The 60,948-nt window shown below is 48.1% G+C and overlaps 2 protein-coding genes and 1 pseudogene across 3 annotated transcripts; 2 read left to right on the top strand and 1 right to left on the bottom strand.

Moving 5' to 3' along the window:
• The first annotated feature begins 4,222 nt into the window (after nucleotides 1-4,222).
• Nucleotides 4,223-4,963, top strand: LOC136544569 (uncharacterized; annotated as a pseudogene).
• Nucleotides 4,964-43,363: 38,400 nt separating this feature from the next.
• Nucleotides 43,364-54,244, bottom strand: LOC136544570 (uncharacterized WD repeat-containing protein C2A9.03-like). The gene is made up of 4 exons (XM_066536687.1): nucleotides 54,182-54,244; nucleotides 51,105-51,254; nucleotides 43,892-43,969; nucleotides 43,364-43,777 (listed from the first exon to the last, which is right to left on the bottom strand). Exons 1-4 carry the CDS (start codon nucleotides 54,242-54,244, stop codon nucleotides 43,364-43,366), a joined length of 705 nt encoding a protein of 234 aa, XP_066392784.1.
• Nucleotides 54,245-57,041: 2,797 nt separating this feature from the next.
• Nucleotides 57,042-60,180, top strand: LOC136547266 (uncharacterized protein At5g43822-like). Of its 2 annotated transcripts, XR_010781526.1 has the most exons (7): nucleotides 57,042-57,647; nucleotides 58,014-58,132; nucleotides 58,243-58,419; nucleotides 58,872-58,919; nucleotides 59,068-59,132; nucleotides 59,253-59,760; nucleotides 59,851-60,180. XR_010781526.1 is itself a non-coding variant. In XM_066539227.1 (6 exons), exons 1-6 carry the CDS (start codon nucleotides 57,516-57,518, stop codon nucleotides 59,294-59,296), a joined length of 585 nt encoding a protein of 194 aa, XP_066395324.1. In that variant the 5' UTR covers nucleotides 57,042-57,515; the 3' UTR covers nucleotides 59,297-60,177. The 2 variants fall into 2 exon arrangements, 1 of the variants encoding a protein (XP_066395324.1); XM_066539227.1 differs by having other exon boundaries at nucleotides 59,253-60,177.
• The last annotated feature ends 768 nt before the right edge of the window (nucleotides 60,181-60,948 follow it).

Here is a 60,948-nt window from a genome sequence, read left to right on the forward strand (position 1 = left end):
AGACACGGAGTACAAAAGCCTAGTCCTTGGGTTAAGAATCACTACGCATGCATGCATTTGTCCTTCTGCTCGATAAAAAGGTGTACCCGTTTTCTTGCAGAAATTCGTGGCCTGAGGCCTGTGCTTCTTCTATGAGATTTCTAACAAGTGGGAGTGGTACATTACTATAAAGCAAGTGCATTCTTGTATTGTCTCTTGGAACCGCCAGATTGCGCATAGCATCTTTAAGGAAGAGTCTTCTGCAGCACCAAACGTCAAGAACAAAAGAGGCCGGGAGGGGATCCATCCAACACTAGGTAGTACTTACTGCCTAACAAATGGCTTGTCAGCTCAGTTGTCATGTTATGTATCCTCTATTGGGTACCAAATTGGGTCTGGAATAGTGCTTTTACCGCTTTGCTATGAAAAGACCTGGTGATCTAGTACTGCTAATGGCACCTGTTGATGCCTTGATGGACCACGGATGATTTTTTTTAACAAATCACGCAGGAGAGGTATCAATTATATTAAAAACAAGAAGCTCAGACTGAGCAGTACAACGTATCAACAACCACCCCGAAGGGTCAAAAACCACAACAAAGCAACAGAGCTAAGGAATTACCACAACAACTAAAAGCAACTATCTATCAACAACACAACAGCCGGTTGGAAAAAGGCCTCAACACGCGCTGCACAACACCGCCTCACCACTGAAGCACACCACCAGCAAATGTCAATCCAACGCCAGCCAGTTGCCACATTGCGCCACTGTTGCTGGGCGATCAAGGCAGCAAGTCGAAAAGCCATCGTCGCCGCTTGCGCCATCTTTACAGACGATGCCCCATACCGAGCCAGCCACTGCCATGCAGGGCTGGCCTCCATAGGTTGCTGCAAGTTGTGTAGCTGCCATACCATAGGAACTGCTTGCGCCATCACTTGACGTTGTCCCTTGTCGGACTAGCCTATGCCACGCATGGCTATCCGCCACAGTCCACTGCAAGCCGTCACCCTTTGGTCATCCACATGCTGCCCATTTCCACTGAGATCTAATGCATACACCGTAGCTCCCGGCAACCAAGTTGCTTTCCCGAAGATAGCAAGACGAACATGGGGCCTCCAACTGCCACAAAAGGGTCTCCTTGCGCCGAAACGACCACCGCTATGCGGGATCGCTCGCCACCACACCACGCAGGCCACTTCAGCAACACATCTCTGCTGGCCACCTCCTCCCGCACCGGCCTCCTTGCCAACTTTACGGACACCATTGGCGCATGGTTCCACCAAACCATCGCCCTCAACTGCCATGCAGAAGCCTTGCCCTCCAATTGTTGCGCTAACACCCTCTCCCCGATAGCCTTCCGCAACCATGAACACCCACACCTCGAGTCCTCAACATGGCCTCCACCCTCCATGACCCAACCGCCAACGCCACCACGGCCACACCATGCTACTACAGCAACATGCAACAGCTGCCATCGCAGTCACTGCGCCGTGCATCAGTGCCCGTGGCCACCACGTGTTGTGCGCAAAAATCCCCGCACTCATCGGCCCTCCACGCACGACGGGCGCGCCGACTCACCGCAATTATGTCGCCACCGGCGCCATTGGCGCCTCTCGCGCGGCCGTTCGCACTGTCGACACGCGTCACCTGTGCCACACGCGGCCTCCGAGCCACCACCAGGCCGCTAAGGCCGAAATTGGGTTCCGACCCACTGGATCCGGCCTTCCTTCGCAGATCCGACTGGGGGCTCCTACCACACAACTCGCAGCCTCTGCGCTGCCGCTGCGCAGCCCATGCGCGGCCTCCGCACCGCCATCGCCGCGTATCCCTAGTGCGGCCTCCATATCACCGTGGCCGTGCAGCCCACATGGCTCACCTCCACCTCGCCCTCTAGATGTGCGCCAAGCCCACCGGAGCTGACGAGGGAGCAGCCGCATCGCCACGCTCGCCCGCGTACCACCACCAAAGGCCCCCGACCACCAGCTCCATGCGCGGGAACGACAGATCAGGGCGACGGGACGCCGAATCCACCCACACCTAGGCTGGATTCGCGTCGCCGGTAGCCGCCTCGCTTGGCCTCACCATGCCCTATGGGAGAGAGGGAGGGGGGAAGAATGCCCAGTTGCCACCATCCTCGCCCTCCGCCGGACACCTATAAATGTCCATGTAGCCCGAGGTACGACGACATGGTACGAAGCCCGCCTTTTTAGCCTGACACGAGCATGGCTCGGAACGGTGATGTGCGGGCCTAGGCTGGCCCGGCCCGAGGGAGCAGGTCGTGCCTAGGCCACTGCTCAGGCCCGTGGGTTTGCAAGCATCGTATGTGACAACTTTCGCGAAACCTGCTCAATTTTTTATCACAGCCTCCACATATGATATCTTGACATCTTGACAAGTTTCAGGATTTTTGGACTTCGTTTGCTTTTTATAGAATTTAAAAACAACTCGACCACAAGTTCGTGGTCATGTTTCATGAACAAGATGTTCGAAATTGGTGGTCTGTTCCTGGATATGGCCTCACATTATACTAAATAACATGAATATCATTTTTCATTTATTTTTTCATTATTTGAATGACTAGCAGTTATAATTTGAATTATCCAAGAAAATTCAATAAAAATGAAATAAATTAAAGAAATATAGAAAAAGTCCGAGAAATGCGCCACATTGGAACATGGAGTACTAGGTATTGTCTAAGGACTGCAGAAAAAATTTGAAGGTCAAAAGTGAAAAAAATATGGTTTGCCGAGTGTCAAAAAATGACACTCGGCAAAGGAGCCTCGTTGCCGAGTGTCACGAGAAGACACTCGGCAAAGGAGTCTCTTTGACGAGTGTCAGGACCTATGGCACTCGACAAAGATTTTTTTTAAAAATAAAAAGCCCGTCTTTGCCGAATGCCTGGCCAGGCGGCACTCGGCAAAGAATTCAAAAAAATAAAAAAAAACTTTGACGAGTGCCAGATCGGGGGCACTCGGCAAAGAGGTGATTTAACCTCCCGGCCCAGCCGGCCCACAAACCGTACGCACGCACACACGCATGCCCGCACCCGCGCCAGCCCCACAGTCATCCCCGCCCGCACCGCCGTGCCAGCCCTGGCCCACGCCCGCGCCCGCGCTAGCCCCGTCGCCGCCGCCCTCGCCCGCGCCGTGCCCCGCACCGCACCGTCGGAGGAGGAGGAGAAAGAGAGGAGGAGGAGGAGAGGAGGAGAGGAGGAAGAAGGAGGAAGAGAAGGAGGAGGAAGGAGGAGGAAGAAGGAGGAAGAAGGGGGCGCTAGCCCCGCCGCCACCCCCGCCCGTGCCCGCGCCGTCCCCGGCACTTCCCTAGCCATCACCTTGTCCACCGGCACCCTGGCCCCATCACCACCGCCGCCCTACGATGCCCACTAGGTATGCCCTATTGTCGTCATCGTCGTAGTATTACTAGTAGTTGCGGTAGTAGTAGTGGTAGAGTAGCAGTGGTGGTAGTCGTAGGAGTGGTTGTGACATTGTTATATATATGTGGTTGGATATAATCTTGTGCATGTCGGCCATCGTGTCGTTCATATATATGTGCATGTCAGCCATCGTGCCATTAGTTTTCTTGCATGTTTTGAAAACCTCACCGTGCAGGGGAGGTGCTGCCGAAATTTTGTATTGGCAGTTTTATGTTTCTTTTTTGTAGAGAAGAGCACGTCGAAGCGGAGCCAGAGTACCTCGGTGAACCCGATCGCCTTCCTAGCCGCTGCGGGTCTGCCTGCACCGCGTCACCTCACCACTGCACCGCCCCGCCATGGCCCCGCTAGCCTAACTCCACCGCCACCCTAGGAATAACCCCTCTTTCTGTATCATGGTCATAGATCACGTAACCTAGTTAGGCGTCTCCCGTTCAAAAGAGATACGGTTGGAAATATGCAGATATTTCCATATTTAAAACCGTATCTGTTTCGAATTATCCACGTTTTTTGGACAGCCCGCGGATGCGTAGGTGGGGTTAGTTTCCATGGTCTGTTCCGATCCGAGATAGAGTTTCGATATCATCTCCCTGTTGTTCTCCGGATACACACTCTCCCTGGCAGGACGTGTATTTGGAGAACAGCGGGGAGGTGCCGCCGAAATTCTATCTCGGATAGGAGTAGAGCATGGAAACTAACCCCACATATGCATCCTCGCATGGGATTAGGACCTATCCTCACCTATTAGATAGTAGGAACATCATGTAGATGCAATTGATGTTTGTATTACTCATCGCTATATATGTTAGAGGATGGAGGACCGTGAGTGGATATACACGGGCCGCACAAGTTAGGGTCAGGTCACCAATGAATGGATCGACAAGACCGATGCTTTCTTGGAACGGGCATTTGGCATGGCTGCTAAAGGAGCGAGTAAAATTTGTTGTCCCTACAGCAAATGTGCAAACAGGAAAAGACAAACGAATAAGGTCATGGGGGAACATCTTTGGAAGAATGGATTTACGGCAGACTATACCCGATGCGTCTACCATGGTGAAGCTGATCGTAAGAGAGAAGAGGTGGTGAGACCACGCATCGAGGATTATGATGCTGATGCTGGGGTAGCAGACATGTTAAATGACTATCACGAGGCATAGTTCGCTGAAGGACGTACAGAGGAGGAGCTAGAGGCAACCGCAAAGGCGTTCTACGACATGTTTGCCGCGGCATAGAAACCCCTTCACGGCCAGACAAAGGTTTCTCAATTGGATGCCATTGGACGCATAATGGCGTTAAAGTCTCAGTATAGCCTGAGTCGAGATGCCTTTGATGGTATGTTGATAGTTATTGGTAGCCTACTTTCGGAGGGTCACCTTCTGCCAAAGAGCATGCACGAGTCACAGAAACTCCTTCGTGCACTTAAGATGCCGTATGAGCAGATACATGCTTGCCCGAAGGGGTGCGTCCTATTTAGGAAAGAATACGCGGAAGCAAAGTACTGTCCAAAGTGTAAATCATCTAGGTTCCTAGAGGTAGATTCTGGTGATGGCTAGAAGAGGCAGCTTGACATTCCCGTGACAATCCTACGGCACCTTTCATTCATACTGAGGATCCAATGGCTATATATGACCGAGGAATCCGCGAAACAGATGACATGGCACAAAAATGGTAAACAATACAATCCTGACAGGATGGTACATGCATCTGATGGTGAAGCATGGACCCACTTTGATGGCATTCATCACGAGAAAGCTAAAGAGGCTCGTAATGTACGTGTTGCACTGGCAACAGATGGGTTCAATCCTTATGGAATGATGGCTGCCCCATACACATGTTGGCCCATGTTCGTTATCCCCCTCAATCTCGCCCCCCGGCGTATGCTTTCAATGATAGAATGTATTCTTATCGTTGATAATTCCTGGACACCCAGGGAATAATATGGGTGTGTTCATGGAGCCTATAATTGATGAATTGGCCTGTGCTTGAGAGGAAGGGGTATGGACATACGACCGAGCTACAAAGAAAAACTTCAAAATGCATGTTTGGTACCACTACTCCCTGCATGACTTCCTGGCGTATGGGATATTCTATGCCTGGTGTGTTCACGGGAAGTTTCCATGTCTAGTATGCAAGGAAGGTCTGAGGTTCATTGGTTGCAGAAGGGTGGTAAGTATTCATTGTTCGACAAACATCGGCAATTCCTCCCTCTTGACCATGCATTCAGACGAGACATCAAGAACTTTACAAAAGGTGTCGTAGTGACAGACCCTGCACCACCAATAATGACTGGTGCCGCGGTTCATGAACAGATAGATGGTCTCGTGGTCAATCTAGAAGGTGATTTTGTAGGATATGGAGAGCAACATATGTGGACTCATAAGTCGGGCTTGACTCGGCTCCCCTATTTTGATGACCATCTCCTTCCACACAATATTGATGTAATGCACACTGAAAAGAATGTCACCGAGGCACTTTGGGCAACAATCATGGACATTCCTGACAAGTCAAAGGACAACATTAAGGCTAGAGTGGATCTAGCAATGTTATGCGATAGACCAAACCAACATATGAAGCCTCATAGTCACGACAAGACATGGAGAAGGCCTAAGGCCGATTTTGTCTTGAGCAAGCCCCAAAGGAGGAAAGTACTAGAATGGATGCAGACGTTAATGTTCCTTGATGGGTATGGAAGCTAACGTCCTTGTACCGAAGGACATGGACCGCTGCACCAGGGGAGAGTAGGAGGAGGAGGAGCCATAGGAGGGAGTCGTCGCCTGCCGCCCCGTCGTGTGAAGAGGAGGAGGAGCAGGTGCCCTAGGAGGACACCGAGGAGGCATAGGGGGACGATGAGGAGGCATAGGAGGACGCGTAGGAGGACGACGAGGACGAGGCGATAGCGGGGGGTTCCGCTTCCGCTAGTTCGTCGAGCGTCTACTTGCAAGGTCCCGTGAGCCTCACTCAGCGACCGATACCTCATGAGAGACACCCGCTGATTCAACCCAAGGGGAAAAAGTAAATAACTTTAGATGTTATCACTACTTTATATGATATGTTGAAAATCAAAATAGAAATTAATATTTTTTTTAATCACTTGGGCAGGAACTAGACGATTATGGCGAGTGGTGGTGGTCACACACGCCAAGTCAATGGCATCCTTGGCCTTCTGTGCAAGGAGCACTTCCCTGGCCTGGTTGAGTACACCGGAGTGACGGGGCCGCCCTAGTCGTTGGACCACTACACCGCCGCCCCCGATGCTATAGATCGGGCCCATAGGGTATTCAACAACAAGGCGGAGTGGGTGAAGCAAGATGTCGGGGACCTAATACCGGGGTACCCCAGAAGGTGGAACCAATAACCAGCGAACGATAAAAACTTCTGGACGGACAAGGGCGCCGCTACGTTCCTTGCTCGAATGACGGGAGTTTGGTTCCGCCTCGCTCGACGCCTTTAGGCTAGCTCTGCCTCGCCCGAGGGCTAAGGGATAGACTCCGCCTTGCCCAACCCCTGAGGGACGGGCTCGGTCTCACCCAACGGATAAGGACTGGTCTCACCTCGCCCAAGGGCTAAGGGCTAGTCTCCGCCTCACCCAACGCCTTTGGGTCAGCCTCACCTCACCCGAGGGCTAAGGGCTAGTCTCAGCCTCGCCCAACGCCTTTGGGCCAGCTTTGCCTCGCCCGAGGGCTGAGGGATAGACTCTGCCTCGCTCGACCCCCGAGGGGCGGGCTCGGTCTCACCCAAGGGATAAAGGACTGATCTCCGCCTCGCCCGATGACCAAGGACGAACCTCGCCCCACTCGATGTCTAAAGACCGGTTTCGTCTTGCCTGACAACTTCTCCCCATTCCCTCATAATGATGGGTACACGGCAAGACAAGACGTTCAGGTCAACCACGGCTTCAAGGACCATACCCTGCGCCCTGGCAGGAAAGGTACTGCCAGGGGACGACGGGACGGGTGCTTTAGACCCTTCTGGGCGTAGCAAAGCCTGAAAAGTATTGCAGGTGTGTGCTCCTCACCCTGTAGAATTGTAGGCACCGCCTTCAACTCTGGGACATGAAACCCGATGAAGATATATGACAATCACTACGCTCCAGAAAAGGATTTGCGGTCTCCACGAATAACGGATATACCATCACCACATTATGGACCCAAGGGAGCGGCGCCAGCTTGCCGACCCCTTAGGTCCACCAAATCGTAAGATCTTGCCCACAGCGCTACTCCAGACCCCGACCCCACATCCCTCCGATAGAGACTCATAGGAACCAGAAGGCGTGTGGAGCAAGGCTAGGCGAGGCTCATAAGTCAAAGCCACTGTACTACAGTCCATACCCTGCTTAGGGCAGTACTCTATAACCATCCTGATATTCTACAGAGGCATCGACAGTATTGTAGGTGCTTATCATCCTTTCACACCCACCAGAATGGGCAACCAGACGAGGTAGACGTGAGCAACAAGGCTAGGTAGAACATGCACCCTAGCCCTCTCACTTGTAAATTCATCCCCTTCGTCTATAAAAGGGGATGTGCTTCCTTCAACAATGGGGGGGATTTCAGACGGCATAACACACAACACACACAGTCAAGCTGCTTCCAAGCTCTTGGCCTCCTTTCGATCCTTCCATCAGAGATTTGGGACCAGACCCTCTCTCGATCGTTTGTACCCCTACTATGAACCATTTCTAGTGCTAATAACACGAGCAACAACAAACTGGACATAGGGACATTTAGCCCGAACCAGTATAAATCTTATGTCCTTTAGCGCACCATCCGAGCCTAACGCGCATCACTATAAATTTACTCGCCGGTGCTTATTCGAAACATCGACAGTTGGCGCACCAGGTAGGGGTTTTTGCGCATTCCAAATCAGGCCTCGGATGGCTAACCACGCAATCAGCTAGGTCCCAGGCGCACACATGTGTTTCGGCAACTTAGATTTCATCGTCACACTAGGTGGAGAGCTGGTACTAGCCCATGTGGCTGTCTAGTCTCTCCTTCCCATCAACTTCAGCTACCGGAGGCTTAAGGGCCAGCCCAGCGTCTCCCTTGGGTCCCAGTCACCCAGGAAGGCCCCACGCCACATCACCCTCTCTCCAGAATGCTCCACACGGCGCGCCTCAATGGCGTTGCCATTCGGCCTCCGCAACGATGCGGCTACCGCTGGCCACCATCTGGCACTATGCATGGTTCAGCCGCCTATGGACAGCGAGTTTGTGGGGGGTAATCAAACACGATTTGGAGACACTCTATGGGCTCCTGATAGAGGAACTAGAGTCGTCCTCCAGTTCTAACTCTAGTAGGGGGAGCCATCACCCTTCTCGAGAATGCTTCATGAGGCAAACCCCCGAGGGGCACGTCCAAAGCGTCTCCGGAGAGGAGACAACCCCGACAGGCAACCCCAATGCTAGAACCGAGGGGGAGGCAGTAGCCCCATCTCACATAAGGACGGAGCAGCTAAGAGCATGAAAGCTAGAGATTGATGACGCCGGACAACAGCTTGTCCGGGAGTACCGAAACATCGAGCAAGAAATCAAGCGTCGCGGAGACGGTGGGCACGCACGCGCCACGGCCCATGATGTGCACCAAAGGATCCTCACCGACGATGGGACTCTCCCTCACTTCGCTTGGGCAAGCCAGAACATTGCCGCCGCAATAGCCTTATTTCATGGCCTCCCAAAGGATACGACGTTTGAGGATCGCCGGGCCCACCGAGAGATTCGGACGTTTCTCGAGCGCGCGGCAGCACAACAGGCGGATAGCTCATTATCTCAGCGACGCGAGCCCAACACCAACCAGCGCATGCCCTCGGCACGCCCCACCAAGGACGTGTCCATTCACCAGACACCGCCAGGTGGCAGGCGACACTCCACTGTCCCGATACATCAACATCTCGGCCACAACTGTGACGTGCGCAGTATCATCGACGCCCGCAGGTGCACCCACGACGATGGAAGGGAAGGAGCCCGTCGTAGCTATCATCCTTGATGCGGCGATCGCTACGACAGCGGCAAGGACCAGAGCCCGAGCCCCGACCTGCCAGGCCCTCGGGCCTTCGGCCGACACATCCTCAACGCTGCGTTCCCCCCGAGGTACCGACCGCCCACCAATATCCTAAAATATTCTGGGGAAATGAACCTCGGGCTTTGGCTCGAAGACTACCGGCTTGCCTGTCAAGCCGGTGGTGCGAGTGATGACAATTTCATTATTCGCAATCTCCCGCTATTCTTGGCCGATTCGGCACGAGCGTGGTAGGAGCACCTATCGTCCAACGCCATTCAAAGTTGGGCGGATCTCATGGAGATCTTTGTGGGGAACTTTCAGGGCACGTACAAACACCCAGGAAACCCATGGGACCTCAAGAACTGTTGCCAAAAGACTGATGAAACCCTCCGCAGGTACATCTGGCGCTTCTCCCAGCAGTGCAACGAGCTCCCTAACGTTGCCGACGCCGACATGATAGGAGCCTTCCTATCTAGGACAACTTGCGAGTCCCTGGTCGACAAGCTAGGGTGTAGGGGCCCGTGGACCACCAAGGAACTTCTAGACATCGCCACCAGCCATGCCTTAGGAGAGGAGGCGGTTGGAGCCATCTTCGACCGCACCGACGGCAAGGCGAGGCGGGACGAGGACGCCGACGAGGGCACCTCCAACCATCCCGCCAAAAGAAAGAATAAGAAGCAATGGCGCGACAACTCGCTCATGGCCACTGCCGACCGTAAAGATGGCCAGAAGCCCATGGAGGGCACTCCGACCCACTTTGAAAAAATGCTCGAGGGGCCATGCCCAAACCACGCTTTTCCGGCCAAACATCTATACAAGGAATGTGGCCTCATGCGCAAATACTTGTTCGAGGGCCTCAACAAAGGGGAGCAGGGGAAGAAACCTGCCCCCAGCATAGACGACGCCGAGGAGAAGGATGATGCCTTCCCAACTCCGAATGGTGCTCTCATGATCTTCGGAGGATCAGCGGCCTACGACTCCAAACGCCGCCAGAAGGTCGCGTGCCGTGAGGTCTATACGGCCGGACCAGCCACGCCTGCCTTCCTCTGGTGGTTAGAATCTGCCATAACCTTCGGCCGGGCCGACCACCCGGGCGTCGTCCCACACCCGGGAAGGTACCCGCTTGTCGTTGACCTGATCGTCATCCCAAAGTGGCTCACAAAGGTACCGATGGACGGAGGCAGCGGCCTCAACATCATGTATGCCAAGACGCTCGACGAAATGGGCATCGACCGAACAAACCTCTGTCCGGTCCAAGCTCCTTTTCATGGTGTTGTGCCTGGTAGGCAGGCCATGCCACTGGGGTACATCGATCTGCCCGTCACTTTTGGGGATCGGTCCAATTACAGGACTGAGACCCTCACCTTCGACGTAGTGGGGTTCCCTCCAACTTTTCACGCCATCCTGGGATGACCGTGTTACGTGAAGTTCATGGCCGTGCCCAACTATATGTACCTTAAGCTAAAGATGCCGGGCCCCCATGGGGTCATCACCATCGGCACCTCCTTCCAGCACACTTACGAGTGCGAAGTCGAATGCTGCGATCACGCCTCTGCAGTCATCGCCTCTAAAGAACTCGCCACCCTCAGGGAGGAGGTTGCCGAAAAAAACACCCGACACCGAGAAAACAACCGGGTCATTCAAACCGGCAGAGGGCACCAAGGAGGTCCTCGTGGACCCCAACAGCTCCGAGGCTAAGAGAGTACGCATTGGTACTGTACTCTCCTCCGAATAGGAAAGCATGCTCATCGGCTTCCTCCACGATAACAAAGACATCTTTGCGTGGAAACCCTTGGATATGCCAGGCATTCCGAGGGAAGTCGTCGAGCATACCTTAAAAATCCACCTAGGCTCCAAGCCGGTGAAGCAATGCCTACGCCGCTTCGACGAGGAAAAGCGCAGGGCCATCGGGGAAGAGATAGCAAAGCTGTTGGCTGCTGGGTTCATCAAGGAAGTATACCACCTAGAGTGGCTTGCAAATCCTGTTCTTGTATGAAAGAAAAGCGGGAAATGGAGGATGTGTGTCGACTACATGGGCCTCAACAAAGCGTGCCCGAAGGACCTATTTCCTCTGCCACGCATTGACCAAATAGTTGATTCCACCTCAGGGTGCGAAACCCTCTGCTTCCTTGATGCATACTCTAGCTACCACCAAATTGCAATGAAAGAGTCTGACCAGCTCGCGACGTCTTTTATCACCCCCTTCAGATTGTTCTGCTATGTTTCAATGTCGTTCGGTCTAAAGAACACTAGGGCAACTTACCAGCGCTGCATGCTCAACAGCTTCGGGGACCTCATCGGGCGGACCATTGAGGCCTACATCGACGACATTGTAGTCAAATCCAAGCGAGCTGACCACCTTGTCACCGACCTTGAACAAACCTTTGTGAAACTCCAGGCTAACGGCATCAAACTCAATCCCAAAAAATGTGTTTTTGGGGTCTCGAGGGGCATGCTACTCGGCTTCATTGTCTCCGAGCACGGCATCGAAGCCAACCCAGAGAAGATATCAACCATCACAAAGATGGGCCCAATCCAAAACATAAAGGGGGTTCAGCGGATCATAGGATGCCTTGCCGCCCTCAGCCGATTCATTTCGCACCTCGGCAAACGAGGACTCCCCCTTTATCGACTCCTAAAGAAATCTAACCGCTTCGAGTGGACAGCTGAGGCTCAAGAGGCGCTTGACATGGTTAAGCAATTTCTAACTAAACCTCCGGTCCTAGTTCCTCCATGCAACGGAGAATCCCTCCTGCTGTACATAGCGGCCACCACGCAAGTGGTCAACGCCGCCTTAGTAGTAGAGCGAGAGGAAGAGGTGCACACCTTCAAGGTATAGCGCCTTGTATACTTCATCAGCGAGGTGCTATCTAACTCCAAAACCCGTTACTCCCAAATCCAGAAACTCCTCTACACCGTCCTCATCACCAAGAGAAAGCTACGCCACTACTTTGAGTCACACCCTGTGATAGTCGTGACGTCTTTCCCCCTCGACAAGGTCGTCCATAGCCAGGATGCTATAGGAAGAACTGCAAAGTGGGCGCTCGAGCTAATGGATCAAGGCATTACTTATGCCCCTCGAACAGCGATCAAATCCTAGGAGCTGGCTGACTTCATCGCGGAGTGGACCGAGGTCTAGATGCCACCAGCAGTCATTGATCAAGAGTATTGGACGATGTACTTCGACGGATCACAGATGAAGAAAGGCGTCGGCGTGGGACTAGTCTTTGTATCTCCCCTTAGGGTCCGCATGAGGTACATGGTTTGGCTCCATTTCCCTCATTAAACAATATCGTAGAATACGAAGCGCTCATCAACGGCCTATGAATCGCCATTGAGCTGGGCATTCAACGTCTCGACGTCAGAGGTGACTCCCAGTTTGTTGTTAACTAGGTCATGAAGGAGTCGAGCGGCCACGACGCCAAGATGGAGGCATACTGCTAAGAAGTCCGACGGCTGGAGGACAGATTCGATGGCCTCAAACTCAATCATATCCCAAGGCGCCTCAACGAAGCAGCCGACGCGCTCGCAAAAGCGGCATCCAGCCCGAGCCAGTCCCGACAGGCATCTTCGCCAGCGATCCACACAAACCTTTGGTATGCTACGTGGGGTCAAAACATGCTGACGATGGCCCATCTAGTCCAACCCTAGTGGCCGATCCACCAACTACTCCGCCCAACCCCAAGGTCATGGAACTTGAAGAGGACCCAGCAGCAGAGTCTGACCCTCCTGACGACTGGAGAATGCTTTACTTCGACTACCTCCTTTGTGACATACTACCAGTAGACAAGACAGAAGCCTGACGGCTCGCACGCCGTGCCAAGTCCTTCATTCTTGTAGAGGGCAAACTCTACAAACGAAGTCACATTGGGATCCTGCAGCTCTGTATCCCTAGCGAACAGGGAAAACTTCTGCTAGGCGATATCCACGGTGGGGTCTGCGCTCGTCATGCTGTACCAAGAACCTTGGTTGGGAATGCATTCTGACAAGGCTTCTACTGGCCCACCGCAGTAGCTGATGCCGAGCAAATTGTACGCACCTATGAAGGATGTTAGTACTATGCTCGGCAGACTCACCTCCTGGCCCAGGCGCTCCAGATGATCTCCATCATGTGGCCCTTTGTGGTCTGGGGGCTCGACCTAGTTGGGCCACTCAAAAAGGCGCCCGGGGGCTTCACCCACCTACTTGTCATGATAGACAAGTTTACAAAATGGATTGAAGCTCGACCGATCTCCACGATCAAATCCGAGCAAGCTATGCTATTCTTCCTCGACATCATCCATCGCTTTGGAGTACCGAACTCCATCATCACAGAATTCATTCGATTCTGTGATGAACAACACATCCGGATCGATTGGATAGCCATCGTGCACCCCCGGACAAACGGGCGGGTCGAGCGCGCAAACGGCATGCTCCTTCAAGGCCTTAAGCCTAGAATTTTCAACTGGTTGAACAAATTCGGCGCACGCTGGCTCGCTGAGCTTCCGGCCATGCTCTGGAGCCTAAGGATAACACCTAGCCGGGCCACCGGCTACACACCCTTCTTCATGGTCTATGGTTCCGAGGCTGTTCTCTCAACGTACCTTGACTATGGAGCACCAAGAATCAGAGCATATGACGAATAGGGGGCCGAGGCATCCCACCAAGATGACATGGACTAGCTAGATGAAGCCCGCGACATCGCCCTCCTCCATTCAGCTAAGTACCAGCAGGCGTTGTGATGGTACCATAGCCGATGGGTACAGGGTGGAGCCTTCAACGTCGGGGACCTCGTCCTCCGCCTTGTGCAGAGCAACAAGGACCGCCACAAACTCTCCCTGCCATGGGAGGGACCCTACGTCGTCATGGAAATACTTCACCCGGGCGCCTACAGGTTGAAAACCATCAACGGCGAGGTCTTCACCAACGCCTGGAACATTGAGCAGCTACGTCGTTTTTACCCTTAAATAAACGCATACTCTTCCTTATCAGTTTTTGTCATTACAAAACCTCGATCCATAGTGACATCCGACCCCTGCAAATTGCGAGGGGTCAGACCTCACTCAGGGGCTGACATGAATAATACAAGTATGCTTGCAAAAAAACTTCATGTGTTATATTTGCAAACATTCTCTAAGTTTTCCGTTCTTCTCATAAATAAGTCCTAAGGACTAAGATTTTGGGAACAAATTATGAGTACAACTGGTAGGACTGCGGGAGACCCATGCCCCAGCGGCTGCGACCTCTTTGCTCACCAGCGCAATCAGAATTAATTTGCCCGCACTCCTAGTTTCTTACGACTTGAACCACGGGAAGGGTCGAAGGGCACCAAAATCTCTTCTACAAAAAGAGGAAGCTAAAAACCGCTTGCCATAACAAAAGATGAAAATCTATTCATTCTTCGCACGAATTCACCACTTACAAAGTGATTTCATCATGAAAAGGACTAATATACTCGTCGATTCAGAAGACTATTTACTCAGGGGCCACCCCACAAACTTATTCGATTACAGCCCCTGCCTAGCTTTACTACGAGTACTACTACGGCCGCCGCGTCGAACTCTCCATCGACAACATCCGGGCATGTACACGGGCCAGTTCGTCTACTACGGCCGCCGCACCATGCTCTCCATCGGCTACGTCCTACCACTTCACGGGGTCCTCGAAGGCACCATCACCTGCAATGTCGAGCTCCACGCCGGCGACTGCAGCGCCTCCACCGGGGCGTCCAGGGACTACGCCGTCGTCGTCAGTCGCAACCCCGACAGCGATGCCTCTGCTGGGGCGTCCAGGGACTATGCCATTGTCGTCAAGCTGCAACCTTGACAACGGCGTCAGGGTAGGAAACGCCTCCCGCCGAAGGAGGGACACAGTGAACGACGGCAAAGTTGACGACGTACAGCGCCCTCCAGCGCTCCTTCTCCTTCAGCAGCAGCGACTCCTTCTCAGCAAGGGCGGCTCGCACCATCTCATCTATGTTGGATGACCTCTGACTCGACATCACGCTCCAGATTCATGAGCGGATCTATGAGTTTTCTCTCCCCCTGGCATCACCCTCTCTTACTTAGGAACCGATGCATTCGGTGGAAAGGAACGAGGAAAAGGGGTGGCGGCTCAGAGGTTGGCAAGGAGGTGGGACGAAAACTCTTCCCCCCCCTTATTTAAAGAAGGGGTTCAGTAGCTGGGGAAAGGCAAAAGGTTCGGCCGAAAAAATCTCTGCCTTCCCCTATTCAATGCAAATGCAAAATCAATGCTGACAGAAATCTGAGGCGACGCGATGGAGCCGAAGGGACGCGTTCTGCCCAACAAGACGTCGCCTAGTCAGGCGGAACATCGTCGGGGCATGGCCCGCCACTAATGCACCCCGGGCGCAAGAACCGGGGCACGCTCGTATGCAGCCAACTCTCTACTTCCCCAGGCAGGACCGTGGAATGACCCAACGATGGAACCTCCTTCTAGGGGGAGCCCAACGGGCCCCCTGGGTCGATCGGTCGGCCTAGGCAAAACGACAAACGAACGACCAATTTTTACGTCGGCCTCGTCAGAAACATTGGACCCGAAACCTATCTCGAACACGTTCGATAGCAGCTTCTTGTCACTCGTGCTACCAAGGTAATGTTACCGACCCCGCCTTTATTTCGAGTAAATTATACATTCAACATTGCATATGCAAAACGTTGCATCCCAACGCTTTGTGTCGCATCATGAAACAGTCGTCGCCTCATTCGACTTGGGTGGCAGCAGGCCAAGGTTCGAAGGCCGGCTCGCAAAGGGCTCGAGGCCGCCTCGTGCCAAACAGAGCCAGGGAGAAATAACTGAGATGAGCCCTAGCGGCCCTGCCCGACCATGCTTAGAAGCGGACAGGGGCGTCTCAACCTTTTCTCGTTCGATTCTAACCCCGAGCCAAACCCATAGAATCTCCATCGAGGAGAGGCCATCGGGCCAGCTGAGCCTATCGAATGGCTAGGGTATCTGCCGGGAGGTGGGTTAAGAAGTTGTGGAATGCTACCAGAGGGCTCTTTTGACCCCATCAGCAAATGATGGACACGGATTCCACATGAACGTACCCGTTAGCGAGCTCATTGAGCACAATACTCAAGCCACCGAGGCAAGTGTTGTTTACTCGGCCCCTCCAATTATGAAAGTCGAGGATGGGGTAACATGCGAATTATGGCCGACCCCTATCCGACCCTGACAAGGCCTGGGGGCTCAAGCTGCTTGATACAGGGACATAGGTTCGAAGCCCCCCCCCCTTTGCCGAGCCCATAAAGTCCCCATTTGGGGTATTTTGTTGGAAGGCAGGGCGGGGAATAGTGGAATGCCATTCGAGGACTTTGCCGACCCTGTCAAAAAACTGTGGAATGGGATTCCATCTGAACGCTCTGGTCTCCAGTAACACCTGACCCCAGCGAACGCAAGGGGTCGGACCTTACTCAGGGGTTGGTAAAGGTATGGCTACCTCCCTTCTTTTTTTCAAACAATCATTACATTAGATTCTCCCCTCGCATCAAGACCAGCGGCAAGATTTAGGGGAACAGATTGGTAAGACCACCAAAAACCAAACGACCAGACAGCTACAAAGGTGAAATCAAACAAAACAAAATCACAAAGCAAAATCACGAAACCGCTTCTAGACTCGAAAGTACCAAAACTTGTTCACATATTACATATAAGTATTGTTCAAATTTATTTAACTAATCACTTCCACGAAGGGAGAACTATTTCTTTCAGATTGTCTGCCAGGTTCTTCGCAAGAGGAGCCACCACCTTCTCAATCGTGTCCAGCTCATCCTCCTCATAGGTAGGTGGGAAACCTTCACTCATCACCTCTAGGTTGATCTCCTTCTCGTAATGAGCATGGGTGATGGTAAAGGCCTGGGTGATCCCGGCACAAAAAGCACTCTCCTCAAGCTGGCCCACCCGAGCCATGATACTAGCGGCATAGGCCGCAAGCGAGCTGGTCCCCTCCTCTTGTTCCACCTGCAGGTTGTCATAGATCGCCAGAACAGTGAGGGATAGGCGATCATACTCATCACCTTCAGCTTGGAGAAGCCCCCGTGCGTCGGCAAGATCGGCGCGCAAACCAGTAGAAACTTCCTCGTCATCCAGCCATCGGGTCACTTTGATTCCAAGATCCGCCTGGCGTGCCTTGGCCTCCCAACGTGCTTTGTCGCGCTCTCGGATGATCTGATCGATCACCGCAGCATCCTGGTTCACCTTCTCCTGCAATGTCGTGGACCTCTCCTCAGCTTTCAGCTTGAGGTCCCACTCCGTCTGTAGCTCCGCCAGGAGCTCGCCGGCCTTCTCACTAGCTGCAACATTCTTCTACAGTAGCTCATCTCGCTCCTTTTGGAGCCTGGCAATCTCTTCATCATCCAGCTTTGTCCTCACCGACAAGTCCTCAAACATTCTATGGGCCTCCTCCGCGTCCTAATGCACCTAGGCCTCCCGCTGCTGGGCGGCAGCAAGCTATGCACCCACATCTCCTCGTAGCCAGGCCTCCTCGGTAAGGCGATCCCATTCCGCCTTCTATTCATGGAGGAACTAGGATTTGCTCTGACTACGAGTAACAATGACCTAAAAAGAAGACCGGTATAAAAAATATAGAAACACAAAAGTACTTGAAGAAGGAGGAAAACAAGGAAGAACGAGCAGATACCTGGCTAGTAGGAACGATAATTTCACGTAGGGCCCCTCTGAGCTGGTTCAGGGCATTCATCATAGTCGAAAGCCCAAAGTCGAGACTCTCCCACTCCATGCTCTCGGCATGGTCGTCGAGCTTGAAAAGAGCTGACGTTGGGTCCTGAGCGGCCATCCACTGAAGCGGCGGCTCTCCCCGCGTGGGGGAGCGGCTACCTCCCGACAAAGGAGCCGGGGGCGACTCCCTCCTGGTCCTCCGCACCACCGCCACGACGCCTGAGGACCCTCCGACCGGATCCTCCTCCATCTGCGTCGCTTTGAGCGCCATGGGCGGATCCGCCTAGGCTCCTGGTGGCGCAGACTGCACTAAGTCCTCGAGCACCATCGTGGCTGTGTCCGGCTGATCCTGGCTTGGCGTGGCCACGATCACCTCCACTGGCGATACGTGACCCTCGGTCGGCGATGCTGCACCCACTGTGGAAGATCCCGCCTGCTCGGCGGCCACCAAAGGCATGGGTACCGCCACAGCCGCCGTCGAGTCAACCAACACAGCCGCAGCATCATCGCCACTCCTACCCAAAACAGGAGCAACACCGAGCGACGCCACCCATCCTGCCTGACGGGCAAGGCTCTTCTTGGGTGCCATCCCCAGAATGTGGCCCGTCCGCAAAAGTCTACACAAAAGAAAAAGGCATAAAGTCAAAACAGAAAAACAAAATAAAAGAAAAACAGGGGAGTCAGTGGCTTACCCCGACGCCTTCGGCCAATGGGAGCGCTTTGGGGACGAACCTCTAGACCCCTGCCCCAACTCATTGGGATAGGACCACTTCGACCCTGTCCCCTGCTCCTAGGCAGGGGAGCTTATCTCCCTCGTTTCCAAGGGCACGGCTGCAGAGGCACCCCTCTCGGTCAACACCTCAGGCTAGGTGGCGGATCCACTCACCTCTGTCCTCTCTTGAGACACGGCAACTAGCCCCCCTCCTCCATCAGCACCTCGGGGGCCTCCTCGGATCCGGCCACCCACCGATCCTCTGCCGGCACCCTGCGCAGAGCGGCGGACTCTTTGGCTCCAACCTCCGCCAACCTTGCGGACTCGCTTCCCTCCGCACGGAACGAGGGGGGTTCCTACATAGACAGAGGGGCATTGGTCAGCGTGCCCTCATCCTCCAGGATGCCCCAATCCACACCGGCCGCAACCTCATCAACACCATCATCATCATCGTCATCATCATCGTCGTCATCACTGCTTACTTCCTCTCCTCGATCCCGTGCTTCCTGCTTTCGCCTCTCCTCAGCTTTCTTTTGCTCCCTTGTCCTCTTTTCCCACTCGGCCACGACGCGATTCGCCGCCACCATGACCCGATCCTTCGGCAGCGGGACCAGGTAGTCCTTGTAGAATAGCATCCTCGGCAGGTCCTGCCATCCCAAGGTTTGTATTAAAGGATCAGAAATTCAATAAAAAAGGAGGGCACAGGGAAGGAAAGCTTACAAATTCAAAGAACCCGGGTTCCGGTCGCATTGGGGGATGCCCTGGCACCGGATACACAGGTTCAAGGGTGGAGCCAGAGGTGTCCTTCATAGGCTCCATCGCCTCCCTGATACGTTGCGCCACTTCAGAGGGAGCAAGCGCCTCATCAACGAGCACTATTCCTTCAAACGACTCTCCAGGAACCATCCGGTACAGGGGAAGCACGCGCGCCATTAGCGGCGCCACCCTCCTCGCATGGTAGGCACCAATGATCCCTGACCCCTTCACACCCCGGACCTTTAGAGCATGAATGGCAGCGAGAAGGTCGGCAAGGTGTTTCTTCTCCGAAGTCGGACAGCCCCACTGCCACGACTCTGGGGCCTCGTCGATGAGGCACCCAGAGTACTTCGACAATGTGGCACTCAGGTCATCCCTAACATAAAACCACTACGAGTGCCACCCCTTATTTGAGGATGACAAACGCATTAGTGGGTAGTCCCTCGACCGGGTGTGGCACAGATGAATGCTGGCACATCCCCTCGATCTTCCTCTTTGACAAACTGACGGTAAAAAAGTGCCACCACAAATCAAAGTGGGGATCGATCCCTAGGAAACCCTCACACAGGGAAACGAACGCCGCCATATGTTGGACACCATTGGGGGTAAGATGCTGCAACTCCACTTGGTAATAATCCAACAACCCCCGAAGAAATCTATGTGTAGGTACGGCAAATCCCCGCTCATGAAAGATGGCAAAAGACACGACATACCCTTTGGGCGGCGCTGGCTCGCTCTCATCACCGGGCAGCAGCCACTCCCCAACGGTGGACAGTGGGCATAGGAGGCCACAGCGGACGAGGCCCTCCAAACATCGAGAAGTGATGCCGGATCTGCCCCACAGCTCCATTGAAACATCAGGGAACATGGGTGTGAGTTCAACGAGGGTGGCGGTGCGGACGCGAGCTCAACGGCGGCGATAAACACAGATGCAAACCTAACGGTGGAAGCGGTCTTGGCATGGGAAGCTAAGGCGATTGGCGGCGAGAGCTGCAGATGCGAAGACGAGGAAGCGAAATACGGAACCTTAAGGGCGAACCCCGTGGTTTTATAGTGGCGACGGATACGAGAAGGGCAACCGTCTGCCTCGATCTCTAGGCTAGCCACATGCACCATCGCGTCACGTCGCGGGACACATGCCCACGATCCCTATCCTCTCCCACCAAAATCACGCTGGGCGGTTCGCTTTCCCGAAGCAACTGGACTCTTTTTCACAGAGGGGACGTGGACCAGCAAAACCTCTTCACTAAACCCATCTAGGCCCATAAACGACCGGAGGTCGGCCCACCTAGGGTCCCAGAGCCAAAGGGTCATCCCAATGAGGGATAGGCCCACAAACCACTAGGGCCTCGATCCGCAGTCGGGTTCTAGCCGGGCCGACACTGAATAAAATTCTCGTGAACGGAATACCACGATTCCCTTAAATATCCAGTTGACGAAAAACCACTGCAAGTCTTATAGCCTTACCCGCGAAGGGTCCGATACTACCCCCTGAGCGACTCTACTCAAATCACCGGGGGCTCGGGGGCTACACCCATCGGGTGCGCTCGCGCGCACCCTCTGACAAAGTGACTCTGATGAAATCGAAAACACCCTCTAGGCGATTCTATCCAAATCACCCAGAGGCTCAGGGGCTACTGTCGGGGACCTAATACCGGGTACCCCAGAAGGCGGAACCAATAACCATCGAATGATAAAAACTTCTGGATAGACAAGGGCACCGCTATGTTCCTTGCTCGAATGACGGGAGTTTGGTTCTGCCTCGCCCAACGCCTTTGGGCCAGCTCTGCCTTGCCCGAGGGCTAAGGGATAGACTCCACCTCGCTCGACCCTCGAGTGACGGGCTCGGTCTCACCCAAGGGATAAGGACTGGTCTCGCCTCGCCTAAGGGCTAAGGGCTGGTCTCCGCCTCGCCCGACGCCTTTAGGTCAGCCTCGCCTCGCCCAAGGGCTAAGGGCTGGTCTCAGCCTCACCCGACGCCTTTGGGCCAGCTCCGCCTCGCTCGAGGGCTGAGGGATAGACTCTACCTCGCCCGACCCCTGAGGGGCGGGCTCGGTCTCACCCAAGGGATAAAGGACTGATCTCCGCCTTGCCCAACGACCGAGGATGAACCTCGCCCCACTCGATGTCTAAACACTGGTTTCGTCTTGCCTGACAACTTCTCCCCATTCCCTCATAATGATGGGTATGGGGCAAGACAAGATGTTCGGGTCAACCACGGCTTCAAGGACCATACCCTTCGCCCCGGTAGGAAAGGTACTGCCAGGGGACGACGGGACGAGTGCTTTAGACCCTTCTAAGCGTAGTAGAGCCCAAAAAGTATTGTAGGTGCGTGCTCCTCACCCTATAGAATTGTAGGCGCCGCCTTCAACTCTGGGACATGGAACCCGACGAAGATATACGACAACCACTACGCTCCAGAAAAGGATTTGAGGTCTCCATGAATAACGGATATACCGTCACCACATTATGGACCCAAGGGAGCGGCGCCCGCTTCCCAACCCCTCAGGTCCACCAAATCGGAAGATCTTGCCCACAGCGCTACTCCGGACACCGACCCCGCGTCCCTCCAACAGAGACTCATAGGAACCAGAAGGCGTGCGGAGCAAGGCTAGGCGAGGCTCATAAGTCAAAGCCACTGTACTACAGTCCATACCCTACGTAGGGCAGTACTCTGTAACCATCCTGACATTCTACAGAGGCATCGACAGTATTATAGGCGCTTATCATCCTTTCACACCCACCAGAATGGACAACCAAATGAGGTAGACGTGAGCAACAAGGCTAGGTAGAACACGCACCCTAGCCCCTCACTTGTAAAGTCGTCCCCTTCATCTATAAAAGGGGATGTGCTTTCTCCAACAATGGGGGAGGGGGATTTCGGACGGCATAACACACAACACACATAGTCAAGCTGCTTCCAAGCTCTTGGCCTCCTTTTGACCCTTCCATCAGAGACTTGGGACCAGACCCTCTCTCGATCGTTTGTACCCCTACTATGAACCATTTCCGGTGCTAATAACACGAGCAGCAACAAACTGGACGTAGGGACATTCAGCCCGAACCAGTATAAATCTTGTGTCCTTTAGCGCACCATCCGAGCCTAACGCACATCACTATAAATTTACTCGTCGGTGCTTATTCGAAACACCGACACAAGAGCTGTGGGTAAGTCTTCCTCGCACTACATTGCTCAATACGTTCTTGAAATAATGAATGTATACATCGTGTTTGTATGCATGATTTCTTTAGATGCCAGGGCGGACATGAGGCCAGGGCGGATGCGGTAGCTACAAAATGCTGCAAAAAACTCGTCGTACTCACACATGCAATCTTTAGTTTGTATGTTCATGCTTATGGTCAAACCTAGTGGAGTATGAAAGTTTTATTCATGTATGGTATATATTTATCTTGTCTCACACATGCAATCTCTTCTCCTTTGTGCAGAATCAATCGGCGGCATCGAATAATCCTCATGCTTCAGCGAATCCTTCACCAAATCAGTGATGATACTTGTGGTTGTTAATGATACTTCTATTTGCAATGGTGGCTGACGATGATGAAGCACTTGGATTGCTTGTGAACTTATTTGTGATAAATTGTGAGACATGTGACGTTTGTGATATATATGTGACGTTTGTGATATATATGTGGCGTTGGTGATATATATGTGATGTTGGTGATGTTTGTTATATATATCTTCTGTTTGTTTGGATGGGATGTAAAAAACAAATAAAAAGGTTGTTTTCAGTCACTTTGCCGAGTGCAATGGCCATAACACTCGGCAAAGTGACCATCTGGAAACTACCTAGGAACATGCTTTGCCGAGTGCAATGGCCATTGCACTCGGCAAACATCACAGATTTGCCGAGTACCATGGTCCAGGCACTCGGTAAATGTCTCCACTTTGCCGAGTGTCTTGTCGGCGACACTCGGTAAAGTGGCCGCCTTTGCCGAGTGTCTAAGTCAATGGCGCTCGGTAAATCGGATACCTTTGCCGAGTGCTTGACCTTGACACTCGGCAAAGCCGCCGTCATGGTGGCACTCGCCGTCACGGCCACTTTTCTTTGCCGAGTGTCGGATTGGCACTCGGCAAAGCCTTTGCCGAGTGCCCGATAAAGTGCACTTGGCAAAGAGGTCTTTGCCAATAAACTGTTTACCGAGTGTAACACTCGACAAAGCCTTTACCGAGTGTATATCGGCTTTTACCGAGTGTCTGAGGCACTCGACAAAGAAGCCACCTTCGGTAGTGCAAGGTGCAAACAATAGAAAACAAATTCTCTTATCTCTCGTCCTCACTTCTCTCATTCTCTAGCGTCACACTGACTGCCACAGTGCCATGTTTTCTATTGCAGATTGGATGTTGCAAACATTGCTCTAGCAAATAAGGCCCTGTTTAGATCCCACCCAAAATTCAAAATTTTTCAAGATTTTCCGTCACATCAAATCTTGCGGCACATGCATGGAGTATTAAATGTAGGTAAAAAGAATAACTAATTGCATAATTTATCCGTAATTGGCGAGACGAATCTTTTAAGCCTAAATAGTCCATAATTGGACAATTTTTGCCAAATACAAACGAAAGTGCTACAGTAACCAAAAACCAAAAATTTCCACATCTAAACGGGGCCTAAGTTCACTAAGGATAGCTGTATTGTGAAGCTGGTGCAAGGAGAGAGAAGAAAACAAAGGAGGCGCAATACATTGAAGAGAGGTGCTAGTCTAGCACCGCCTTGCACCAGATGTCTATTTTTGCACATTGTGCAAACAATAGAAAACATTTTTCTTCTTCTCTCTCATTCTCTCACCGCCCATGCATTGATGTCCTCCCATCCACACAGTTTTATTTGTCGTGGGACCACCTTAGTATATACTGTACAAGAAGTTTACACATTATAGACTTCTTTGCTGATAAAACACCTTTTGACATATCAATGTTTGCACCTTGCTAAGAGAAAATACATTACAGTGGCCCTAAGGGCCTCCATAGCGGTACTGGATACTTAGGCAGCTGACATGGAGCTAAGAGAAAAAAATAAAGACTATTTTATTCGTTCTCAGTTATCTAATTGTTACCGGACCCATGTACACCTCTCTCATATTCTTGCAACGTGTGAAATAGATCAGCTATTTATCTTTCGTCAATGACTACTCTCTCTTTCTTTTTCCCTATTTATGTCAAATGGCAGTCCAATGAGCTAGCAAAATAGCCAGCCCTTGAGGATGCCCTAAGGGTCTGTCCAACAGGCTAGCAACGCCGTTGGCTAGTGTGTGTGTTTTTGCCGACATATGGATGTGAGAGAATGTAAAAAATCAAGTCGCTAGTGAGGTTGCTGGCCTCACACGACCTATGAGGACTAAATCTCTCGCAGACATAAGATTCGACGTTATGAGCTTTGCTCTTCCTTGTCTTTATTTATTTTTCTGCTTCCACGTTATCTAGCTACATTGTTAGCACTATTGAGGAATGAGGACGCTCTAGCTAGATCTGTTGCCTCTGACTATGGGCTTTATTTGGATACCCGAAACTAAACTTCAGTCGCCTAAACTTTATCGCTAAACATGTGAACTAAACTTTAGTTTTCACCTCAACTAGCCATTAGTCCTTTAGTTGATAAACATAGAGACGTACTAAAGTGAACTAAAAGGTGGTCATGACACATGAGTCTATGCTTAGGAAATCTTTTTATTTTTAGCTCACTTTTAGTCTATGTATCCAAAACACTTGAATAAAGTGCTCCAACTAAATTTTAGCTCAACTAAACATTAGTTCATCTAAACTTTTTGGCCTAGGTGATCCAAACATAGGCCCTATATAAGATTCTGGAGTAAACATTCGTAACAGTACTGACATAAGTTACTCTGATCTGTGTTGATTTCATTGTGTTGATCTAATATCTTGCACCTGTGTTTTAGTTTGGTGAAGAATCATGTGTTTGTTCTCGATTCCTTGAAATGCACTACATACTGGCTGGCACCTGTCTGTAATAACTCACCATAGCAAGCACCGACGACAGCTAGATTTCTCCTTGGAAAAATCTTCACACACGGTTATTAGATGCATGTATGGCATCTCCGTCCCCGAACCCCGAGTGCATGCCACCACGATTTTCTTTTCAGCAGCATCGATCTCTAGTATCCTCTCGTTCACTCAACCAAAATGAACCCGAACTACTTGTCAAATGAGATCTCTCTCTTTTGGAATCCTATCTAGCTAGCTACTAGCTAGTACTAGTACTACACATTAGGTTCTCGATCTTGATCACATGCACACACCTTCATGTTTGACTAGCAACCACAACCATATCTTACCTAAACTCGCTGGAACCATCTCAAGTTAGCATCATCTACAAATAAAAAGCGAGCGAGCCAAATCGTATCATCGCTCTCGTTGTTAGGCCCTTAATTTTGAATCGTTGCACGCACGCACGTTTCACGCTTGCAACTCCTGGTTTGCGCGAGCCTCGAAGCCCGGGAAGACGAATTGTTAACAACGTGTTTAGCTAGGCCGGCAGAGATCGAGCACTTTATTCCTAAAAAAACAGTGCCGCTGCTGTGATCGCGTGTGTAGCGCTGCTCTGCTAGTGATGACCAATGCATGCAGTGCTAGCTAGAAAATCAATCTAGCGTGCATGCAGCACGCTGGAGTTTGCTTAAACCCTTATAGGCTTGGAATCTTGGAAACCTCACGCAGCGACAGGCACAAAAGTTGCACGCTCGAACATTAGTATAGTGCAGCGCGTACGTACTGCCAGAAAACCAAACTGGTGGCTACCTATAGCTAGCTTCATTCGGCGATTCTTTGACCGGCCTGATCTGACGACGACGTGCGTGCTCGCTCTTCGCAAAATAAAGCTGTACGTGTGTGTGAGTACGAGCATGAACTAGCGAGCGAGCGAGAGCATGCTTATGAGTACGCATGATGTGATGCGCGTGATGAATGACTTGATCTGAAACGATGATCCATCCAACTGCGAGTCTCTGCGATCCATGAATCTACCTCTTTTTCCTGCAGCACCTGTCGCGCCGGCCCTCGTCCGGACCGTGCAGTGTCACCCAATGGCGCAATTCGCACGTGTTGGATGTGTTGTAAAGCACCGGCGACCTGCATGGGAAACCAAAAAGAAGACGAACAGGGCCATTGCCGCCAGCCCGCCACCATTGACGGTTGGACTATTCTCGGTACTAGCGATAGCCGCGGCCGGCCGGCCAGGAATCTTTTTTTATTTGTTAACATTTTTTTTAAACTAATTTTAAATCTAACACTATTTTTTTCTTCAAAACTAACACTTTTGGCCGCGCCTATTGCCATGGCGCAGCGAAACGTATGTGCCGCGCCATGCATGGTGGCGCAGGCGGGAGGCTGACGTGGCGACGACCGGGACGCTGACCGGTGACGTGGCAGGGTCTGCCGCGCCACCAATCTTGGCGCGGCAGTGACGCGCCATAGCCCACGGCGCGGCAGGACTAGATAAATAACGCCTGCGAGCCGCCCTCCCTACCCGCAGCGCCGCCGCCGCCGCGCCTGCACGCCGACCACCGCGCCACGCACTGCCGGCGCGACACGGACGCCCTCACTGTAGTTCAACTCTCGTTGAGGTGAAATTAGGTGCCTATTTCTTCATAATCAAAACCCTCATACCTTCATTACCCCTTTATATTAATCGTTAGCCATTAGATTGAGATATTCTTTTAAAATATACTTTAGTCGTTAATTTATCTTACATTGTATTATTATTTATATACTTTAATTGTTAATTTTCTTACAATGTATTATTAATTATAGCGAAAACAAATGTCTAATTAAAAGGCACGTGGAATATAAATCTATTTATGTGTTTTTTGTGCACTAGACATACATACATACACACACACACACATAAATATATATATATATATATATATATATATATATATATATATATATATATATATATATATATATATATATAGAGAGAGAGAGAGAGAGAGAGAGAGAGAGAGACAAATTTGGTTGATTGAGTTTTTATGATTTAATTTGTTATATGCTTGTTTTCATACATGAAAATATTAATCCAAATGATCATTTTACTCAAGCATATATTGAAAGCACTATAACCTCCAAAATCATGCACATCGTCGATATCGTACCGCTACGAGTCCATCACAGCATTGTGCGAAAAAATAGACAGCTTGCATTTTTAGACATATTAGTATAGAGTATAGGACTTGAAAGGTCCTAATGGCTAGAGGGGGTGAATAGCCTATTAAAATTTCTACAACAACACTTAGCAAGCCGGTTAGACAATTATGAGGCGAGGCAAGTATTACGCTAGCCTACTAAAATTGCAAGCCACCTACCACAATTCTAGTTTATATAGTTTCTATCCACACAAGAGCTATGTCACTACACTAAGTTAGTGCGCTCTCAAATGCTAACTAAAGAGCCACACTAACCAAACTAACAAGCTCTCATAACTAGCTATACTAAAGAGCTTGACAACTAGTTTGTGGTATTGTACAGAGAGTGAGAAAGATAGTTATATCGCCGTGTCGAGGAGTGAACCAATCAATCACAAGGATGAATACCAATGAAGACCAATCACCTTGGAATCAAATGATGACATAATGATTTTTTACCGAGGTTCACTTGCTTGCCGGCAAGCTAGTCCTCGTTGTGGCGATTCACTCACTTGGAGGTTCACGCGCTAATTAACATCACACACCAAACCCTCAATAGGGTGTCGTACAACCAACACAAGATGAGGATCACACAAGCCACGAGTAATTTACTAGAGTACCTTTTGGCTCTCCGCCGGGAAAAGGTCAAGAACCCCTCACAATCACCACGATCGGAGCCGGAGACAATCACCAACCTCTGCTCGACGATCCTTGTTGCTCTAAGCCATCTAGGTGGCAGCAACCACCAAGAGTAACAATCGAATCCCGTAGGAAAACACGAACACCAAGTGCCTCTAGATGCAAACACTCAAGCAATGCACTTGAATTCACTCCCAATCTCACAAATATGATGAATTAATGATGGAGATGAGTGGGAGGGCTTTGGCTAAGCTCACAAGGTTGCTATGTCAATGCAAATGGCCAAGAGCGTGAGCTAGAGCTGGCAATGGGGCTTAAATAGAAGCCCCCACGAAATATAGTCTTTGTACCCCTTCACTGGGACACAACTCGGGGTGACCGGATGCACCCTGCCAGCTGTCCGGTCAATGGATGGCTATCATGTCATCCCTCTCTTCAAATACTGAGCGTCCGATCCCAACGGATCAAGTGATGACCGGATGCAGCATAGTGTCACGACCGGATGCAGGACCCCAGCGTCTGATCATTTCTAGTAAGCCTCCAGTCTCGACCGGACGCGTCCGGTCATGGTCGACCGGACTCACCCTAGCGTTCGATCACTCACTGTCTCCTCTGTGCGCTGTCACGTCAGCAGGACCGGACGCACCCTGCCAGCGTCCGGATCACAAAGTGACCCAACATCCGATCGAAGACCGACGCCAGCATCTTCATAGCTTCCATTGACCGGACGCTCCAGTCCAGTTGAGACCAGAGTCCGGTGCACTCTGTGAAACCCTGTCTTTTCTGTATAGGGCGCCGGTGGCACCATTAGACTATCCGCACTCTACGGGCGGACACTCTGTCAGTGAAGTTTCTAACCCTTGCTCAAATGTGCCAACCACCAAGTGTATCACCATGTGCACATGTGTTTGCATATTTTCACAAAATGTTTTCAAGGGTGTTAGCACTCCACTAGATCATAAATGCATATGCAATGAGTTAGAGCATCTAGTGGCACTTTGATAACCGCATTTCGATACGAGTTTCACTCCTATTAATAGTATGGCTATCGATCCTAAATGTGATCACACTCGCTAAGTGTCTTGATCACCAAAATAAAATGGCTCCTACCACTTATACCTTTGCCTTGAGCCTTTTGTTTTTCTCTTTCATCTTTTCAAGTCCAAGCACTTGATCATCACCATGGCATCATCATCATCATGTCATGATCTTTATTTGCTTCAACACTTGGAATGTGCTACCTATCTCATGATCACTTTGATAAACTAGGTTAGCACTTAGGGTTTCATCAATTCACCAAAACCAAACTAGGGCTTTCAATCTCCCCCTTTTTGATAATTGATGACAACCCTTACACAAAGATATGAATTGAAATTCAATTGAATCCATGTTGCTTGCCCAAGCATATTTACTATGTGTAAAAGGATATGGACAAGTTTCATGAACCCCAAATGGTAGCAATTGCTCTCCCTACATATGTGCTAAGAGTTTGGATTGTAGATTGCATATATGCTTAGATAGGAAATATAGGAGACAATGTCTACCAAATGATGCTAAGGTATAAAAGATGGACCTTTGAAGCGTGATATCAATCGGAGTGCACCATTATACCATTTTTAGCACCATTAGTAACTAGACATACACAAAAACTAGAATGCCCCATGAGATCAACATTACAAGTAAAGGTCTAGTTTTCATAATATGATCATGAGTCTAGTTACTTAACCTATGCATGCTAGTTTTTCATTTCATCATTCAAACCTACAACTAGCATACACCACACAAGCATGGATATTTGAAATTTAAAACTTGTGCCATGCAAACAAACATATGAAATGCATCATATAAGTTCATGAGCTTGCTCCCCGTACTTATGTGCTCAAAATTTTAATTGATCCATTTCCTTTGTCATATCTCTCTCCCTATGTCAAATTCTCTCCCTTTGTTGTCTTTTCACTATCTTAGTACACTAATATCTTTGTTTTTCTCCCCATCGTACTAATATCACTAATATCTTTGTTTTTCTCCCCCTTTGTCATCAATGACTATAAAGGTTCAAAATGTGGATAGGTTGAGATTTATCAATGTCGATCAATGGGGTGAGGATCAATTTTCCAAATTTAGTCCAATCTAGATCATTTGCCAAAGATATTTAACTCGGTTTGATCCAAGGACAAGCTTCTTCACACCTCCAAATAAGGGTTATCTTGTACCATATTGAGTTAAACACTTAGAGCTCATTTTCTAGATTAAACACTAGGTTTACAAGCCCACAAACATGTCATATGCTACCACTAGATCAAAATAAGCATAGAAGCAATAGTGGTACCATATAATCATCAAATTCATTTGATTTTCATGAATGAGCCTATTAAATATGAAAGACGTCTAGATGCACAAACATGTCCTTAGCAAGGATGTATGCCATGCCAATCAACTTTTACCTTGGATTGCTCGAAGGAGAGGCATGTCATATGAGTGGGGGTGCATCAACACATATTTGAGAAATCTAATATGTTCAACTCATTCCTTAGCATGCAAAACCTTTTCTCATCCAATGGCTTGGTGAATATATCGGCAAGTTGATCTTCGGTGCCTACACTCTCAATGCAAATGTCCCCTTTTTGTTGGTGATCTCTTATGAAATGGTGGCAAACATCAATGTACTTTGTTCTTGCATGTTGAACCAGATTGTTGGTCAACTTGATTGCACTCTCATTGTCACATAGCAATGGCACTTTCTTGAACTTGATTCCAAAGTCACTCAAAGTGGCATTCATCCAAAGTACTTGTGCACAACAACTACCGACGGATATGTATTTAGCTTCGGTGGTTGATAATGCAACACTATTTTACTTCTTTGATGACCATGAAATAAGTGATCTTCCCAACAATTGACATGTGCCCAAGGTGTTCTTCCTTTCAACCTTGCATCCCGCATAATCCAAGTCGGAGTAACCAACTAGCTCAAACTTTGCTCCTTTGGGATACCACAAACCAATATTTTGTGTATGCTTCAAGTACCTCAATATTCTCTTTGTAGCCTTCAAATGACTTTCTCTTGGTGAGGCTTGAAATCTTGCACGCATGCATACACTAAACATGACATCCGGCCTTGATGCGTTCACATAGAGTAGGCTTCCAATCATAGACCGATACAATTTTTGATCCACCATATTTCCACTTGCATCACTATCTAAGTTACCATTTGTTCCTATTGGTGTGCTAGTGGCTTTACTATCACTCATGTCAAACTTCTTGATCATGTCCTTGATATACTTGCCTTGACTCATAAAAGTACCACTCTTCAATTCCTTGATTTGGAGACCAAGGAAGTAACTTAACTCTCCAATCATGGACATCTCAAACTCATTAGCCATCATTTTTCTAAATTCTTCACAAAAGTCTTGATTGGTTGATCCAAATATGATGTCATCAACATAGATTTGCAACACAAATAAATCTTTTCCAATCTTCTTGATGAAAAGAGTGGTGCCAACCTTGCCCATCATGAACCCTTTAGAGAGTAGGAAGTCCCTCAATCTCTCATACCATGCTCTAGGTGCTTGCTTCAAGCCATACAATACCTTCTTCAACTTGTACACATGGTTGGGCTTCTTGTTATCTTCAAAACCGAGAGGTTGCTCAACATATACTTCTTCATTGATGTAACCATTGAGAAATGCACTCTTAACATCTATTTGATAGAGCTTGATGTTGTGGGCACAAACATAGGCTAGCAAGATTCTAATTACTTTCAATCTAGCAACCAGAGCATATGTTTCTCTAAAGTCAAGACCTTCAACTTGTGTATAGCCTTGTGCTACCAATCTTGCTTTGTTCCTTACTACTATCCCATCTTGATCTTGCTTGTTTCTAAAGACTCACTTCATTTGGTTTCAATCACATTGTGTCCCTTTGGTCTCTCCACTAATTCCCATACTTGATTTCTTGTGAAATTATTCAATTCTTCATACATAGCATTCACCCAATCAACATCCTTCAAGGCTTCCTCTATCTTCTTTGGTTCAATGGATGACACAAATGAGAAATGCTTATAAAATGAAGCCAATCTTGATCTAGTTTGCACACCTCTTGAAATATCACCAATGATAGTGTCCAATGGATGATCCCTTGCAATATTGGTTAGTTGGAGTATTGGAACTTGATTGCTTGAACTTGCTTGATCATTGAGTTGAGATGATGTACTAGCCACTTGATCTTGTTCATTATCATGAGAGTCACTTGTACTAGCTTGATTTGTATCATCTTGCACATTTGAGTTAGAGAGCACTCTCACTTGATCATCTTCATCATCATTTACTTGCCTAGGCCTCAATTCACCAACATCCATGTTCTTCATGGCATTTAAAAGTTGAATGCCTCTAACATCTTCCAAGTTCTCATTCTCTTCTTGTGAACCCTTGGTTTCATCAATTTTCAACATCATGAACTTCCTCAAAAGTACCACTATCTAAATTCCAAACTCTATATGCTTTGCTAGTTGTTGAGTATCCAAATAGGAATCCTTCATCACATTTCTTGTCAAATTTGCCCAATCTAGTGCCTTTCTTTAAGATATAGCATTTGCAACCAAAGACCCAAAAATATGCAATATTGGGCTTTCTACCATTCAAGAGCTCATATGGTGTCTTCTCTTTCAATGGGTGACAATAGAGGCGGTTGCTACAATAGCAAGCCGTGTTGATAGCTTCAGCCCAAAAGGATTGACTCACATTGTACTCACTAAGCATAGACCTTGCCATATCAATAAGTGTTCTATTCTTCCTCTCAACAAGGTCATTTAATTGTGGAGTATACTTGGCCAAGAATTAATGTCTAATTCTAAATTTATCACACAAGTCATCAATTCTAGTGTTCTTGAACTCACTACCATTATCACTTCTAACTCTCTTGATGGTTGTTTCAAACTCATTGTGAATGCCCTTGACAAATGATTTGAATGTTGCAAACACATCACTTTTATCCACTAGAAAGAATACCCATGTGTATCTAGTATAATCATCCACTATCACAAAGCCATATTTGTTACCACCAATGCTAGTGTATTGAGTTGGCTTAAACAAATCCATGTGCAATAACTCAAATGCTTTACTAGTGCTCATCATGCTTTTCTTAGGATGGGTGTTTCCAACTTGTTTGCTAGCTTGACAAGAGCAACAAAGCTTATCCTTCTCAAACACAACATCTTTCAAGCCTCTAACCAAGTCATGATTAACCAATCTATTCAATTGTTTCTTTCCAACATGACCAAGCCTTCTATGCCATAACCAACCCATGCTAGACTTAGTGAACAAATACGTAGATAATTTAGCTTCACTAGCATTGAAATCAACCAAGTATAGATTCGCATATCTAAAGCCTTTGAAGATCAAATTAGAGCCATCTGCACTTATGATCTCTACATCATCTACCCCAAATATACATTTGAATCTAAGATCACACAATTGAGCTACGGATAGCAAATTGAAGTTCAAGCTCTCTACTAGCAACACATTGGAAATGCTCATGTCATTGGATATTGTAATCTTACCAAGCCCTTTGACCTTGTCTTTGCCATTATCACCAAATGTGATATTATCATAACCATTATTGCCATTGGTGTTGATTGAGTTGAACATTCTTGCATCATTGGTCATGTGTTGAGTGCACCCACTATCAAGAACCAAATGCCTTCCTCTGGCTTTGTAATTGACCTACAAAAGAAGATCAATTCCTTTTAGGTACCCAAACTTGCTTGGGTCCTTGAAGGTTAGTCACTAAGCTCTTTGGTACCCAAATGGCTTTCTTCTTTGAGCCTATCCATGGTTTACCAATGAACTTAGCCTTCACACCATTTGTACCCTTGGTAAGCATATAGAAATAATTAATCTTAATTGAGGATACATTAGTATTTTTGCTCTTGTTCTTGCACTCATGCTATTTATGACCAACTTGCTTGCAACTAGTGCAAAACTGACCATTGTTCTTCACAAAACTAGTCTTATGAGGAGCAAAAGTCATCTTGCCTTTCTTGGGGGTATAGCCTAATCCCTCTTTGTAGAGAGAAGCTCTTTGGCTACCCAAGCACATAAGCAAGTGGTCCTCACCACCATAGGCCTTAGCCAAGGTGTGAGTGAGCTTATTGACCTCCTTCTTGAGGTTCTCATTCTCAATCATTAGTGAGGCATCACAAGTGAAACCATCACTACTAGATGAGGAGGAAGTAGAAGTACTACAAGAAGAGTTAGCGGGAGGAACAATGACAGGCATAGATATTGATTCATCAATTATATCGCAAGTTAAACCTACATTACAAGTCTCAACATGCTTCCTTTTATTTTGCTCATCAAGCAAAGAGGAATGAGCTTTTTCAAGCTTCTTGTGAGCCTTGCCAAGCTTCTCATGGGCTTTCTCTAGCCTCTCATGAGATGCATTGAGCTCATCAAAGGCTTGCTTAAGGGCTTTTAGTTCCTCACGCAAGCTTTTGCATTTCCTTCTCTTAATGCCAAAGTGTTCTTTAGCATCTTCTAGCATGTCAAAAAGTTCATCCTTAGTAGGTTCATCATCATCACTATCACTTTCATTTTCATTTTCATTATCATGTTCCTCATCACTTGCATCATCATAAATTTGTACCTTAGTGGCCTTAGCCATGAAGCATGATAGAGTGTCGAAGAGAGAAGGCTTCTCATTGATAGCAATGCTTGCAAGTGCCTTCTCCTTGGTGGTCTTGTCATCATCACTATCATCATCATCACTTGAGGAAGCATCACTATCCCAAGTGACCACATATGAACCACCCTTCTTCTTCTTGAAGGTCATCTTGTCCTTCTTCTCTTTCTTTTCTTTCTTCTCTTTCTTCTTGTTCTTCTTGTCATCATCTTTGTCGCTATTGTATGGACCTTGAGCAACAAGATGATCCTTGCTTCCATAATTGAAGCACCTTCTTAACTCTTCCTTGTTCTTGGATGAAGATTTCTTTCTTCTAGCATGGTAGCCCTTCTTCACCATGAACTTGCCAAATCTCTTGACAAAGAGAGCCATCTTTTCATCATCATCATCATCCCATGAATCATCATCTTCACTTGATGTATCTTGCTTTGTCTTGCCCTTGGATGATGTGGCCTTGAATGCCACACTCTTCTTCTTGCCATCCTTCTTCTCATCTTTCTTCTCCTTCTTTTTTTCCTTCTCATTGTCATCTCTATACGTATCATCGATCATTATATCTCCCAACACTTAGTTTGGTGTCATGGTGTCCAAATCACTCCTCACTAGAATAGTGACCAATGTGCCAAATCTTGAAGGCAAGCATCTCAAGAACTTGTGGGAGAAGTCCTTGTCTTTCACCTCTTCTCCAAGTGCTTTAAGATCATTGACAAGCACTTGAAGCCTATGGAACATCTCCGGCACACTCTCATCCAACTTCATCTTAAAGCTTGCAAACTTCTCTTTGAGAATATATGCCTTTGCACCCTTCATGGCTTGAGTGCCCTCAAATGATTCCTCTAATTTCTTCCATGCCTCATGAGCTCTCTCAATGTTCTTGATTTGCTCAAAAGTTCTCTCATCCAAAGCATCATGGATGGTACTAAGAGCAATGTCATTATTTTGGAGTAGCATTTCTTCGGCGGCGGTGGAAGCCTCTTCATCATCAATCTCAATCTTGGTCTCTACCACCTTCCAAACCTTTCTATTGATTGACTTGATATAAGTTGTCATCTTAGCCTTCCAATAGGGATAGTTTGATCCATCAAATTAGGGTGGCTTCTTGGTGTTGTTGATTTGAGCAATTTTTACACCGAAGGTTGTTAAGCCTCAAATCACAATGACCTTGGCTCTGATACCACTTGAAAAGTCCTAATGGCTAGAGGGGGGTGAATAGCCTATTAAAAATTTCTACAACAACACTTAGCAAACTGGTTAGACAATTATGAGGCGAGGCAAGTATTGCGCTAGCCTACTAAAATTGCAAGCCGCCTACCATAATTCTAGTTTATATAGTTTCTATCCACACAATAGCTATGTCACTACACTAAGTTAGTGCGCTCTCAAATGCTAACTAAAGAGCCACACTAACCAAACTAACAAGCTCTCACAACTAGCTACACTAAAGAGCTTGACAACTAGTTTGCGGTATTGTAAAGAGAGTGAGAAAGATAGTTATACTGTTGTGTCAAGGAGTAAACTAATCAATCACAAGGATGAATACCAATGAAGACCAATCACCTCAGAATTAAATGATGACAATGATTTTTACTAAGGTTCACTTGCTTGCCGGCAAGCTAGTCCTCGTTGTGGCGATTCACTCACTTCGAGGTTCACACGCTAATTGGCATAACACGCCAAACCCTCAATAGGGTGCCACACAACCAACACAAGATGAGGATCACACAAGCCATGAGCAATTCACTAGAGTACCTTTTGCCTCTCTGTCGGGGAAAGGTCAAGAACTCCTCACAATCACCACGATTGGAGCCGGAGACAATCACCAACCTCCGCTCGACGATCCTCGCTGCTCCAAGCCATCTAGGTAGCGACAACCACCAAGAGTAACAAGCGAATCTCGCATCAAAACATGAACACCAAGTGCCTCTAGATGCAAACACTCAAGCAATGCACTTGGATTCACTTTCAATCTCACAAAGATGATGAATTAATGATGGAGATGAGTGCGAGAGTTTTGGCTAAGCTCACAAGGTTGCTATGTCAATGCAAATGGCCAAGAGCGTGAGCTAGAGCTAGCAATGAGGCTTAAATAGAAGCCCCCATGAAATATAGCGGTTGTACCCCATCACTGGGCACAACTCAGGGTGACCAGACTCTCTGGTCAGATCAACCAGACGCACCCTGCCAGCGTCCGATCAATGGATGGCTACCACGTCATCCCTCTCTTCAAATACTGAGCGCCCATTCCCAACGGTCAAGTGATGACCGAACGCAGCACAGTGTCACGACCGGACGTAGGACCCTAGCGTCCGGTCATTTCTAGTAAGCCTCCACTCTCGACGGGGTGCGTCGGGTCATGCTCGACCGGACTCACCCAGTGTTTGGTCACTCACTGTCTCCTCTGTGAGCTGCCACATCAGCAGGACCGGACGCACCCCACCAACGTTCGGTCACAAAGTGACCCAGCGTCCGGTCGAAGACCAACGCTAGCATCTTCATAGTTTCCATTGACCAAACGCTCCAATCCAGTTGAGACCAGTGTCCGGTGCACTCTATGAAACCCTATCTTTTCTGTATAGGGCGCCGGTGGCACTGTTGGACTGTCCACACTCTACAGGCGAACACTCCACCGGTGTAGTTTCTAACCCTTGCTCAAATGTGTCAACCACCAAGTGTATCACCTTGTGCACATGTGTTTGCATATTTTCACAAATGTTTTCAAGGGTGTTAGCACTCCATTAGATCCTAAATGCATATGCAATGAGTTAGAGCATCTAGTGGCACTTTGATAACCGCATTTCGATACGAGTTTCACCCCTCTTAATAGTACAGCTATCGATCTTAAATATGATCACACTCGCTAAGTGTCTTGATCACCAAAACAAAATGGCTCCTACCACTTATACCTTTGCCTTGAGCCTTTTGTTTTTCTCTTTCATCTTTTCAAGTCCAAGCACTTGATCATCACCATGGCATCACCATCATCATGTCATGATCTTTATTTGCTTCAATACTTTTAATGTGCTACCTATCTCATGATCACTTTGATAAACTAGGTTAGCACTTAGGGTTTCATCAATTCACCAAAATCAAACTAGAGCTTTCAGAACTGAGTATGACACACATGATAGTTCTCAATCAATTCATCTTATACTGGGCTACTCATCCCTAGGTTAAAATTATAATGAGCTGCTCTAGCAGATGCAGACAAGCTATTGTAATAATTTAATAAGAAACACTGGTGGACAGCAGGTCCTTACATAGAAGTTGCTTCTTTTCCTAGTGAAGTTGTTTAATATGTCTATTAATGTTACTTTGAATATATACATGTGCTTTCATATTGTGTTCGTATTGCATAACAAGTAGTTCAAATTTTGCAATGCTACATAATGTTAATTTGAATATTGTTAATTTGAATACTCTAACCCTTTGTTTATCAATTTGTAATAGGATGGCCCCTCCCACGCAACACCCATTGTACCCCCTTCTTGAGGTGGAGTACGACGACCTGCACCGAGCACACATCTTGAGTGACACCGATGCACGGGTGGCCTTGCATCCTTTGAGGCCCCGCACATACACTAGGGCGCACCAGTGGGATGAGCATTACGCACCGTACATACGGCGTGTAGGCTTCCTCGAGCTTGTTCGTGTTGTCAACTATGGTCTTCCGCTCTTTGACCCAGCACTACTTACTGCAGTTGTAGATAGGTGCGAGTGCCTTCTTTGTACGTAAACATTCTTATAACAAATTTGAGGCAACTAACAGTCGTTCTATTCTTATAACAGGTGGAGGCCTGAGACCCACACGTTCCACCTACCTTGCGGTGAGATGACCTTGACCATGTAGGACGTGAAGGTTATCTTTGGCCTTCGGTTGGGGGGACTTCCAGTGATAGGTATAGTTGACAACGATCACTGGAGGGAGCTGGTGGCTCAGTTCACTGGCTTTCGTCCACCGGACGATGAGATTTTCAAGAAAAATAAGTGAGCAATTCAAGCCTATTTAATACTTGCATTGCTTTCCTGCAGCCATCGAGTCTAATTTTCTTTGGTGAATTTTAGGAAAAGTTCTGGTGTTTCATCGTCCTGGATCACAGAGCGCTTTGATTACTTGCACCCACAGGCTGATGAGGCTCAGATCGATAGGTTCGCTAGAGTGTGGCTCTAGCACTTCCTTAGTGCTTTCCTCTTCCTAGACGCCTTGGGCAACACCTTTAGCTGGATCTTCCTTGACATACTACGCCAGCCGTGGGAGAACATAGCGGCGTACAGCTGGGGCAGCATAGTCTTAGCGTGGACGTATCGATAGCTATGTGTTGCCTATCGTCGCACCTCAGGTATGCGAACCTTGGGGGTTGCTCCTACCTACTCTAGGTTTGGTGTTGGGAACGATGGCCCGTTGGTAGGCCCCTTAATACTGGTTTACCGGTAAGTACTTTGGTTCACTATATTCTTCGAGGCAGTAACATATGATTAAATTATTAATGACTAATTCATTATCATGTTAAATGCAGCATTGGAACGGGTAGGATACACTCCCTACCGCTCTGTATATCTGGATGGAAGCAGAGTTAGTTAGAGGGAATGCGAGGCGCAAGTATAGGGAGTACACGGATGGTCTCGACGTCCTGACACAGCACCAGGTTACGCTCTCTTTACTATCATACATATGTCTTGTTCGATGTACACTATATCACAACCTAACTCAATTATGAAATGTTCAGGTGCATTGGTGTCCTTGGGATGCTCCGGAGCTCGAGTACTATCTTAGTCTTGTCACTAGGGATGGTCAGACGAGTATCGCTGTAATGTCCCTCTTATTTTCTTCCACGTGGTCGAGATTCCCTTACCCATCAGGGTTTGCAGGCAGTTTGGAAGAATGATAGGCTACCCACCTCCGCTTTACTCCACAACCAAGAATTGCATGGGTGCGTTATCGATTAATAACAAAGCTATAATTCAGAGGTGTGTGTTGTACAACTAACATCATTTTGTTGCAGGTATGACCGCAGGAAGAGGTACAAGACCAAGGATTGGCGCGTGACACACAATGCGTACATCCACTTGTGGTAGAACAGGGAATGGTAGCCGGTCCATGCGGGTCCACCACACGACCAGCACACCTTCGACGAGTACCTGCGGTGGCTTCACAAGTCTATGAGGACACATATCAAGCCCTCGTACACTGAGAAGGCGATTGATGAGGACTCAGAGGAAGATGTGATCGAAGATGTGTATGACGTTGCCATTAGGGAGGACACACAACTACAGAGAGCCCCGCTTCAAAGATACGTGGTAAGATACTCGAATGGTACAATTTGTTATCCATTTGGTATTAAGTATGTGTACTAAAACTGTCCAACCGCATTTCTATACCCAGGCGACATAATTGTCAATGATGTCTAACGAAGCAGCGTTTCGGCTTCACGAGTCTAAAGGGCAGGGGCTAGGCATTCTCGAGGCTTATGTGGAGATAAACATAAACTTGTCCGTTCTGAAAATGTTTCTTTAGTGTATATGCGTTTGGGAAATGTACTAACTTTAACGTCTATTTATGTAGAATGTGAAGTGGAGCTGCAGGAAGCTAGCTCAGAAGCTGAGCTGCATGGACACTCCTTGGGTGGAACCGGCAGTCCCGGCGCGGTTGGGTGGCACGTCTTCTGGCTTTTTGAGGACACCAGCTGGATCTTCTCAGTCGATGACAGGTGCCACTTCCGCAGTGCGTACACCACCACATCATAGCGCTGGGAAGGTCCCTGCAAACGAGGACAACGAGGACGACGATGACGACGACGATGACCCCCTAAGCTTCCGCAGACAGCACCACCAGTGGGACGATTGGCCACATGACAAGATCGGCATGTCTCAGCTAGGTGGTGGCCCGCGTGGTACCCAAGGAGCCTCACAGGTAGTAACAAATGTAGTTTCTTTAAATATATAGACTCCATGAACTAATGATCATAAAAATTATAAGTAATCGTGTATATCATATACTTGCAGGGTACAAGCCGTACGTACTGGCAACGCGACCACATCGACGTTGGCTACACTCCTAATATGTTGCCAACAAATCCGAAGAGACAGAGGCGTTCGAGGGATCCTTACACTCCTAGATCTTAGTTTGTTAGGTCGAACGAATATTATCGTCCGAGACTTGCAGGCTTAGTTGGTTATGTTATGTCGAACTTATGTCGAACCAATGAAAATGTTATGTGGCAGCTTGTCAACTTGCGCACATACTTTATTTATTTGCTTCATATTTGTTTCAATGCGTCGCGGCAGCACTGCCGGCGAGGTTAACTAGCAACTAGTTCGGGAACCGACAGTCCCGGCGTATCTCGCCGCCGGTGGCCGGCGTCTTGACCCCGATCCTCCCGAGCTTAGTCATTGCCGCCACGAAATCGCTGAAGAAGGCATCCTGGTTGGACGTGCAGTAGTCGACCGTGTTGCGCGACCTCATGTCGGACTAGCCTAGAGCACCTGCTCGGAGCCCACCGGCTGGGGGTGGAGGAAGGCGAAGGCGTTGGGGTCGGAGCTGCAGGTGCCGTTCAGCTGCGACGCGAAGCCGGGGTCCATGGTCGTGTCGCTGTCGATCCTCACCGACAGCAGGCGATCTTCTGTCTGCGTCCAGGTCCTGCCGCGCCGTGATACTTGGCGCGGTAGTGCCGCGCCGTGGTCTATGGCGCGACAGACCCTGCCACGCCACCGATCAACAACCTCGGTCGTCATCACGTCAGTCTCCCGTCGCGCCACCATGCATGGCGTGGTGGCAATAGGCGTAGCAAAAAATGTTAGTTTTGAAGAAGAAAAAACAGTGTTAGATTTAAAATTAGTTTAAAAAAATGTTAAAAAAAATCCCGGCCCGCAGGCAGGCGGGTAGCACTGCACTGGCGCTGCTTTTCTCCCTGCTCTTTGCGGCGCCCCTTGTTTTGGGCTCCGACGGCTGGCCGGCCGCCGGCCAATCAGGTGACGGGAAACTACCGGTGAGCAAGCGCCCGCCGATGATCCCGAGAAAGGCGCCACGCCTTTCGTCGAGTGCGATGCCTGCGTGCTTGCATTGGACCCTTTATTTGCTCCTTTGGTCCGTCTCACTTAGTGCTGCTCGAGCTAGTGTTTCCCTGTTGCTAGTTCAGAAGTGGCAAACGGCACCTATTCGTTGCAGGAGAAGAGAGTAACAATAGAATATCCAATTTGCAGCTTTTAATTTGGCGTGTGAAGTTGTTTGAGGTTGGAGACTACTGGGAATAAAGCGCCAAAGGCTATATATGAGATCAAAAGGATTTGCGCTTTATTAGTTGCCAAAGAAAACCATCACATTCTTATTTGCAAATTATTTTCAGGGCAATCTACTAGCTACACGGCTAGACATACTTTTGGAACATGATAGGTCAATTTTGAAGTGGGCTTGTCGAACTCCGGAGACCGCAGCCACCGAGATCTTTTGAAGAGACTTACTCTTAAATAGTCGCCCCTTAATTTGGTTTCGATTTTAGAGAGTGTTTCTTATCTAACAACCAGAGCTTGAAGCTATAGTAATGAATTAGTTACGTGTAAAACTCAATAATGCAGAGGCTGAAGTAAAAATCCATTTCTTTTTCTAAAAACTACCTGCTCAACTTGGGTGACGGAACGAACACTTTTTGTTTCTCTGTTTCTGCCACAACTTGGCGGTGCATGGTTTGGGGAACTTGAGCTTTCTGCTTTCAATGGAGCTATCGAAGTGGAGCCTCTGATCTCCTGAATGCTAAAAAGAAGAGAGAGAAAAAAAAAAGTATTCAGTATTGAGCAAGCATGAACACTGCAAGCTGACACGGCGCCGGTGATGATCAGGAGCCGCCCAAAACGTCCGGTACGGAGGCCCGTCGGAACAAGTTTTATCGCGCGCACATATCGGCCCAACGAGCTTTTGCCGTGGATGTGCCGCGCAGCCCGCCCAGGCAGACACGTAATCCCCCACTCTTCGGCCCACCAGACAGCAGCGACCGTGCCATCGGCTCAAGGCTCTCAACGCTGTAGTCCCACGCATGACGCTCCGACCGGTGGATGCCCCCGCCTGCGAGCGCTCGCGTCAAGCCGTCAACCAAGGTGACGGGACGGGAAAACATTTTGCATAGAGTTCACCATTAGGCGTCCGAAATAGCGATCATATTTGTAGTCGAGAAAGGCGCACACATCATATTATAGTCTGCCTTTGGCAAACGTAGCGACCATTCAGAACATCTCAGGCACATTTCGCGGTGCCAGCTCCCAGTCGCAAACACCCGTATGTTCATGTACAAACACGCGACACGCCACTATGTACAGTGTACACACTGACACCACAGACGCGCCTTGCAACTTCATAGACAGGAGTCGAAGTAGTCGTACCGATGCCTCCTGGTGAACTCGATCAGGCTGCCATACGTCCGGTCAGCGACCCTTACAAACAGGGCCTCCGTGTCCGGGCTAAATGACATGCCTGCGATCTCTCCAAAGATGTCGATCTCCTGCTCCCTCGAGTAATCGGCCTGCGAGTCGTAAACGTGGACGAAGTCCGCCGCCTCCGACATCGCCAGGAACCGGCCGTCCGACGAGAACTTGAGGCCCCTCACCGCGCCGATTCTCCCCCTCAGCACCGCGAAAGACTGCGAGAGGTTGCGCACGTCCCACAGCCGGCAGGTGGTGTCCTGGTTCCCAGTGGCGAGGACGCGGCCGTCAGGGTGCCAGGCGGATGCGAACGAGTAGTCTAGGTGCCCCCGGAGGTTTGCGATTTCCTGCAAACGTAGCAACCACGTGAGACAAAAAGATTGTCTGATTCTGTTTGTCAAGGCATTTTAATCGGAATTCTAAAACGATGATCATATCAGGAGACACGCACCTTGCCAGACTTGAGCATCAGCTACCAAACACTCGGAGCTATCGCCAAGAACAGCAACAAGTCTGCCATCAGGACACGCTGACGTATCCTGCAGCAGACCCAAAACTACAACCATCATAGTAGAACAAGATTTGAGTTATGAACTGCCTGAGGATGACATGAATATCAACTCACATTGACCGACCATGGGAATTTCAAGTGACAGCGCAGTCATTGTTGGGTGCTGTCTTTGTTTAAATACATTCAGTTCAGTTTAACATAGCCAGGGGGCCATGTATCTACCTCTGAAAAAAAAAAGTCTGGTACTGGTTTTTGCATGTGTCCCGGTTGCATAAGCACGTCTTAGCTTTCTTCCGTTACAACTACTCTTAAATCTTACTCCAGGGTGTAAGCGTGGGAGCTTTCATAATTCATTCACGTTATGCTCTGTTTAATGTGCGAAGAACTGGACAGAGGAATAGCACTTCAGTGCCAGAATGCGCTCTGCGCTTTTCATCAGCTCATGACTCGTGTTGTTTTGAGCAAAATCTTGTCATGCTAAGCTGAAGCAACTCCTTATGGAAATTCTAAAGTGAATGACATGGGACGTTATGCTGTTTGTTCCTTCTAACTTCTGAGTTTGGGATGCTACCAACCGACCATGTAGGGCCGAATTTTTAATTTTTTGGCTTTTTTTAAAGTTTTTTCATAAATATGTCTCTGGAGGAAAGATTTCAGAATCTGGGCCTTTAGTTCGGCGCCATCATTGCTGGCGCCGAGCTAACACGTCTCGGCGCCAGCGTCCCGGGCGCCGAGCTCTTGGGCTCGAAGCCAACGTGGCGGTGACATGGCAGGAAGCTTGGCGCCGGTCATCCTAGCGCCAAGCTCGGCGCCGTAGATCTTGGCGTCGAGCTTGGTGCTAGGGTGAGTGGCGCCGAGCTTGTATTTTAACCCCGGCCCTAACCTTTCTACCCGAGCCTTCTTTCTCCTCCCTCTCGGGTTTTTTCTCTCCCTACCTCGTCCTACCTCACGAATCGGCATATTGGACCTTGCAAACTTTGATTTGATCCGTAGATCTTCGAGAGCAAAGTATCCTCGCTCTCCTAGTTTTTTCGCATCGATTCGGTATATATTAGTCGGATTTATTAACCTACGAATCGTCATTACTTAGGGTTTCATTCTATCCCTCAATATTTGTATTATACAACTGTAGGATGATGCCAAGGCGTGAAAAAGCTAGCAAACCTAGGTAACCGCAGCGCATGTAGTTATGTTATGGGTTCATTGTTGTGCATCAAATGGAAAACCTTAGGTTTAAGGTTTAATGTTAATTGCTTTCGGTTCTTATAAAGAAATTGGTTGTATTGTAGTTATGGTTCTCATTGGCATTTATTTGTGATGTTTTGATTTTTGTTTGTTAAATTATATTCGTTTTGTTAGATACAAGAAATGTATCGGGAGGAGTTTTGGCGAAAACGGGGTCGTCCTCGAGAATTATACCCCGACACGTCTAGCAAAGATGCTCCCGTCCCTCCTGACCTCCCTGTCCCTAACTGTGACTGTGGTTTCCCGGCCCACGTTTTTCAATCGAAACGTCCGGACACAGCGGCGTGGTGCTTCTACACATACAATCATTTTAATGTAAGAAATTGTTTTCACTATCTTTTTTCTTTATTTGTGTAAGTATGCTACTAATATTTTGTTGGAATCACGTTGTGTAGGACCATGAGAGGTGCTTTTTCTTTTAGTGGATCGACGATGCAGACAAGTTTGATCCTATGTACCTCCTTTTCGACGATTGGTTTAGAGGGAGACATCCACGTGAGCATTTCAAGCGGTGGGTTCCACCCTCCTAACCCTCCACCAATGATGGCTAAGGAGAAGCACCTAGCCACAGTTAGAAGACTCAAGGAACCTCCTTTGTGCCATTGTGGAGATCGAGCTATGATAAACCCTGAGAATACGTTGGAGTTTGTGTGTCCAAACAAGCATGAAGTAAGTGCAAAGTGTATGTGTTAAAATGTTGAGCTATATGTGTTCATGTACTAATGTCACCTTATTTAGGTGTTTTCAATGGCGAATTGTCGTTTCAAGGAGTGGTTGTATGGTCCTAAGAACCAATGGCCGGAAGAACCGTGAAAGGTTAAGAAAAATAAGAAAGAAAGAGTAATTTACAAAGCACCTCCTATCATGTGCGAATGTGGTGTTAAATCCAACTATGGCCTAGTCCCTTCAGAGCTTGGAATAGACCATTATTACGACCATATGATTGACTATGATGAGGTTAGTTATTTTTGTGGCAAACATGAAATCGTATTTTGTTTCTTTTGCTAAGACATATATGATATAATTTTTCGTTTGAACAGAGCACTAGGAAATGCAGGTGGGAATATTATGATGGTCAAGCTAAGTTCTTTGATGAACTGAAGGGGAGGCAAGTAATAGCACAGAAGAGGGGATATGGACCTGACTACGTCAACCTATTCGTTAAACATCACAAAGAAAAGATGCGTGAGTTTGCTAGACAACGCGGTATTTGTAACCCGATCGATGTTGGGCTTGACAAATGGGGATTGGAGAGACGGTTGACGTTAGAGGAGGAGAAGGCAAGGAAGGAGGCAAGGGAGGAGACAAGAGTACAGACGCAGGTCTTGAACGAGCATGTTGTTGCATTATGTGCCAGTGAGTGCTTGAAAGCCTTTTTTTCGTTGCCTAATTTTAAATGTAATATAATTGCGTTGCTAACTGATTGCATTTTATACATGAAGGGATTGGATGCAGCGAGGAACATGCCACGGAGGTGGCTCGTGCAAGGTATGAGGAAAAGAAGTTAGATGGGCATAGATCACGAGCTGATCGCACTGTTCAATCACTAAAGATGGGGACGAGGATGAGGATGACATTGGTAGACTGAGTGAGCTTATCACTCTAGCAGAGGCGGGCTTGTAGGCGGAGGAGGCTGAGGACGATACTGGTAGACTGAGTGAGCTTATCGCTCTAACAGAGGTGAGCTTGCAGGTGGAGGAGGCTGAGGACGACACTGGCAGACTGAGCGAGCTCATCGCTCTAGCAGAGGTGGGCTTGCAGGCAGAGGAGGAGGATAATGCGTTCTTCACTCAGGCCGCAGATGAAGCGGAGGCCGCTTACTATAGGTGACAGGTAGGTCAGAGCAATGCAGGTGAGATGGTGTACAGTCAGAAGTCACGACTCATGCCCCTTGTACTACATGTATTTTTTAGTGACTGTTGGTGTCGAAAGTCCCGACATAAGCTTGAGAGAAATTGCTCTGACCTACGATTGGACTATACATGTTCTAATGAATTTATATTTAATCTGTGTACTAGATTTGTGCCTTTTCAACACACAAAACACATGAAATGGCATGTGAGAACATGTACCGAACTAGGGTACGACTAAACCTAACATGCCTTAGGTAATTAAACCAAACAACAAACACATAGATGTGCCATGTGAATAAGATAAAGTCGTCCAAGTAGTGTGGCCACATAGCAAATTGTGTTGCACCTTCTTCAAAGTAGCCTCTCATTGTTGGTGGTGGTGGCAGCGGGGGTGGCGGTGGAGGCCCCTTGTTCTTTGTGATTAGAGTAGGTGCAATATGGATCATTACATAGTGCCTCCTGTGAATCGGCACCATTGTTGTTGTCGTCCTATCCGTTGTCCTTGTAACCACTGCTAACTTTTCTTTCTAGATTGAAGATATGGTCCTGCAGGTAGTAGATGTACTCCACATGTAGATAAATAAGTCGAGGATCTACCCACCTAGTGAACCCATAGTTTTCTTTGCCTAGGGAAGACTGCAATAAGTATGTCATGTAAGTTGTATAGAAGAGAAACATATTGAAGAAACAAATAGTAATAGCAATTACCCATGCTCGTGGGCATTTGAAGAAACGACGACCTTCATCTATTCCCTTGGTGAACATCTACACTAGGCAGCCTCACCATGCATGCATTTTGGCCACTATTCTTTCCTTTCATCGTATCCTCTCAGTGGTGCCTCTTTGGTGAAATCGCTTTTGCTCTCAATTGGGAACCTCTCATAAAGAGCTTCCTCAAAAAAATTAGGACCAAGAGGACCCTCTCACCTAATGGTAGTTCCCTTCTCCTTTCCTCTCCCTCTGGATGACCCTTCAGACATTGGTACTACAACAAAAGAAAATGCTGAGAAGTGCTCTTCTTTCTTGTTGTGTGTGTGAATGGGAGGGAGTGAGGGATTATTTATAGGTTGAGAGGAGGAATAGAGGCTGTCAGCGATCCGTGTGCCTCTTCACCTCAGCCCTTGGATCAAATAGTCATAAGATGGATGGTGGAGATAGAGTGGAGTTGTGCGTCCTTGCATGCCAGTACTATGTTAGTGAAGTGATAAATCGCTGCTGTCCTTGTAACTGAAAAGTCTATTTTCATTATCTGAAAAGCATAGATTCGTTCACTGTTACTTGATAAGCCTAGATTCATTTGCAAAACGTCTGTACGATACGATTGGACTATACACATTCAAATGAATTTACATTTAATCTGTTTACTACATTTGTGCATTTTTAGCAGCATAGTATGATTAATGATTCACGGAAAAAAATCGCAAGAGTTTCCCTTGTTTTAGGAGCATCCACAGTTACAAACAGAGACATCATTATATAATTCAAACATTTAACCATCCAAAGAGCACAATACAACCACAACGAACATCACAATCAACATAACATGTCCTACACAGTCCAAATAATCCATAATATCCATACAGTCCCAAATAGTTACAGAAAAGTAAATACAAAATCCATAATAGTGCATACTAACATCTACCACAAAACCCATAATAGTTACAGGAAAGTAAATACAAAATCCATAATGATTGAATATAATACCTATCAACCAATGCTGTTATGGCCGCTGAGTTGAACTTGGACAACCCACGACGAACCTGAAAGGAGATGACATCCAGGCCAGCTCTTTATAGGAAAGGAGTGTACCTGTCGTCGCACCGCGTGTCCAAAAACCCATTGTGGGTTCTAGGACGATAGAGCGGAAGGTCCTGCATGGAATACAACATAGTCTCCTGTTACATCACGAATACATGTACGTTCACCAAAATTTGAACAAAACGTATAGATTATTACCTACCCCAACACTATAAGACATCCTCGGTGGGTCGTCTCGTACATCTGGTTGAGTAGGTGGAATTGCGGCATCCTACAAAAAAGTCAATGAATTAGAAATTCAATATGCAATGAAACATGAACTTAGAAATGTACAAGTAATTGACACAATTACATGCATAACTAATTAAATGAATACAACAAATATTAAATAATATAATCAACCAATAATCGCACCTCACTAATCTGCCAATGGCAACTTTGTGAATTATGGCCAAGTCTACCACACTTGTCGCACTAGTACTGCTCGAGGTCAGTAACAAATGGGGTTCCTCTCCCATGCCTCGTTCTTCCAGGTATCTAATCCATAACCATCATATGTCTCGTCCTCTTCCTTGATCCACGCTTGTTCCAACGGTAAGCTGGATCCGCAATGTACTTTGGCCCATCATATGGAGGCCACTCTCTAGGGTCCCAGAAAGGCATGAAGCGGGGGCTCCATGTGTGCACAAGCGTGTCGACACTGAACTCGTGAGGTATCCTGTTCTCAATATTATAGTTGCGATGCCTAGCTGCTGCTACCAAATGAGAACATAGAAAGTGGTACTGCCTTGGTTTACCATAAGTGCATTTGAAATCTTAGAGGACAACCACATGCATCCTCGACTCTTAGACCTCGCCGTCGGACATTGTACCGCCCCTATTGTCAACCTGATAAGTCCCTGTGGCATGGTCAAAGCATGTAACCTCATGTGCGCTAGCCCTTTCATTTGCCTTCTCTAGGTGTGCCTTCGGTTTTAGAGCCCATATCTCTCCATCAATCCGTAACTTCAATACATGGGCGTGTCTATTGTTGAACCAGGCAACAAGCTTATAGAAGTTGAATTGAACGATTGCATTCATGAACATACCATGTATCCCCAATAGCAACTTATTGAATGACTCTGCCATGTTGCTGCACTAAAACTCGTACCTCCATCCACCGACGTCGTGAGCTCTTGTCCATTTCTCTAAATCCCTCATCAAACCTGTGAGCCATTGTCTATCTTCTGCATTTGATGCGGTTCTGACTTGCTCTAACTTTTTCTGAAAGTACTTGTCCTCAAGCTGTCGAGCAGCCTCCTAGAACAGATCACAGTTACCCTTCACACCATCCTTCCGGAGTAGATTCTCGGCAAGGTGCCGAGTACACCAACGATGGTGCAAAGGTGCATACCCCTCTATCTGCTCTCGCATAGTATTAAGTATGCCCTGGTGCCTATTAGATATGACACCAACCTCCCTGCCAGGCCCAACCACGTGTATCCGGACTAGCCTCAAGAACCATCCCCAACTATCATTGTTCTCCTTCTCAACCAAAGAAAATACCAAAAGAACCAACTTGTTGTTAGCGTCACAGGATATGGCTATAAGAAGTGTGCCTTGATATTTGCCAATCAAGAACATACCATCAATGGAGAAGACGGGACGATAGTGCCTAAAGGCCTCGACACACTGAGGGAAGCACCAGAAAGCACAGAAGAATATTTGTCTCCCATCCTTCCATACATTTGGTTTTGGGATGTACTCATAATGCATGCCTGGATTCACCACTTTGATTGCATTGAAAAGTACTGGTAGCTGCTCATACCCATCCTCCCAGTCCCCATATATCATCTTCCACGCTCGCTGCTTAGCCCTCTAAGCTTTATCATAAGTTATCACATAACCTCCATACAACGCCTCAACGGTCCTGATAATTATCCTCACCTTCATATTGGGTTCTCCCTGCAATATTCCCATCAATCGCTTGGCAATGAGGGTAGATGTCAACTGTCGATGCCTCAGTATCAGCTCATGGTCAGCACAATTGTGTGGCCCAATAATTTTTGTGATCTTCCACTTTCCGGTGACCATTTGCTTCCTTGCACAAACCCTCCATGGACAGCGTTTCTTGTCACACACAACTGTGTAACGACGCTCCGTATATGAATGCAAGACCTTGTAAGGTCTCTTTCGTATCACTACAAACGCCTGCAACCACCTCTTAAATGTAGGGAGGTCATTGAACACCCTCCCATTCTCAATTACCATGTTAGGGCCGGCCTCAGGAGCTTCTAGGAGCTCATCATCATGTCCTTCTACACATGCCTGATCAGAATGAGTAAGATCGCTGAACTCGTGAACTCTTGGATCACGGCGGCCGAGAAAGATACACCTCAGCATCTCAACATCACTCTCTGTTAGCTCTCTAACAGGGCGATCATCATCAAAATCAAGATCCCTTGCCATCTCATATGGCTGCAAATCATGCATAATTTCAATACTATTGGAGCCATAGAATCCATCTCCAAAGTGCACTTACGCAGCAACAGGGGGCACATCCACATTCTCAGGAATGTCTCCTGCAACATAAGCAGAGAAATGAGTAAAGAATGAAAGAAATGGATGTAAAGAAGGGAGTAAGCTCCTAATAACCATGCGATTAAGACACTTACTCGAATGATTCTATGTCAAAGAGATCTCATGAGGAGGATCTGCCACAACAACATAAGTCTGACAAGCATCTCCAACTACCGCATTGGGGGTAGATTGAGCATCAGGAACCATAGATGCAACCTCCACATCCATATCAGGTACCGGAACGGGAGGGTCAATGTGTGCCTGCTGACCCATTGGTGGGGAAGACCCATGAGGGATGGGATCAACTAACACCCGACGCACAACCACGTCCAAATATTGTAGCTGGCTCTTCATAGCCGATCTCATATAGTTATTCCACTGATCCGCATACCCAATTGAGATCATTCGCCTGAGGATGTTGAGAGGAGAACCTAGGTGCAGTACACCCTCAACTGCAATGCCATCATCTCCGAGGCAATGCAGCTCCTCCCAAGCCCATGCAACCATCTCACTAAATAAAGGCCTATCATTGAATAGCACAGGCACGCTTTGCATATCAACAAACTCAACATATCCATAGCGATCGTATTCAACGGTGCCTCTATGATATATGGTCACTAGGTTGTCTATCTAGTTTAAACACGTAACGAAACACATGTCCTTTAGTCCAAATTAGACGATAGATAGTACCTAACAAGTACTTTCTAACTATAAACTAAGTAAATAAGATAATAACTACATACATAGATATAGTGTACTAACTAAATAGCTAGGTCCTATTTAGTTAACTAAATATGTAACTATCAATCTAAGTAGCTATCTAGCTATATCTATGTATCTATATATCTATGTTTCTATCTATCTACATATATATATCTCACTAGATCACTAACTAAATCAACTACCTGAGTCATCACATTAACTAGTAAATAACAAATGCCTGAACTACTACACTATAATCAAAGCTAACTAAATACGCACATTGTAAATTCACAATTTTTATCTGTCCGACGACGGAGTCGCGGACGTCGACGAAGTCGCAGCGGACGCCGGGCGTGGGTCAGGCCGACGAGCTAGGCCAGCGGTGGCACGGCCGGCCACTACAGGTGCCAGGGCCGGAGGGGGCGCGGTCGACAACGACGGTGGCGGGTGGCGGGCGCGGGCGGCACGGCGGGCGCGCCCTCGGCCGACGGTGGCGGGCGACACGGTCATGGTCACGGCACCGACGCGGCAGGGCGCGGCCAAGGCGGGCACTGGCGGCATGTCGGGCGAGGTGAGGGCGCGGCGCGAGCGCAGGGACCGGCGAGGGGACCGAGGCGCGGCGCGGCCGCGGTGGCGGCGAGGCGCGGGCGTCCGGCCACGGGGCGGCGCGGGCGCGGTGGTGGCGTGGCGTGGGCGGCTAGGCGCGGTGAGGCGCGTGCGCGGGCGAGGGCGAGGCTGCGCGGGCTACCGTGGCCGGTGAAGGGAGAGGGCACGGGCGGCGGCGGTGGTGCTCTGCTCGGGCGAGGGAGATGCGAGAGAGAGAGAGGGGGAGAGGAAGAGAGAAAGGATTATGGCCCATACGTTAGAAAGGCTCGGCGCCAGTCACCCTGGCGCCAAGCTCGACGTCAAGATCTACGTCGCCGAGCTTGGCACTAGGGTGACTGGCGCCGAGCTTCCTGCCATATCACGCCATGTTGGCTTCAAGCCCAAGAGCTCGGCGCTAGGGACGCTGGTGCCAAGCTAAGGGTCCATATTCTGAAATCTTTCCTACAGGGGCATATTTATAAAAAATTTTCAAAAAAAGGGTTAAAAAATAAAAAATTCCGCATGCAGGGTGACTGTGACTGTGTGACATCCCATGAGAATTGAGAACTAAGTTATGTATGTTATTTTGTGATATTTTTGGCATAGTTTTGACATTATCTTGCCGAATGTCTTTGTTTCAGTTTGCGTTGCTTTCTTGGCCGCATGGAATAGGCTTAACTCTGAATGACATGTTTTAACATCATTCGGTATATCGTATATATAGCAAGTGGCTGTATTGAACTCTTATAGAAGCCTGTATTTGTTGCTTTCTTGTGACCGCATTCTGAAGAGGCCATGCCACTACACGCTCTCTCTTTTCTGTGGACCGGATATTCAGAGTTATTATAACCAAAAGACGATAATTAATTAAAAAAAAACGAGTCATGAGTTGGAACTGGGCCGAGAGAAGCCCAGCACAACAGGAATGGAGCTCGTTTCACTGAGGTCCCCATCAGTTGGAACGAAGAAACTCTTCTCAGAAAAAGAAAAAGTTGTAACGGAAAAATGAACCCATTCAGCATTCGACGAGACCGCAGGACCCCCCTCCGAGGCCGCCACCGTCTTCCCCTCCTTCGCCTCCGAGGCCGCCACTCCCTGAACCCATTCGGCATTCGAGGCGGCATGTCCGAATATCATCCCACAGCGAGGTTTACAGACTCCAAGTCTAAGCTCTTAGCTACAGATGGTGCTCCGGTCGTCGACTCGTCGGAGTACCATAGGCTCAACGGGTGCTACAGTACCTTACTCTCACTAGCTTCGACCTGGCCTATGCGGTCGTGCCTCTTCATGCATGAATCCCGGGAGCCGCACCTCGCCCTCATCAAGCGCATTCTCCGCTACATCAAGGGCAGTCTTTCTGCTGGTCTACACATTGGTACCGGTCCTTTTCGAGTCCCTCATGGCATACTAAGATGCAGACTGGGTTGGGTGCCCTGACTCCCGCAACTGGGCTACTACGTCTACCTCGTGACAACCTGGTGTCTTGGTCGTCCAAGCGTTAGACCATCGTCTCTCGCTCCGGTGCTAAAGTAGAGTACCGTGCTGTCGCCCACGCCGTCGCCGAGTATTGCTGGTTGTGCCAGCTTCTCCAGGAGCTCCATCTACCGCTACCCTCCACCACGGTTGTCTTCTATGACAACATCAATGTTGTTTACATGACAGCCAACCCCGTTCATCACTGCCGGACCAAGCACATCGAGATCGACATTCACTTCGTCCGTGAGAAGGTCGCGCTTGGTGAATTTCGCATTCTGCATGTGCCATCCTCGCATCAATTCGCGGATATCATGACTAAAGGCATACTTGTACAGTTATTTACTGATTTTCGGTCCAGTCTATGCGTTAGTGAACCTCCCACCACGACTAGGAAGGTGTTAGATATGTATATATCTAAGGGTCGAATTGTAAATATACCGATGGCCTTGTGGCTATATATACGAATGTCATCCCTCCCTAAGGGTTGTGAGGTGTTCTCTCCATTCTTTCCACACATCCAACATGAAGTTCATTCTCCTCCTCCTGACTTTAATTCTCCTCCTCCTGACTTTAATTTAGCCAATTTCCTATGTGCATTGCATGGCGTGAAACGTGACATGTGCAGTGAGTAAATCGTCACCTTGAGTGCATTGCATAAACAACCACAGAGCATGCATGATACTTGTGACAGTGCTTCTTTTTCCATGGGACGAAATATATCAATATGAGATGGGAATTGAGCCAGTTTGCTATGTTTTTTTCGATAAATATTTTGATAATGTATTGCTATCATGTGAATTGTGACACTGTGATAGTGTAATTGCACATTGACTCAAGGTTAAATTTGAATTGTATCGTGTCATTTTTATCATAATTATGGCATAGTCACTCTGGACTCAATGCATAAGGATCTCGTCATTAAAGTTTAACAAAGCAATATAAGATCCGAGTAATTCTGGGCTTAATGCATAAGGATCTTTTCACTTTATTTTCATGTATTGAACAAAGTAATATATTATATGAGTATTGTGTCCTAAAAATGTGTTTTGCATTTTTTTCAGTGCTTCTGCATTTTTTTCAGTGCTTGAGTTGGTGAAAAATGGTGGTACCCTCAAACATATGTATTGAACCTGTAAGAGGTGCATAATGTTGTGAGCATAATTTTGTATTAAGCAGAACTTGTGGTTAAATTCGATGATCTAGGGATCTTTCAAACTCCATACCATGTGGACATGCTCTGCATACATTCAGGACCTTTTTGCTGGTCCTTGGGACTCAAGACAAACATCAACAAGTGCTTGGTTGGTCACTCCGATCAGGCTTCGGCGTTCCGATGAGTGATGAGGAACGGCAGAACTGTTCAGGCGCTCTTCCCCTGTCAAGTGGCGCCTACTTGGGGATGCCACTCTCAATATAGAAGCTGACGCGCTGTTCCCGGTCAAAGTGGCGCCTGCATGGGCATCCCATTCTCGATCTAGAAGTTGACGCATCATGGATGCTGTTGCTGATCACATTCATTTGGAAGGGAAAGTCTGGCCTACTCATGGATGCGGGTCGTGCTCTCGTCACCAAAATTGCCCTGCCGGTGCACATCCTGATCGCAATGTGTCTCCCGCCGTGCGCAATTCAGTCTATAGACAATAGATATCAATTCAGTCTCCAGGGAAGCATGGTTCTACGTCCTGCAAGCACTAGGGCGACAGCTGCCTCAGCAGCGGCGACTACAGTGCGCTGGTGGCGGTGTCTACGCTCTCTGTTCACTGGTGAGCGACGTGCAGGCCTCGACTCCCTTTTTACGCTGGTCTCATGGAAAATTTGGAAGGAGCGGAACGCGAGATGTTTCAGAGAATCGACGGCGAATGTCAGCGAGCTCATGCACATCATCATGGCTGAAGCTGACTGTTGGATTGAGGCAGGCGCGGCTGGATTAGGCGCCCTAGCACGAACCTAGCTGGCGCAATTCTGAGTTTAGAATGTCAATTTTAAAATTTAGCCCGTAAGACAAAACTTGCCAACCGGAAACGGCTTCTTGTATTATATACTTTCTGCCTTCTAATACAATGATACGCACACACTCATGCGAATTCGAGAAAAAAAAAGAGATGTCATGGGTAAGGAGTCGGTATCAGGTGTCAGTTTCTGTTTCTGAACCTTGCTTTTTTCCATCGCTGATAGTGATGCTCGGGGCGGGCTGAGAACCTGCAAGATTTGCTGCTCCATGAACCTGAACTATCCCAATTGGGCAGGCCTAGACTCCGAAATCACAGGCGCTGGCTCCTTTCAGTACTTTCTAAATGGTTAAACATGCATCCAAATGCAGGATATTTAGGATGCTCTGGGCCACGAGAAAGAGGGTCACAGCAGCTCAACGCATCCAAATCCATTGTCATTCAAGAGCACAGTTCCTGTTGTTACCATGTAGAAACTGTAAATTGGTTCCCTTCATAGTTCGTACATACAAAGAGAGGATGTTGCCTTAATAGTAAAATCTAGTCTAGTTGCTATGCTGCAAATAATAGTGAAATCTAGTCTAGTTGCTTCAGAAAACCAACAGTAACATCAGCTATCATATGCCTTAAAACTGGAGAGATTTTTCATTTGCAATAACATGCACATAAGCTGACGATTCATGTACCTAGTACAAGTTATTTTTGGGTTCCTTATAATCCTTCTATTTTGAGGAGCGTAAACCATTGAACTTGCCTGCTCTAAAGTAACATTAGCCCATGTCAGTTAAAAAAAAAACATTAGCCCATGTCATTTTGAGGGAAAACTATTGGGCCACCCCTGTCACAGCCCAAAAGGCCGCTACAGCCTTACATTCTCTGTACTGGCCCACTAGCCGCACCCGGGGCCCAACATCCCTCCCTCCGCAACCCGCCCGCGCCCTCCGCATTCCACAAGCCGCGTCATCGGTGGCATATCACCGCTTCCCTCTGCGTATACCCCAGCGTATCCATCCTCCTTCCGCGCCGCCGCCATCTCCGCCTCTTACTCCGGCTGCCTTGTACCCCGCACCGCCGCAGTCACTCACCCCCTTCCTCTCGCGCCTGGAGCTGTGGGTGCTCGCCTCCCTCCTCACGCTCCGCAACGCCGTACTCCGTACTCGACGCCCGGTTCCGCTTCGCCAACCGACTCACCCCCTTCCTCCAGTCCCCGCGCGCCGGACACCGCCTCCTTCTTTATAGTTGGTTTGTGCTCAGATTCGCTGAGGAAGGAGGTGCTGGTCCTGGATGTTGGTTCCTAGTTCGATTCTCTGAGGAACAGAGAAGGGACGCACTGCCACGAGTCTCCAGTAGTCTGGAAGCAGGGGAGCTGGGCATGGGCATCTAGACCATAGACTTCAAGAAACCGTTGTGGGGACAGCGGAAGCCGGACGAGCGAGCGAACAACTAGATGGAGGCGCTGGTGCGGAAGGTGCAGCAGCGGGTGAGGAAGGCGCGGGAGGAGATGGACCAGTGGGATGACCTCAACACTCGGCTCCTCTCCCAATTCTCCAACGCTGCCGCCGTCATCTCTCGCCTTCAGGTACCTTCTTGGATCTCCCTCTCGCGCAGTCCCGACACTTGTGACAACCAGTTTGGCAGCCCAAGGTTTGACGACCATAATGCAGTTTGAGACTGTTCTTTCGTAATTGTTGCGAGCACTTTTCTGAGATTGCAACAGCAAATTTTAGGGCTTCCTTGAATCCGTAGTGACTCCATTAGCTATTGTTGATCTGCAGTTTTGCAATTCGTATAAGACAGCGAGTTGCTACTTGCTTGTATCTTTGAGAATTATGTGGAAAATGTATGACTTGCAGTGGCATGCAGTTGTGTTGTACTGTTGTCATTTTAGCTTCTTATCAACTATGTAGAGGAACCAAAATTTGATTGTTTGTGTCATTTAATAAAGGCCCTTGGAGAGGACAAGAATTATGGCCCCTTGCATGGTGTGCCCAACATCAGAGAGGACCTCATTGGGAATCAGATGGAGGTTCTGGAGTTCATTTTCGTTAAAATCAGGGAGACACTGTAAGCTACTTTGCTTTTTACATTTGTAGTTTCCTTCAATTTTGGTCTGAACAAACAAAGGGAAAATTCCAATTCAAGTTGGTCTGACAACAATGGTGCCAATTATTTAGGGAGAAGTTCAATGGCGTTGTGAAAGCTTTAAATAAGGCTCTGCGTGATACCAAGCAGATGGTGAGAGGCGGGTCGGCACTCACCGCAAAACAGATGCAGTTACAAGTGGGAATTTTGCCATCGATTGCAGAATGCTTGAATGGATTTCAAACGTTATGCAAGATGCACCATGCTGAGTAAGAACGTAATTATGCTTAGGCCTCTTCCAACTGCCCAAGTTAATCATTTAATGCTTGCATTTGGTCTTGATATAACTATGCTGTTGTTATGTTGATGCATGTTGAGTTGTGTTTCTGTATAATCATTTTGCTGGACCTGACTTATGATCCAATCCAAGCATGGCAATAGCTATGACTAAGAAGTTCAGTTCATGTTGATTTAAAATATTCTCAGTTGATAATAGAGCTGAATCCAACTTCTAACTGTTGTATGCTAATCCTCCAATTCAGACATTATTTATATTCTTCCATTGTCCTGATATTTTAAGACGTCACAGACACATGTCCTGGCGCTACTCTCACAGGAGTCACAGCACATGTGCATCAGTGCATGCAATCTTTTATTTCTCCTGCAGTAAAATGTCCCCTTTTTATTTTGCTGTGAACTTATCCTGGTTGCCATTTGACAGGTTTACACTAAAATCATCAGTTTTCTCCTTGCTGACATGGAAGAGCAGGTAAGTTCAATAGCTTTGCCATTCAGCTTGCTAATCACTCATGGATTTGTCCTCTCTGGAATTCATTCTCTGTCGATTTTCTTGTAGATGATAGCGATGCTTTATTCTTAATTAACTAGAGCAATCATGATGATATTTTCATTTGCAGTTCCAGTGACATTGCTGTACTACGTCAACTCTTAGTAGACCAGCCAAACATTCCTAGAGATGAAGGTGCAGAATGAAGAAAAAATAATAAAAATAGCTTATCTGGTTATAGTTTCAATTATGCCATTTTTTCATCAGACTAATTACATAATTGACATTTACACTCTGCTTTCCTTATTTTTGCAGTCCAATCCATATTCGACATTATATTTGCGGATGAAATTTGTTGACCAGCTCATATTTGACTGTTCAAGCCTTGCCCCCTATGTTCTGACCAAGCTGCCTGCTCAGGTGATGACCGAGTCAGTCTTGAAGTTTTATGTTTGATTAACCCAATTGTCGAGGCATTGTGGACGAGGCAAGTCTTCATCTCCGTCAGCATCAGTGATTGATGACCTAGAGGCTGGACCCGCCATTGGCCCTGTTCGCTTTGCTGAAAAGCCATAGTTGAAAGTACTGTTCGCTGATTTGTTGTGAGAGAAAAATACTGTTCGTTCGTTGAAATAGTACGGCTCATAAGACAAGCGAACAGGACCATTGTGTACCGGTCACGGAAGTGTGGTGGTCTGGGCATCTCTAACTTGACGTTCTTTGGGTACTCCTGAGCCTGAGATGGAAATGGCTCCGTCGGTCCGTCCTGTGGGGGTGTGGACAGTGATAGAACTTGAACAGTCTTGTCCCCTCCATGCAAGAGGTGATCATAAATCCATGGTTTCAGACTTGTATCAGGTTTGTGGTTGGCGATGGCATTTCTTTAGAACTAGCTGCACCTTGCCTCTTCCAGGAGGTGCCCAGACGGTTTGGACGAAGGTTTGTGAAAGCACTTTGCAATCGGCAGTGGGCTCAGAGACATCAGGGGTGCCTGAGCCCCTGACACAGCAAGTACTGGTGGAATACCTCCATATCCGGGAGATGCTGGAGGGCGAGTGGTGCGGAGGCGACACGCCATGAACGAGCAGACAGGAAAACATTCTAACTTTATGAGAAAAAGTTTCTGTTCTGCAATGGAAAAAATGATGTATCGTGTAAATTAAATTATAGTCCACTTTGGTTTTGTAAGTGGTTAGTAATATGCATTGCACGTGTCCAATATCCTATGCAACACAACGCACATCAGGAGCTGCCTCAATTGCGTGACCCCAATCACACGACCTCGTGTGGGCACTGGTTTAACGTGCACGCGCTGAAAACGTAGGCAAACTTCGGTTCTTCCTCTCCGGTGAGCACCGGAAGTTAACGTGCACGCGCTGAAAACTGGCGAAGTTAATGCACTGTTTGAATATAGAGACCAGGTCGGACCTTTCCACACGCGCGCCGCCGACGAGCCGAGCCGTGCCGTGCACGGGCTCGTACCGTGCCACTCCACGACATGATGTGGTGCGGGTTGGGCTTGGTTTTACCGCTTAAGATTATCTCCACGACATCTAAAATATAAGATCCATTCAACATTTATTCGACATTCTCTCCAACAACAGAACTCAAAAGATAATCATTTTTGCAAATGTGTTTTCAGGAGAGATGATACTCATATTCAGGTTGTGCCTCTCAGACGATCCAAAATGGGTCTTCTGTATAGGTACTCTGTTGGAGACTAATTTTGGGTTTTCTACTACCCATTTTGGGTTTGGGTGCCCATATGAGTCACCTATTGGAGACAGTCTAAGAGAGGTATAATTGGGAGTTTCACGGAATAATGGAGGAGTTTCGGGAGTTTCTATTTCTGTCGGTAACTCTTCCGGTGGGTAATTATGGGATTTTTTGTTTCTATACCCTTAACTTCTCCGATGGTTACTCCTCATCCCGACCTCCCGCTTCTATCCGTTCAGGTATAGAACATCGGCATCCCTAGCACCCGGCCGTCCAGCCCACTAGGGGCGTCCGA

The sequence above is a fragment of the Miscanthus floridulus genome, chromosome 3, assembly GCF_019320115.1.
Source record: "Miscanthus floridulus cultivar M001 chromosome 3, ASM1932011v1, whole genome shotgun sequence".
NCBI classification, from domain to species: Eukaryota; Viridiplantae; Streptophyta; class Magnoliopsida; order Poales; family Poaceae; genus Miscanthus; species Miscanthus floridulus.

Excerpts from the sequence above, each read along its gene's own strand:
- LOC136544570 (XM_066536687.1), bottom strand. The coding sequence starts at position 54,244 with ATGGAGCTCCTGGAGAAGCTGGCACAACCAGCAATACTCGGCGACGGC. Across the intron at positions 51,255-54,181 it reads ACGGCGTGGGCGACAGCACG|CCATATGAGATGGCAAGGGA; the intron begins GTACTCTACTTT and ends CATGATTTGCAG. Across the intron at positions 43,970-51,104 it reads ATCTTACTCATTCTGATCAG|GATACGTCAGCGTGTCCTGA; the intron begins GCATGTGTAGAA and ends GGTCTGCTGCAG.
- LOC136547266 (XM_066539227.1), top strand. The coding sequence starts at position 57,516 with ATGGAGGCGCTGGTGCGGAAGGTGCAGCAGCGGGTGAGGAAGGCGCGG. Across the intron at positions 58,133-58,242 it reads GTTAAAATCAGGGAGACACT|GGAGAAGTTCAATGGCGTTG; the intron begins GTAAGCTACTTT and ends CCAATTATTTAG. Across the intron at positions 58,420-58,871 it reads TGCAAGATGCACCATGCTGA|GTTTACACTAAAATCATCAG; the intron begins GTAAGAACGTAA and ends GCCATTTGACAG.